At 52.0% G+C, this 70,473-nt stretch overlaps 1 protein-coding gene and 1 long non-coding RNA gene across 2 annotated transcripts; both read left to right on the top strand.

Moving 5' to 3' along the window:
* The first annotated feature begins 25,592 nt into the window (after positions 1-25,592).
* On the top strand, positions 25,593-31,026 carry LOC138443212 (uncharacterized). Its single transcript, XR_011258029.1, has 3 exons — positions 25,593-25,654; positions 29,113-29,347; positions 30,243-31,026. It is a non-coding gene; the product is annotated as an uncharacterized lncRNA (long non-coding RNA).
* Positions 31,027-33,694: 2,668 nt separating this feature from the next.
* IRF2BPL (interferon regulatory factor 2 binding protein like) lies at positions 33,695-37,879 on the top strand. Its single transcript, XM_069595205.1, has one exon. It carries the CDS (start codon positions 34,712-34,714, stop codon positions 37,031-37,033), a length of 2,322 nt encoding a protein of 773 aa, XP_069451306.1. The 5' UTR covers positions 33,695-34,711; the 3' UTR covers positions 37,034-37,879.
* The last annotated feature ends 32,594 nt before the right edge of the window (positions 37,880-70,473 follow it).

The raw sequence follows: 70,473 nt of genomic DNA, 5'->3' as shown, positions 1-70,473 counted from the left end.
GAAGCAGCAGCCGGGCCAGCGCTAGCAGGCTGGGGGTGGAGGAGGCTGGCTGCACCCTCCCATAGCTTGGCAGGGTCCCTCACACGCGGGATGCACGCACTCCTGCCTCCTTGCTCGACCTCGGGGTATCAGCGCCTACAGAAAGCCTGGCGTCTGTGCACAGAGATGCATGGGCGAGGATGCTGGTTGCAGAATTGTTTGCAGGAGAAAGAACTGGAGACCCCTTATCTGCTCGGGGAGCAGGGAGGGGCTGCCGCATTCTGTACGTGCACAGGGTCTCTGGGACTGTGCGGTGGCGCCGTTTACCTGAAACACCAGGCTCCCCAGAGTCAGGCCTGGCAACAGGGACCCTGAGTGAGGGGGTGAGTGGAAAGGCAGTGGTTGAATCAACTGCATCACATCCACAAGGGCAATATCTGCAGAAATTAGAAAAATAAAGCAACAACAGATACGTGTGCTTCATATATACGGTCATGAAAAAAACGTTCAAGATACACTGTTATGGGGGGAAAGCTGTAGGGCGGTATGGTCAGCTTGATCCAACTGATGTAAAAGCAAAAAACCCCAAACATCGTGGCATCATATACACATGTGTGTGTGTATGTATAAATGCCCAGAAAAAGTCTGGAATGACATACAGCCAACTGCTGATACAGGTCACTGCTGGGGAAGCAGGGATATTGGGGAAAAAAGAACTTGTCACTGTTTCTCTCTTTACTTCTGTGTTCACATTTTTTTTTCTTCAATGAATACAAAATTCTTTAATGGGGTAATGAATGATACTTTCTGTTTTTTATCAACCTCACCCTCTAAGGTATTTCTTTTTTTTAATTTATTTTTTTTATTGAAGGATAATTGCTTTACAGAATTTTGCTGTTTTCTGTTAAACCTCAACATGAGTCAGCCATAGGTGTACATATAACCCCCTCCCTTTTGAACCTCCCTCCCACATTTTTTTATGGAGAGAACAAACCTGGTGTCAAGAACAGCACCCTCCTCTCCTTGGCGCTCCTTGCCTGACTCCCTCAAGCTCCCGTTCCCCATTGTTCTCCCTGAGACAGTGAACTCCCCCAGAACCCTGGCTGGGAGAGCTAGACCTGACCTGGGCCCACATCAAAGTCCTGTGTGGCATCAGAGGGGGGACCAGTCACGGCCCAACCTCCATCCTGGCCTTTCGCAGTGGCTGGCTTCTCCAGCTGACACTGCAGAGACAGCCTGCGGGGTGAAGCCCCTGCAAGGTGGGCCTGCAGCGGGGGGATGTCTGCAAAGGAGCCCAAGGGGCTGTAGCTGAGGCTTCTGTTTTTAGGGACCCCCTGCCAGGGGCTGAAGGTGGAAGGAGGGAAAGAAGGGTGTTGTCTCCTGCCTTGGGCCCCGTGGGGAGGCTGCTAGAGCCTTCAGCCAGCGAGGCCGGGCTTCTGGATCAAAGGAGTCAGGGCAGGACCATCCCCAGGGCCAAGCCAGGAACCCCCGGATTCCCACCCAGGCCTGGCACTGCCCGGCTTGCCTGCCAGGCTTGGGGCAGGGACTGCGGGCATCCAGGGCGCTGCTCTGACCGAGGGGCCCTTCAGTCCTAGACACCTGTGTCCGCTGGACCTGCAACAGGCCCAGCCCCCATGGCCCAGCGGGTGAAGGGATTTTGCCTTCCTTCTTCCTTGTTCTAGAAGGAAGAATAGGAGCAGGGCACATGGGTCACACATCTCTGGTGTGCCAGAAGCCTCCCTGGGTTCTTGACACTTAGCTCATTTGTACCCCTCAGCCATGCCATCCTGCAGGTGAGGTTCACAGCTGTGGGGCTGGGGGGACCTAACTATTGGCCAACTCAGACCAGTGATGTGAGCCTGGGTCCCTCTGCGCCAAAGGGCTGCTCTCTCCCTCTATGCCCAGTGCAGCCTCACTCCTCTGCAGGCTTCAGGGAGGGTGCGCTTGTCACTCATCCCAGGGGAGCAGAGGAAATAGCAGTGGAGGGGGCCTGTGGTAAGGACCTAAGCAGGGCAAGGGACCCAAACCAGCCTCCAGGGTCTCTTGAAGGCTCCTGCTGCTCCCTGACCAGTTCTCCAAAGGGGGCTGCCTCCAGGGAGTCCTCCTTGCTTTCTAGCCCTCCCGGGACTCCCTGGCTTGTGGTGGCTTCAGTCACTGGGCTCGACCCTGCTCTGCTGGAGATGGATCAGCCCTGCCTTGCCCCTTTTCGTGGATTCGTTAATCCTTCCTCTGGTGTCCCCACTCCTGACTGGCTGGGTGGGACCCCTTCCTCTAAACCCTCACCTCTTCCAGCCAACAGTTTTTAGCCAAGATGGGGTTTTCTGTCATAGCAAATGGGCCAAGTCCAATGATCAGTGTGGCTCAGATCCCTGCTCTGCCTCCAGTGGCTAGGTGACCTTGAGGATGTCCCTGCACACCTCTGCACCTCAGTTTCTCCATCTGTAAAATGGGGATGATAGCAGTGGGACTCTTAGGGCTGTATGTCAGCAACACACACGTCATCAGAATGACTCCCAGCCAGTGGTGGGCGCTCAGCACGTGTCCATGGCTGCTGCTGTCTCTCTCTTCTTCCACGTGCCCCGAGCAGGATGGGTCATTCCGCAGAACTGCAGCTGGGAGGAAATCAGAGTGGGCTGGACGGAAACCAGCCTGTGGGCCTGACGAAACTGACATATGGTGCTTACCTCAGAGCTCGTGGAAGGGAAGTCCAAGTTCAGATGCCCGTTGGGGAGATGCGGTAGACCAAGACGAGAAATGAGAATGTGTTTCAAATGTTCTATTTTGCGGCTCCCTACCTCCCGCCGAGCCTGTGGCCTCCAATTCTCAGTCTAGTTTGCAGGTCTCCACATCAGTAGGGAAGATGGAGGCGTCTCTTCTGCAGGAATTCCTTGAGCATCTTGTGAAAAAGCCTCATGGAGAGGTGGGCCAGCCCTGGAGGGGCCAGCGGGGAACACTGGCCAGGCTGTCTTAGAGAGACGCAGAGCACCTGGCCCTCTGACAAGCTCAAACCGCACCTCCTCAGTCCCCTCAGATCCTACAGTGACGGCTAGCAGTAACCCCGGGAACAAAGCCAATGCCAGCATCTCCAATAGGCTGTATTTTCTCCTGGTGTCTTTCTCCCTGCAACAGGTACTTGAAGAAATGAAATGTTTTTTAATAAAAAGAATACTCAGAACCCTCACAGTTCAGTTCAGTTCAGTCACTGAGTCATGCCCAACTCTTTGCGACCCCATGGACTGCAGCATGCCAGGCCTCCCTGTCCATTGCCAACTCCCGGAGTTTATTCAAACTCATGTCCATTGAGTCGGTGATGCCGTCCAACCATCTCATCCTCTGTCATCCCCTTCTCCTCCCGCCTTCAATCCTTCCCAGCATCAGGGTCTTTTCCAATGAGTCAACTCTTCACATCAGGTGGCCCAAGTTTCAGCTTCAGCATCAGTCCTTCCAATGACTATTCAGGACTGATTTCCTTTAGGATGGACTGGTTGGATCTTCTTGCAGTCCAAGGGAAGAGAGCTCCAGAACCCTCACAACTGGCCCTAAACAATACCTGGGAGCTCCTTTGCTGGAGCGTTCATATTCTTCTGTCTTCCCCATGAGGCTGTCCCTGAGGATAAGACAGTCTGTCCTGCTCACCACCGTGTCCTGACAAACCAGGTCCAAACAAACAGTCATCCATATGCCTCTGTGGACGGAATGACGGGAGGAGGGATCTGAAAGCCTGGAAGTTCAGACAGCATGTGTGAAAGGGCCTCGGACAGTGTCGAGCACACAGCAGGGACTCCACAAATGCCGCCTGACTCAGTAGTCCAGGGGCTGTTTGGTCGTCACCAACTCTCATCTGTTTCTGCACTGACCCCTCGAAAACATCCAGCTAGGGGACTTCGCCCAGCCTCCATCCCCGACCCCACCGCCCTGAACCTGGCTTCAGCTGCTGGCAATGTCAACACCCAGCCAGCTCTCCACCCAGTCGGTCATAGCCAGCTGCTGCTGCTGCTGCTGCGGGTGGGGTTTCACTGAGATCCAGACGCTTCTGGAGAATAAGAAGTTTCCATTCTAACTTCCTTTTCCAGCGTTGAAGACTGAGGCACTCCCCCAGCAGTGGGGTCCACCGTCTCATCAGTACTTCCTGGAAGTCAAAACACTGGTGAGGTCAGGTGACTGGTCAGAAGCCATATGACGTGGTCACTTCTGTTCTCTCGCCTCAGCCACACTGGACCCCTGAGTGACCTGCCATTATACCTGAGGGTCCCCGGGGCTGACAAGCCCTCTGGCTGGGCTTCTTGGTGATGGGAGCTGGTTGGTGTAGGGCTGCACCCTTTAAGATGCCTACAAGGCCCAGGTGACCAAACCCTGTTCGGCTCATCTCAGACCACTTCCCCCTTGCCAGCTGCAGGCCCCCCTTCCTGCTGCACCAACGTGCCCACTCCTGCCCACTTCCGGGCCTTTGCATTAAGCCAGTAGGTCTCACATTCGAGCGGGCCTCAGAATCTTCCCCCAAAGAGATCCCAGATTTCTCCGCCTCACCCCCAGAGTCCCTGATTCAGTCGGTCTGGGGTGAGGCTCAAGAATCTGCATTTCTAAGAGGTTCCCAGGCGACCTCATGCCGCCAGTCCAGGGGCCACACTTTGAGAAGCGCTGGTGCAAGCCATCCCCCTCATCGGTCACGTCCTTGGGAAACCTTCCTGGACTTTTCCAAGCGACATGAGTGTCCCCAGTTATATGCCTTTGTGGGACCTCGCACTTCTCATGGCACTTAATCACAGTTTGCATTTACTATGAATTTGAGAAAATGTTCAACTGATGCCAGTCTCCCTCTTTAAGTATATATCTGTTTTGTTTCCCATTGTCTCCCTGGTGCCCAGCAAAGTGTTTTGCACATAACAGGTGTTGAACAAATAGTTGCTGTGTGAATGAGTGAGTGAATGAATTAATACACGCAAAAGACTTTCAGAGGCTCAGGCGACTCTGGGCTCTAGGAGCACAGTGAGGCGGAACGGGGGGTGGTTTGGAGCACAGCTTCGGGGGTTCACACACAGTTGGGGTTACCAGCTGTGTGACCTTGTGTTGGTTGCTTAACCTGTCTGTGTGTAGCCTTGCTCATCTGCCCAGCAGAACCAGCAAGGGTTCACAGGGTTGGATGAGGGTAAACTGAGTAATCCACCCAGAGTGCTTACAATGTATGCCTGCCACATACTCACTCAGTTCATTTCAGCCGCTCAGTCGTGCCCAATTCTTTGCAACCCCATGGACTGCAGCACACCAGGACTCCCTGTCCATCGCCAACTCCCGGAGTTTACCCAAACTCATGTCCATTGAGTCGGTGATGCCATCCAACGCTATCTAAAGCTATGTCTTATTGTTCTCAAAGTGCCTGCCAGCAAGGCCCTGCTTGCTTTTATCAGACCCTGTCCAGGGGTCAGCTGCTAGAGAGTTCCCTCTGGTGGACTTAGGTAAGACCTAGACCAAGGAATTAACCCAGGGGTATGCCTTTGGCTGGACTTTTCCAGAATCTGCAACCCCCTCCTACTAGGGCTCAGTGACAGCCGCATGCGGTGTTTGTCAGGGGGAGGGTGTTGGGACGTGGCTGTTGCCCCTCTGCCCATCCCCAAGGGCCTGGAGCGGGCGTTTCTGGTCTTCCCTCACTGCCTGCCTGGCATGGAGCTGACTCACCGCCAGGAGGGGGTGGTGATTAGTATGCAGGGCAGGTACTGGGAGGAAAGCTGTCTCCACGCAACAGCTCTTGATGCGTTTCTCTGATTAATGTGGCAGAAAGAACATTGCAGCTTTTTCCTGAATGGTCGCCACGTGGAGCCGGAGTCATTAGCATCGCGTCTCCCGCTTGCCATGACCTGCTGACCACCCTAAGTAGATAAAAATGAAAATGGCCAAGACAGCTGGCAAGGCCCAGAAACAAACTGCCTGGTGGCTCTGCAGCCATGGGAGAGTCTTTTATGTGGAAGTTTTCCGGAACGGTCCCGCCTTCCCCATCCTCCCACAACACCCCCCACTCCATAAAGCCGACCTTAAAATTTCTGTTTCTGTCACTGCTGGTCCTCAGTAAGGGCAGAACCCCCTTTCTGGGCCTTGGAGCCCGAGTCCGAGCATAAGCATCCCTGCCTCTCCCACGGGTGGGTGTGCCCAAGTGAAAGATGATGGGAGGAGGGGGAAGGGATGCCAGGGGGAGGGATCAGACCGGGTGAAGGACCCTGGCGGCGGCGGGAGGTACCTAGAGCGTGGAGTAAGTCTCTGCTGGGCAGAGAGGACAGGTGGGGTGCAGCAAGAGAGAAGGCTGGGGATCCAGACTTTATCCCGAGGGCCATGGGGAATCACGCCCTGTGGAGGGATGGTATCTCGTGGGGAATAAGACAGGGCGTTCTAAAGATCCCTCCCTCTCCAGCATGATGGATACTGGGGACTCACAGAGAAGTAGGGGGAAACGACGAGGCCACTGCCGCCATCCAGGCGGGTGATGCTGCTTCCTTGAATTAACGCTACATGTTCCTCAGGGCACTTCCTCTGCAGCCGCTGGGAATTGGGGCATCTGTCTGCAAACCCGGGAAGACAAATGCTCTCCATTGCTCAGGGAAACTAAGGCAGGCAGAGGTAAATTGGGAGGTGACAGCCTCCCCAGGATGGGCACGAAGGTGGGAGGAAGTGCCTTCTCTATCTTTGGTTTTTCCTTGACTCTGTGAGGCTGGATTCCTGTGACCGTGCTGTTCTGAATAACTGATTTGGGATTCCCGCCCCCCTCACCACCACCACCACCCCGCACCTGATTTGCTGCTTTCATTCTCTGGGTCTCAGTGTCCTCATCCATGCAGGAGGAGCAGGGCGGTGAGCTCAGAGAATGGTCCCTGGGCTTCCTGGGAAGGATGATGGTAAGGCAGCCCCAGGTTGCAAGCTCAGGCCAGCTCCATTCTCCTCCTCCCAGCGATTCCTCTGCCACCATTATCACCCCGCTGCCCCAACACACACTGCTATCACCGCCTCATTTGGGTGGTGGTCTTCAAAGCCAGCCCCACCACATCCACTTGCTAGAAAACAGGCCTCTGGACTCAGCCCGGGGCCTGAAAGGAATGAGCAATGGCGCTAATCGCAGAGACGGCAGGAGAAGCTGGGAGGAGGCCGCCTGGAGACAGAAATCATCTTGTGATGCGCCAATTACCGATCAGCTGGGACATAATTGCGGGGCTGCCATCCCGGCTGCTGGAGGTACCAGGCCTCCCTCTCGTTAATCAACGATAATCCAGAATTACGACCCTTAATGATTTGCAAAGACACTTAGGCACACACGCACACATGCTCTCGCACGGACACAAGTAATTGATAATCAACCATGTAATTTGAGGCAATAATTCTGTCCGGGCCAGATGACAGGCTCCACCCTGCGAGCGGAGGGGAGCCGGCATCACAGCCGACCCGGTGACGGCTGGCGGCTTCTCTGGGGGATGCAGGCTCTTTCCCTTCTCTAGGGTGGGTGCCGAGGGGGCCCCCAGTTATCTCTGGGCAGAAGGAGGACAGAGATTTTTGTTTGTTTCCTACTTTTACTCATCTGTATTTTCTAATTATTGCATATTAGAACTTTTGTAGCATTTAGAAACATCCTTGCTATTATTGTTTATTATTGTTCTTTATTCAGGGCCCTAAACCAGTGGTCTCTAACTTAGCGAGCATTCAAATCATCCAGGGAGATGGTTAGAGAGGTGGATTTCTAGAGACTTCCCTGGTTTGCCAGTGGTTAAGACTCCTGACTTCTGATGCAGGCAATGTGGGTTCGATCCCTGGTTGGGGAAGTGAGTTCCTACAGGCTGCATGGTGTAGCCCAAAAGTAAAAGTTTTGGAAAATATGTGGATTCCTGCACCCTGAGCCTGGAGATTTAGGCTCAAAAATCCAGTGTGGGACCTAGGAATCTGCATATTTAATCAGCATCTCAAATGATCTGGGTGTAAACTGTCCACAGACTGCACTTTAAGAAAAGTGCCAGTCACTTGGTCATGTCTACCTCTTTGTGAGCCCATGGACTATAGCCCACCAGGTTCCTCTGTCCATGGGATTCTTTAGGAAAGAATACTGGATGGGTTGACCATTCCTTTCTCCAGAAGATCTTCCCAACCCAAGGATCAAACCCAGGTTTCCTGCATTTCAGGCAGATTCTTTACCATCTGAGCCACCAGGGAAGCCATTTAAGAAGAACCCTAAAACAATGGCTCCCAACCCTGACTGCACATTGCAATCACTTGAGGAGATTTTTGAAAATTCTGATGCCCGGGCTCCAGCCCCAGGATCTAAAAGACTTAACTGATCAAAGTGCACACTGGGCATCAGGAATTTTTTTTGAAGGGACCACAGGTGATTCCAACCATCAGCCAAGGCTGAGTCCTATGCCTCATCACTCCAGGTGGGTTCCATTGGCATCTGTCTTCCCAACCTGTTTCTGTTCTCTACCTTGGAAACCTCTACCTCAGTTGTCTCAAACTTTAACACTCATATGCATCACTTGGGATTTTGTTAACGTGTAAGTTCTGTTTTGGGAGGTTGGGGTGGGAAGGCTGCAACCCTAGACACAGTTCCAGGGGACGATGATGCTGCTGGTCCTAGAGAAGGAAGATTCTCTTTTCCTTTGTTCAAGGCCAAAGCACATGGATTTTGGTGCCAGAAAGTCCTGTTTATGGAACTCTTCTTCTGGGGAAAGCTGGGTGCTGCCTCTGCAAAGTAAATCCAACCTACTCTTGCACAGGTGGCTGGCTGCCTACAAGTCACATGTTTGGTTATTTTAGGGTCCTGAGAATAAGACATGTTCAGTCTAACTCAGGTGATGGGGCCCCAAGAAATAGAGGGAAATGGGACCTTTCCCAGAGGAAAGAAGATAAATTATTCTGAAGTTGGGCACAGAGCAAGAAGCAGTCACTGGCCTGGGAGCCAGGTAAGACAAAACATGTCCCATGTGGCAGGAGCCTGGTGGACTTTTGCGAATTCCTGGAAACAAGAGCTTCCTGGAGTTAGGCCTGGGAGGAGGGCTGGCAGTGGGTAGGCTGGGGATGGTTGTTAGTCTCCCACCACGGCCACAAGCATCTCCCATTCGGGATGGGCATGTTGCATGTCCATCTACAGGAAAAATCTATTTACCCTCGTCCTGAACTTGTTATGGCCTCGTGACTTGCTTTGACCAGCAGAATTCGGTGCAAGGGAGCTATGCCATCTCCGTGACAAGCCCCTTAAGGAGCCTGGCAGCTTCTGCTTTCATTCCTTTGGAAGCCAGCTGCCATGTAAGAAACCAACCACCCTGAAGCCACCATACCGGCCACACGGGGGAGGCCACATAGAGAAGTGCTGAAGTGCAAGGCATGTGAATAGGTCTTCTTGGTCCTTCCCTCCCAGTCTGGCTGCCAGCTGAGTGCAGAATGATTCCAGCTAATGCCACATGGAGCAGAAGAACCAACCAGCTGAGCCCTGCCCAGATTCCTGACTCACAAAATCAGGAGAACCTGTGCACTGTTGCTTAAAGCCACATCTTGAGTCCACTGTTATATTGCAATAAAGAATGAAAACCCTTGGGTTCCTCTCTCAGTTCTGACACCTATAGGCAAGACTAGCATGCCTGTCAGACCTCAGTTGCCTCACCTGCAAAATGAGAGTTAAATGAAATCATGCATCTAAAACCTAATGCCAAGGGCCTGGCACACTGCTCTGCTCACCAGATAACCGTAATTCATGACTATTAGTGAGGCCATGTCAAGGTCCCCATACCTGCGCTCCACCCGGATTTGAGTGACAGCCATTCAAATCCTCTTGTTCCAGGCCCTCACATGAGTGGCCATCATTCTCCTCTGATGGAAACGCCTGTCACCGTGACAGCACCCTGGCTAAGAGCAGCACCTTCTGAGCCAGGAAAGCATGGATGTCTTCTGCCAGTTTCTAGCTCTGTGACCTCAGGCAAGTTATTTAATGTCACTGAGCCTTAGTTTCTTCACTGGAAGAAGAGTCAGACTTCAGAGGAAGTCAGTGTAGCTCCCTCTCCAGGAAGCCTACCCTGATTAACTCCCCCCCACCACATGTCTCTAAAGACCGTTTTGTGGTGTCCTATTTACAAGGCAGGTGTTAACTTCTGAACTTTCAGAAGGGAGCTGAAATTACTTATATGGGTTGGAAAAAGGGTACGGGGGACCCTTGCCCATACTTCATTAAAAAAATTAGTGTTTCTTTGTTGAGTCTAAAGAGTTTGTAAGTGCTTGCATGCATTGTCTTCACAACACGCCTGCGAGGAAGGGCAGTTGTCACCAGGCCCCTTGTGGGGTAGAGGTCCTGACCTTAGGAGCCAGGTGGGGCCCTGTAGTAGACACTCGCTTGTTGCTGTGTCAAGCATGTTTGTGTATATGAACGCTACTCCTTTTTCCTACATATCTTAGGGACTAATAACAAAATATGCAGAAGAAAGACTTACCGAAGTCAAAACATGATTTCTTGTCTAACTCAGGCCATCTCCCCCCACTTCAGGGTACATCCAGAAGTGGCTGACGTCTCACTAACCTGGCTACTATCCCCCTGGTCCCAGCCACCGTCCTTTGCCTCCATCCCTGCACAGTCCCCCTGCTCTCCCGCCATTCTCCTCGCCAGAATGGCCCTGTCCCTGTGCGGGATGGATGATGTCAGTCTGCTGGAAGCTCTGCACCAGCTCCATCTCACCCAGAGCAGACGCTAGTGTCCCCAAGGGCCCTCAAAGCCCGACACTGGCCACTCCTGAGCGTGAGTCCCATCCCCTCTCCTGCTCTCTCCAGGGCAGCCTCTCTGTCATCAGGCATGCTCCTGCCTCAGGGCCTTTGCATCTCCATCTCCTCTGCCTGGAGCCCTCTTTTACCAAACGATTGCTGGGTCCACTCTCACCTCTCTTAGATCTTGACTTAAATGTTACCTTTTTAGTAAGATCTTCCCTGAGCGCTCCATTTAACATCGCCCCCCCCAACCCCATCCTGGGGTACCAACCCCTCTTCTGCTTTGGTTTTCTCCACCACACACATTACCCTCAAATGTCACATTTGTTCCACTTGCTTATTTATTTTTCTCTCAGCGCCCCGCCCCCAACACACACACATAGAGACACACAGTAGAATGTAAGCTCTATGTGGGATTTGTCTCAATTTTATTTGCTGCTATTGCTTCAATATCTGGCAATAGCTCAATAAAACCTTGTTACATGAATGAATGCAAACGTACGCATATACACAGCGTGTGAGATGATACCACAGACTTCCTCAAAAGATGAACTTGGGTAGTTTTGATACAGATGTTAAAATATTCCCCTAGCATTGATTAGTTTCAACGCTGACTTTTGCTGTGTGTGTCCATGCACATCCACAGTAAGGGCTACTGGGAGTAGAAATTTGTTAGTTGTGGCAATGATGGTGGATCTTTATAAAAAGTCATTGAGAACATCTCTCCCTATCCTCCACAAGCCCCCAAAGCCATACTAAGAGAGACCAGATTCACCCAGCAGTCTGGAAGAGAACAGGGATCTGGGTAGACAAGGCCCCCAGCAAGTGACATTGAGGCAAAGCAGTCCAGTTAACTCCAGCAGAAATATCCGCTGTGGCCTGGAACATGCAGCGTGGGGACTTGCCATCCCAGCCCCATCCCCACGGCTCTCTAACATCCACTCCAATGCCCTCTCATTAGAGGTTAGAGCTCAAGGGTCCAGAGTCAGGGGTCTACCAGGGTACCTAGTGGGTGAGTAGGAGAATCTGGGGAGACTGGCATGCCCCAGGAGCATGACAGGGTCCCTTCCGAATGCACCAGAGATCCACAGGACGGGTGAGGCTCATCAAAGGCCTCATCAAAGGATGAGGCTTCCTTGAGAAAGCATAGTTGTTGGTGGTGGCTTTTAACTGCCCCCCCAACCCCGCCCCGCCAACGCACCAAATACAGCATCCTTGGGGTAGAGAAGACTTATGAGCTACAGGCGAGGAGACTGAAGCTCACAGGGCTTATGTGTCCTGTCCAAGGTCATCCCACATGCAGCAAGTCCAAGATGCAGGAAACTTAGCTCACTGCTGTATCCGAAACAGCTTCTGACGTGGTCTCGAAGGCTGAGTTGGCTCGAAAACTAATTGGCTCCCGAAAACCTAACTTACCTGTCACTCATTTTGTCTGTCACTCACTGTCAGTCATCCCTCCATAAAACCTGGCAAGTGGCCAGCTGGGTGATGCCTCACAGGTACTCCGTGGGTGTTGGATTCACCTACCAGGCAGCAGCAACCACGAGTCCCCCTTCCCCGCCCCAGGGCCCGAGCCGGCAGGCCTGCACCTTTTGCCCCCAGCCAGCAGGGGGCGCACACACATTGTTTCCAGTGGGCTTCACACCAACCTCCCCAGGTGTCGCCATCGCGGTCCTCCCCGCCTGTGCTTGTGGGTTGCACACACAGGGCACCCCCACCACCACACCTTGAACCAGCCTGTTTAATGTCAGGAGCCTTCCAATCGTCCAGTTGTCCCCAGCAGGCAGCCCCCCAGCAATGCATAGCATCTAATGTTTACTGAGTGGTTTCTAACCCAGGCACCCGGCTAGGCACTTGACAAGCTTCACCAACTTTACAAATAAGAATGCTAAGCTGCTATTTTCACCTCACTTTAAAAACAAGAGTACTGAGGTTTGGGGCTATTAAGTGGGTACCCTTAAGACCTCCCCTTTCTGCTCCAAGGTGAGAAGCATGTTGGGGCGGGGCGGCGGGGGGGGGGGGGGGCGGTGTCGGGGAGAGCACTGGCTGAAGACGGGCCCTCCAGACAGAGCAGGATTGGAGAGAACCCTCCCCAGAAGAGGACAGTTCCTACCCCAGTTCTGCTCCCCAAAGCTCTGGGCGGGCCCCTTGAGCAGGCCTGCCAGCTCCGTGCCGCTCTGGTGGGGCACCCAGGGACACTTCCTCTTCGGTGTCCGTTCCAGCCACCTGGCGCACACTGGGGGGTGTCCTGGGTGGTGACGCTGGCAGTGGCAGTGGGAAGGGGAGGGCCAGCCTCGTGGGAGGAGAGAAGGCATCAGGGCACATCACAGTGGACCAGCTGGCACACTCCCCCTCTGACACTTCACATGTAAGGAAACAAACTCAGACCGGGGAGGCCACTGGCCCAAGGTCACCTAGCTTGTGATGGCAGAGCCAGGGCTGGAACCCCGGTCTTTGAATAACCAGGCTTTAGCTGACCTTGCTATTTGGGGCCTGGAATTGCCTCTTTCCCACCACCCGACTGCCCACCACGGCTCTGCCATGCTCCGTGTCAAACCCTGCTCCTCCTGATACAGGCCCGGCTTCCTGCCCTCCCCTCGTGAGAGCTTCTCTCCGTGTTGGAACCGTGGCCCTTTAACTGGCCTGTTGCACCTGCATTCTATTCTGGGTTAACTTGCCTCCTCTCTCTTCAGTGGATTTTGAGACAAGCGCCCAAGGGGTAGGGCAGTCCAGTGGATATGGCACTGAGCCAGGCACTCAGACACTTGAATTTGAACTTGGCTGAGTTACTGACTTGCAGTGTGCCTCAGGGGGAGGTCACTTCCCTGGGCCTCAGTTTCCCCTGGGGTCTCAGGTCAGGGCATCTCAGACACTGTCCATGGAGTCTGCCTCTGGCCAGAGAGGGTGGGGCCCTGCCCCAGATTCAACAGCAGCAACCTTGCTTTTTTTGTTTTCTTAAGTACTCGGGTTTTCGGGTTTTCGTAAGATAGAATGGAGGAAAGTTCTGAGGCTAAGAGAAGTTTGAACACTAATTTGAGGTCCTTTCTACTCAAATCTTGCTGTCCTTTGTACCTCTCTCTCCCCTAGTCGGCTAGCTGGAATATGACATCTTGCATAGGATAGTCTAGATAAATATTTGGTGACCAAATTGAATGTCAGCCCTGGGAAGCAGGGCTGTGCTGAAGCTGACTGGGCAGAGGGGCCAGGCAAGAAGTAAACAGCCAGAGGGCAGCTGGAGGGAAAGGGGGCCTGGAACCAGCTGCTAGGAGGAAGAAGGCCTTCATAGCGGGGGCCGAGACCACCTTGTATCTGTAGCTTCTGCCCCGCTTCCTCCTCCAGGTTGTCTCCTGGCTTGCCCCCACAGCCCTCCTGCGGGGGCCACAGTGTCCTTGCACACACCCTGCCCTGTGCCCTGTCAGGGCCGCCCACGCAGCTGGGCAGACGTGAGTCTGGCAGACACTGGTGTGGCTGAGTGCTCCTGGAACGAGGTTCAGAAGGGCCATGGGGCTGGCACGGAGGAAAACTCTGGCCCGGTCAGCCGGCCAAAAGTCAGGCGGGACGCCCGGCCCCAGGGCCCCCAAAGGCAGGCCTATCGAGGTGCTGAAGTCTGCAAGGCCTCGCTGGGTACTCTCGGAGGGGGTGGCTGCTGTGTGCTTTTTGTCAGTGGCATGCCACGTTCGGCGTGCTGTGGGTATGTTAGTTCTGCTTCCAAATCTTGGCTCCTCCTGTAGCTACAAATTACACTCTAGCCTCCGTCCCAGAGCAGGGCTTCCATGCCTCAGGGTAATCAGGGACCACCCCGACTGCACAAGTGTGGCCGCCCACAATCAGAAAATCCTGTGTCGTGCAGGGTTTAATTCTGACCAGGGTAAGAGGAAGCCTGAGAAGTACAAAGGAACACCATTTTTACAGTGCCCAGCAGCTCCATCAGGAAGCTTCCTAACATAACGGATGAATTTCACTGTTGCTGCCATGGCAGTGCCCACCCATCTCTGCGCTGCTTTAAACTCACTGCATAACCATCGGCCGTGTCTTTGGGGTCATCCATGCATTCACCTCAGAACATCTCAGAGGAAGCTCTTTAATAATTGCTAAGAATTAAACGTGTGCCAGGTACTTTATCAATTTTATTTTGTTCAGTCATCACCACTACTCTGCGAAGTTGATCTGTTAGAATCCCTTTAGCTACAAGCAACAGCAACCTTAACACTGGACTGAGCCGGGGTCCCTCACTGAACAGTGAAGGGACTGATGATCTCAGGTAAAAGTCCAGAGATGAGTGGCTCCAGGTGCTGAATGATGCCACCAGGACCCCAGTTCTTCCCACAATTCCGTTGTCATCCTTAGCGTGTTAGCTTAGTTCTCTAAGTAGTTGCCTTCATCATAACAAAATGGCTGCTGTGGCCCCAGCCATCAATCCAGACATAATGTCCAACTGCATAAGGACAATTGTTTCTCTCATGTTTTAAGAGGAAGGGAATATTTCCTAAAACAACTCTCCAGACATAGCCCCAAAGATCCCTCCCTACATTTCATTGACTAGAACTGAGCCACAGATCCATCCCCCAAAGAATCACTGGCAAGGGCAACAAGATACCAAGATTTATTTAGACTAATCAGGATGTCCCCCTTCCCTACCCTGGGTACAAGGAAGAGGGGGTGGATTCCTGAAAAAAGTTCAGGGCACTAAGGAAGAAAGCGACTATTGAGTTATTATCAACAGTATCTGCCACACAAGTAATTATTGTTATCTACATTTTATACACACAGGAAAACTAAGGCTAAGAGAAATGAATTAATGACTTAAAGTCACAGTAAGAGGTGGACTTCCTTGGTGGGTCAGTGGTTAAGATTTGCACGCCTCACAGTGTGGCAAAAAATAGTAAAGGTCACAGGAAGAGGCCAAGTTAGGATTTGAACCCAGAATTGTTCAACTCTAAAGCTCTTTCTGCTATAGGATGCACAAAGCACTATTCTATATCTTCTTGTGAGTAAGGAAGATTGTTATATGCACATCTATTTCAAATTCTTGCTGGAACAAGGAACAGTATAAATACTCAGACACACATCTTATTTTACTGTCAATAAAATTATCAGAATTTACATTAAGGTATGCATTTATTAGCATTTATTTAGGGCCTTCTAGGTGGCTTGGGGATCGAAGGGTAAGCCGTAGCCCTAAATTTCATGAATCCCCAGTTGGGGAGTTGCATGAACAGATAACTGCAATACTTTGTGAAGTATGCAGACTGTCACTGAAGAAAGAGCAGGGATACGCTGGAGACCAGTTTCACAGGAAAGGCAAAAATACTGAGTTGGATTCTGAAAGATGCATAGAAGTTTGGTCAAAGAAGACGGAGGGGAAGCATTCTCTCTAGGCAGAGAAAAGAGCCCTGCAAAGGCATAGGGCTTGAAAGTTCATGTGGCGTTCATGGGACAAAGGGGGATTTAATGTGGTCAGAAAGGAATTGAAGGGCAGGAAGAGGCAGAAAGGGGATTGGAGGCAGTTTCCCAGGGGCCTTGCGTTCTAAGCTAAGGAGTTTGCCTTGATTCTGTTAGGCGCCTGGGAGATTTTTTTAAGAAGGAAAATAATGCGATCAGATTTGAGTGATTTTGAAGACTTGGAACCCGTAATGAACCCAAGTGAATGTGAGTGGGCAACGTGAAAGAAAGGAATCAATGGTTCAGACACAGATGCATGCTTCAGACATGTGGATCCCTGCGCAAGTTAAGTCACAGAGAAGGAACAAGAGCTCTCCCCACATCAGCACCGCATCCAGCTGTCCTTGGAGCCCGACATGCCCACACTAGGATGTGTAGGAGCTTCCAAAGTCTCGAGAAAACCACAGAGACTGTGAATAACTGGATTCTGTGTGTGCTCAGCCATGTCCGACTCTTTGCGACCCCACAGACTGTAGCCCACCAGGCTCCTCTGTCCATAAGGTTATCCCCACAAGAATACTGGAATGGGTTGCCATTTCCTTCTCCAGGAATAACTTGACTAATGTATCCATACTGAAAGAACATACTGACTCTGAGATTACTACTAAAAGGTTGCATTGTTTACTATATTTTAGGCACTCTGCTAAATACTCGATATACATTATCTTATTTAATTCTTACAACAATCTTACAAAGGAAACAAAGTGTTAGTCGCTCAGTCATGTTTGACTCTATGCGACCCCATGGACTGTAGCCCAACAGGCCCCTCTGTCCATGGAATTCTCCAGGCAAGAATACTGAAGTGGGTAGTCATTCCCTTCTCCAGGGGATCTTCCCAACCCAGGGATCGAACCCGGGTCTCCCACATTGCAGGCAGATTCTTTACCATCTGAGCCAAGGAAGCTTGGGCTAAATGAAATTGCCAAAATTTGATGTATATAATTTATGAAAATAGGAGGAACCTGGAGGTTGGCATGAGTCACACAATCACATAGTGTGGACTCTGGATTCAGACTCAGCTGTGTATGATAAGGACTCCAGAGTAAGGCAACCCTGAGTGGTAACTGCAGCCACCACTTGTTATTACAGCTGTGTGACCTGGGACAGGTTGCTTGACCTCTCTGAGCTTCCTTTTATCTATACAGTGGGGATAATAACAGAAGCCCCTTCCTTAGGTGTGGATTGGAAAAGATAAGGGATTAAAACTCTAGTACAACGCCAGACATAGAAGAGGTGCCCAATGAACGCCAGCTGTGCCAGTCATCAGTCATTAATATGCCAAAGGCTGGGCTGTTAAGCACCTTCCCAACCCACTGTGGAGCTTCCCAGTTGGAACTATGGTAAAGAAACCACCTGCCAATGCAGGAGATTGAGATGCAGGTCAGATCCCTGAGTCGGGAAGATGCCCTGGAGGAGAGCATGGCAGCCCACTCCAGTATTCTTGCCTGGAGAATCGCCATGGACAGAGGACCCCAGCGGGCTACAGTCCATGGGGTCCCAAGGAGCCAGACATGACTGAAATATCCTAGCAAGCGTGCAAACCCACTGGGGGCTGGTGTGTGTGTGTGCGTTAGGGGTTGGGGGGGCGGTGCCTTCTGAAGTGTGTTCCCTGGGCAGAAAGGAAAGAGACTCTACTGCAGGAACCATGACAGTGTTATTGGTAAATAATCTTCAGATTCACAGGCCGAGGAGAGCTAGGAGCTGTGTCCTTTAGTTTCCCCTGCTTAGGTCTCTGGGCCTTGCCGGCCACAGAGGATTGACTGAGAAGGAAGCCGCCTTCGCACTGAAGGTTGGCTGGAGCGGCTAGCTCTGCCCTCATTCAGGGTGGCCCTCCTATGGAACTGTTTCCACTCCTTTTCTCAAGAACCAGCCTCAATGGAATGCCTTTCCAGGAGAGCCTGGCTCCCTTTACTTTCAAGAGCTGTGTCTACCGGTGAGGGGTCCTGCGAGTCCTCATCACCCTGGGTCTCACGGACGCGCCTTCTGGTTTTGTGTGCAGATGTTTCCAATACATGCGTGCATGCAGCTGTGTTTGTGTTTCTGGTCCCAAGGAAAGTTGTGCTGGCATGGGCTGGGGGTTGGCACCACCTTGGCAGCAAGAGCCCCAGGACACCGTTTTTGTCCATTACATTCCACGCCTGGCTGGGCTCTCTGCCTGCTGGGTGAGTATTGACCCCCTGCACTTTTCCAGCTAAATTTCCAAGTGTTCTTTAGGCAGAAATTACAAGTGCTGTTAACTTGAGAACGAAGTTCGGAGCCTAGCACCCAGCTGTTCTCCGCCCATCTCCTGGAGACTGGGGTGCTTCATGCACAAACTGACACAGAGGCAGCTGTGGTCATGAGACTGAAAGAGAGAACAGGCGGACTGGCTAAACCATACCTTCGTCTCAGCGCTTTTTGGGTGCGCACAGACCTTTCCGGTACCGTCTGCCCTTTTGCTTGGCCGGCCTCTTGCATAAGAGCTGGCTGCCCCCAGCTCAGTCTTTCTGAAAAACATGTTTAGTGCCCCCTCCAGAGAAACTCAAAACACAGACACTCGTTATGCGTTTTCCTGGAAGCATTCTATAGCTCCAGCCTGGGAAAGCTTCCAAAAGTTTTCCGAACCAAAGATAATAATAATAATAATAATAAAGAGGTGGGGAAGGAGAGAAGTTTGGGCAAACGTTCCAGTTGATTAATGTTCAAGGGAACAAACTTGGATTGTAGGGAAAGAAAAAAGGAAGGGTTTTCCAGGTCAATTTAAACATTTGTGCTGTTTGCTTTAAAGGCAATTCCAAAATCGCTGGCCTCCCCAGAGCGATTATTTTGGAATCTACCCAGAGGGCAAAAACTTACGTCCCTTCCCCCATCTGGAAAGCTTTCACACCAGGGGCCCTACTCATTCTTGAGCTCTGGCTTCAGAGAGAAGGACTTTCCCAACTTTCCAAGATTCCTTGCCCTCCCTCACCCGGGTGACCCACAGGAGTTTGCGTTTGCTCCACCCTGCAGCAGCTGGATTCCAGCTGTGGCGTAGTGAGGAAACATTTAAGAATCCTCTGGCCAGAAAGGTAGATGAGAAATGTGTCCTCATGATACCTGAACGTGGGGGGGATCTGCAAACAGAGACACCCCAAGAACAGATTCTGGACTTTGGGTTCCCTAGGTGAAGAGCCAGCTGTCAGCTAACAGGAAAGGTTTTTAGTGGTCTTACAGATAAACGTGATCAGCCTGCCCCCATCCCCTCCCCCCACCCCCGCTGTGAAATGCAAGAAAAGGAAAGTCAAACAGATTTGTGAGGCAGTCAAAAAATATTTTCACTTACTCATGAGCACTCATCGTTTTAATTAAGGCACAGCCTCTTGCTCAAAACAAGCCTTTGGAACAACAGAGTAAACAGAACCTTAATTTAGGGATTTGCCAGCTGATGTTGACTACTGCAGGAAGGTTACAGCAGCAGCTTCGAGACAGACGGTGGGGCGAATGTCTCCTAGGAACTTCCCTTGTCTTCCAAAGATGGGAGGATTCAGGTGCAGAGAGGGAGACCTCAGAGACCAACAAGGGTCCTTTAACTGCATCAAAGTTGGCCAGACAGGGCAAGCCTGAGCAAATGGCTTTTCTGGCAGCTGAAGCTCTCAGCAGCTGTCAGGACAAATGCCACCAAAGCCATCCTGGTTTCTGGGAGTGCTCAGCCTTAACTGGGGTCTCTCCCTTCAGTCTCTTTGCCATCATATTATCTTCCACGACTGCACTGCAGCCCCTCAGGTAGAGGATAGCTCACCTCACTATCTGGTTCGAGAACAGCCGGCAGCAGCTGCTGAGCTCCACGCTGTTTTATCCTGGCCTCTTCATTTCCTGGCTCTTGAGATTCCGTCCCTTTTCCCTAGCATCCATGGTAGCCTAGCCAGAGAGCAACAAATTAACCGCCATGGAAATGCTCTGAGAACTCAGTATCCAAGGTGAGGACCTCCATGAAGTCCTCCATGAATTCCCGGTGCTGAAAACGGATATGGAAATTTAGTAGGAGAGCTGGGGCCCTGTGTCCCAGGGAGGCCCCCTCAGCTATTGTGAAAGCTTCCTTCTACCTACTTCTTCCTGCTTCTGCTGTCCCACTTCAGACACTGCCTTACCATCCACCACTTAACATCCCAAGGTCACCAGTGTCTTGGCCAGCACCCCACCCCCACCCCACAACCCACGAACTTTCCATCTCTGTCCTTTTACATGCAGTCTGCATGGTTGCCATGGAGAGCACTCCCACCCCCGGTACCTTTGGGGGCTCTGAGACCCTAGAAGGAAAGCACCAGGAAACCCCAAATCTGCTCCCTCCTGAAAACAATGACTTCCAGGGTCCGTGCCAGACACATTCACAGCACCCGAAATAGACTCATTGTCCTCTTGTGCAATATCCAGGAATTTGGTGAAACTCATCATATTTCAGGTTACCGATAATGCAAGTCTGGAAACTGAAACAGGAAGGAACACAAGCTGAAAAAGCTTTTATCCAGCCCACAGCATTTCTCTCGCCAGATGCAAGACAGTTTGGTGTTTTTTTTTTTTTTTTCGGTTGTTGTTGTTTTTTGTTTTTTTTCCTGCAGTACTTTGGTGGGGTTAAAATTAGCTGGCAGCATTCTGGTCACATGCTAGACAGCAAAACAAAAGGGAGTTGTTCCCCGGCAGCCCCTGAAGCAGACCTTCCTAATCCATGGACTTCTGGGAAGTCCACGCCTTGGGTCCTGCTACAGAAGGACCACACCACCGACTCCCCTCAGTCATTATCCTACTCTAACGGGCAGAGCTTGGGTAGGGCCTAAGCTGTTCGGGATCTCAGAGTGTGCCTCCATTTAGGAAGACACTGAGGGCCCCAAAATGGCTTTTTCGGCTCTTCCCATTTGAGAGAGGAAGGTTGAAAAAAGGAAGAACTTTTGAAGGCAACAAAGAAGCAGACACCACAAGGACAGAGAGAGATGGGGGGAAGTCGGGTGGGGGGGAGGAGATAGTGTCTGAAATGTGAGCATGGGCACCACCTTCTGGGGGCACAGACTGATCTGGGCACGGGTAAAACGTGAAATCATACATCTGAGCTCCACGTAGCCAGCACTTTGGATAGATTCTTTATCTACGGACCCTGATGATAGGGGCTCATTGTGGTCTGCTTTGTTCTTTCCAGCTTAAAACTGTCACCAGAAGCCCTGGATGAGAAACACAGCCTCTGATTCATACACATAGTCAGGAAACATCCCTCGCGTTCAGTGCAGAAACATGTCGGTCAACCCGGGAAAGAAATCACCACCGCGAAGCATGCTTTTGGCTTGCCAAAGCTTAGCAGCTGTGAGAGCCAAAAATTCAGCTGCCTGGATTTTCTGGGGAAGGTGGGGGTGAGTACTGGGGGGTGGGTGGTATGGGGCGGGGGTGGGAGAGAAAGAGGGACTTTCTGAATCACCTGATTTCTGCCTCCAATTCCTGTTAAATTCCAAGCCAGAACCCACCTCAAAACGTCTCAAAAGCCAAATGCTCCTAAAAATTGCATTCAACACTATCCCTTCCAGCTTCGCGCCTGCTGGCAAGGTGAAGCAGATGGCTCTTATTGATTAATTTATTTGGAAGGGGCTCCTCGAAGTAAGGAAATTCCAGCGAGACAGAAAGCCTAGGCCAGAATTGCCATGACAATCACAAGCAGACAACTAGAGACAGGCAGGTTTAAAGACACTGCTGCGAAGCCCCAGGAACCTGGGGCATTTTCCATCTTTCTCCCATCCAGCCTCCATGTCAGCCGTGCATTTATGAAGAACTACCTCATTTGGTTCAACCTTCTGTGGTATTCAAGGGTTTGTGTGAGCTCTGTAGAGCCTGCTTTGTCAAAGGGGCTTCACAACCAAATAGGCCTCTGACTTGGTTCTTATCCTGAAGCCCTCATTATACAGACAGACCCAACAGAAATTCCCACTGCCTTAATGCCCAGCACAGAAAGTCCTCTTTAATAAACATACACCATTTTTCAGTGGAACAGCTTCAAGGTGTCAAAAGTACATAAAGCTCTGAAAGCTGAAACCCTAGATAAACAGTATGCTGAAATACATTTAGCAGAAAATATTGAAAGCCACAGGAAAAATATGTTCTCTTCCTGGGATGTTAACGAAGGTTTAGGTTCAGGAAACCTTCAGGAAATAGCGAGTTGGGTTGAGAAGGAATACTGCTCAATGTAAATAAATCACTAAACCTCCTTGGCCTCCACAGGCCTTGGCTGGAATGGAGTATTTCATTTTTTCCCCCCATTAAACAGGCCACCCGGAGAGTTGGCATTACAGACCTGAACTTGTACCAAATCTGAGTGTGCTATTTTGTTTCTGTACATTGAATCAGACGGTGTTTCAAATAGAAGCTTGTGCAAAATGGGGGTGGGGGGGAAGCAGCCAAGCAGACCGGCGCACCCTTACTCTCAGCATAAATGAAAGACCTGTTCCACCTCTGATCACCCCATGTCTTGTCTGACAGTGACATACCCTCTGTTTTTGTTGCCTAGGGTGATGTCATGCTCATTCTAAAGCCCAAGGGTTCTAAGGGCCTGGGTTGCCTCTGCTGCAATAGGATGCCTTCAGAAAGACCCAAGATTTCCTGAAGTCTCAGGGTAGGTAGGGAGAACAAGGAAAGGAACGGGCACCCAGCTCTCCCCAAGATGGATGCTCCATGATGTAAGTGGCTGGCTAAAATATCTGGCATCTTTGCCGGTTTAAGTTGCCAGCCAAATATTATTAAAAAGATAAAATACACGCAACTGTGCAGAAGGCAGGACTGGTGTGTTTACATCCGGGTTGTGATGACTCAAAAGACTTGGACTTGCTGAAAAGCTCTATTAAAAACACAGCTTTGTGAGCGTCCCCCCCCCCGCCCCCCCCGCCCCCTGGCGCCCCCCCCCCCCCCCCCCCCGCCACCAGGGAGCAGAAGGAAGCAGGAGAGGGGTGGCGATTGTTTGGGTGGGAGTGGGGGGTTTGGGGGGGTACCGTGACCTGCCCAGGGTATGGTTAAGGAGGCCCGTGGGGCTGCCGGTTGCACTGAAGGCCAGGGAAGTGCTCAGAGGCTCACGAAGCTCGGCACCAGAGCGGGGAGGGTTAACCTTTTTTTCCAGAACATTGATTTCACCATCTCACCGACTCGCGGGAGGCGGGGCGGGAGCGCGGAGCGAGAGCCTGCCGCGCCGCGAGGAGGCTGCGGATCACAAGGCCATTCTGATAGCCTCCCGTCCCCATGGCAACCGCAACGGCATTTATCAGTTCCTTCTGCGCACAGGCACAGCGAAATCTGCATTGCACATGGCAGGCTTCCAGCATCCCGAATGAAAGAGCACTTTGAACGGCTGCCAGGTTTGGGAAGGAGCAGAGCTGTCAGGGCTGCTTAGAGCTGGCAGTTTATACCGGGGAGGCTCTCGCTTCCCAGAATCCTTCGGGCCTGGCGCGCTGCCAAGTGCTTAGCGGAAGCTAAAAAGTAACTCGCTCCCCTCCCCCCTCCCCTCCCCCTCCCCCTCCCCCTCCCCACGCTCCCTCCCCCCCTTCACGCCATTCACCACAGCAGCGCTCTCAAAAATTTTCCACATGTCCTGTGTCACCCAATGCAGCCTGTACAATGAAAACCAGAACGCCGGCTCCCCATGGCCGGGCTTTTATTAATCACTGGGGGAGGGAGGCCAGGCAGGGATCAAGACCCTTTACAGTCTGGAGCACCGGGTCTCCGCTGTACCTGCCAGAACCCACTGGGTGTGAACCTGTGTGCGGTGTGCATGCGTGTATGTGCCTTTTTTCGGCCTGAAAAATACATTAATAAAAAATAAAAGCAGCTTCAGGACTGTAGACACCCTGAGTAGAGCTTGTAGACATCCCGAGTACGGGGACACCCCTCCCCCCACGTAGGGGTTGGGGGGGAGGTGCGGGTTTCGGCTGGGTGTTTCTCAGCTTTCATTTCGGTTGGGGAATTGAGGTCATGCAGGCAGCGTTGTTCAGATCCAGCCTTATCCAAGAGCCTTGGGGAAGAGGGTTGTTATTGAGAGCCGAGGCTTTTCTGGAGCTTTCCTCGAATGAATCTCGAATCTCGGGTGTCCGCAGTGAGAGCTCTGAGACCACCGATGGGGAGGAAGCTGGGAGATGATTTTCAATGGAAAGTTTACCCGATAAGTTCTGTCAGGCACAGCCCAGAGCACAAGGGCTTCTACTAGCAGAAGCCGCAAATTGGCAAAGCATTCACTGTGCTGAATCTTTTTTTTTTTTTAATCATAATCTACACTGAGATCAAGGGCTTGGGCTTTATTTTCCAGCACAAATAGAACGAAAATTGTCTGCTGCTTAGGCGGTTGGATAGAGTTCAGGAAAACTATGTCTGGCATTAATTCCAAAGTGGAGGTTTTGGTTCAAGCGAGGCCCATTAATTTCAGTAAACTGTTTTCACTAGCCCAGACCCTGCTGTGCAAGGACTATTTATTACCTTTTGCTAACCTGATGTCTGCAGAGTTGTAAAGTAAAGGGAAAAAAAAAATCCAGGGAGGAGATATCTATATCTTGAATCAAATGGGTTCTGCACCTTTCCTTTGGGGGCCATGTTTTATGGGGCATTTTCTGTCCCTGATTTTTCTTTATCAGACTTTTTCTTTTAAATCCATCTTGGAATGAATTTGAGGGGAAAAAAAAATCCTGATGGAGAGGATCCTGGCGAGAGCAAATATCTGTCTCCTGCCTCCTTCAGAAGGGTACCTCCCAGCCACAGGGATGTTTTGTGTGTCTGTCCCCGGCTTCCAGGCTGCCGGTCCAGTGCAAAGCCCTGACATGAGTCACCCTGACCATCCGGTCTAAAATACACCAAGACAGTCAATTTTGGCGTTTGTTCTCCCTAGGAATTTTACTAGCTGCCTTAGAAAAGCACATAAATTGCTTCCCCCTCCTCTTTTTTCCATGCCTCCTCTCTTCATTCCCACCCCTCCCCAGTCCATGTTGATGTCATTTCAAAGGCAAGGATGAAAAGGGGGGATTTGTCAGGCGGTCAGGTTTGTGAATGTGTCTTTCCAGCCCCCAACACACACACACACACACACACACACAGAGGTTTATGAATGTCTTTCCAGTCTTCAACACACACACACAGAGGTTTGTGAATGTCTCTCCAGCCTTCAACACACACACACACACCCCTGAGAATGTTAATCAGAATTAAAAGCTAGTCAGTACTATTAAAGCATCAAACATGAAGACTTAGAGAAGGAGGGGGCATATGAGGGGTAGAGGCAGTGGAATGGAACATAAGGAATATAATTCAGTCCTCTGCGCCGACTTGTTAAAATAAAGAAGGGTAAAGGTAGCACCAATTTGGTTAGCTTGTCAATGTCAGAATTACTGGTCTTTTCCTTTTAACTACTCTCCCCATTCGCAACCCCCGCCCCGCCCCGCCCCAACACAGTCAAGTTTTGTGCCTTTCCCAAGTGTGATTAATCTCTGGCAGAGGCCAGAAACAGGAGTAGATTTCTTGGCTGCCCGTTCTGATAAACAGTCTGTTCTTGGGAAGAGTAGGTGAAGGTGGCGTAAGGGAGGGGGGTGGGGGTGGTGATCTGCCTGCCTTGTTGGGGGGGGTTGGGGGCAGGGGGAGGAGGGGGAGGGGAGGGGGCTCTCTAGTCCCGCCCTCCCGGCAAATGCAATTGCCCTTCCTTTGGAGCGCGTGGTTTTGGGGTGGGTCAGGTTTCCTGGCTTTCAGAATGTGCGCAGACAGTGGGCCCATTCTTGCTGCCAGTTCGCGGCGTCCAGGAAACGTCGGAGGGACACCGAGGGCTCGGGGAGGGGTTGGAGAGCGCTCCGGAAAGGGAGGGGACGGGAGCCTGCGTGCCTGAGGATTCAGACTCCGGGTCGGATGCTCCGGCGCAGCCGACCGCGGGCTCCTACGCTGGGAGCCGCCCAGCGGGGAAACCGAGGCAGCCACCGGGAAGGCTCGGGCGGGGTGGGGGGGGGGGGTGGTGCGGCGGCGTTAGGAAGTATTGTAAAGCGAAACTGGGAGAACCAGAAGATGTTCACAGCAAAGAGAGGGGCTATTTCGCGGCGTCGGAGGCCGCTGGTACGGAAACTCCATAGGCAAGAACACTGGCTGTGGGTTTTGCAGCGGGTTCATTGTGTGGGCAACCAGGCAGTGAGCGGCGATATGAAAACGTGGGGAGGGGAAGAGTCGGGCTGAAGGGAAATCAGTGCCGAGAAGGCTGCGCGCGGCTGGGAAATGTCACCAAGGAGAGTGCAATGGCACCGAATAAATGATGAATGATCGGCTACCTTTTGGAAAAGGAATGTAGTGTAAAATTATTAACAAACGCGAGAAACCCGCGTCTTCTCAGCCTGAAAAGCAAACCCTCACCTCCTGCCTAACCTCTCCAACACACACACACACCACACCCCACGTCTACCCTGCATCCAAGCCGCCTCGGCTAGGCTCGTTTTCCTTTGGATTTAATTACATGAAAATGCTGAACAAAAAACCTGTAATTACACCCTTAGTCCCTGCCACTCAGGCCCAGCACACTTCCTGCTTAGTTTTGTTTTTTAAAGAAGAGGTCATTGCCTCTTTTCATTTCAAATTGACCAAAACAAAAAAGTAAAAGCCCCCAATAAATCCCAACTGCTGCGAGCTTCGGCACCACCAGAACTGAGGATGGGAAATCCCTGTTGGTCTAGGAGAGATGAGGATACAGCCTACCCTGGCTTTTGTCTCCCTCCTAGCTTTTAGGTTCTGGAGAAGGAAATGGCAACCCACTCCAGTGTTCTTGCCTGGAGAATCCCAGGGACGGGGGAGCCTGGTGGGCTGCCGTCTATGGGGTCGCACAGAGTCGGACACGACTGAAGCGACTTAGCAGCAGCAGCAGTAGCAGCAGCAGCAGTAGCAGCAGCAGCAGTAGCAGCAGCAGCAGCAGCTTTTAGGTCCAGAGGCAGTCACTGTTTGTCCATCAGCCCAGAAAAACAGAGATGCTGAGCTGGTCAGGGGGACGACTGAAGAGTATGGATCAGGCCTCAATTCTTCTAGCTATTTTACCTAGAAACATTTAGTGCTGGAAAGGAGATTCCTGACAATGGCTTGCCTTTCTACACCCCTAGGTATTAAAATAGAGATACTCACTGTAAGCCCCCAAAGTTTGGAAAATAGGTAATATCAACACTTGGCAGATGAGGAAACTGAGCCTTGAGAAAATAAGCAGATTGCTCTATGTCAGTCATGTGGCCGGTGGGGGTGTGTTATACAAGCACTGTCTCTGATGACTTTGGGGCTTTTTCTTCAGGAAACTAGGACATCTAGGAGTAAATGGAAGCTTCTAGATTCTGGGCTAGAGTCAGCCTGGCTTCATTCATCATTAGATCCCTAGGGCTGAGAAAGTATTCTCTAAATAGTTAAGTAATCTAATGAATGGCATTGGAAGGGCACACGTTTAGGAGCTAGGAGACAGAAACCCACTAGGCCCTCTGGCACCCAAGTTTCAGCTTTGAAACAAAATGTAAATGATGAGAATAGCTTCACACTCATCCAGACACACCAGGCTTGAATCCTCTGAGTCTGGCCAGAGAGGGAAATTGAGGTTATCCAGATGGCAGTCCTCTAGATGGGTCAGGGTTGCTGCTAAGTCACTTCAGTCATGTCCAACTCTGTGTGACACCATAGACGGCAGCCCACCAGGCTCCCCCGTCCCTGGGATTCTCCAGGCAAGAACACTGGAGTGGGTTGCCATTTCCTTCTCCAGTGCATGAAAGTGAAAAGTGAAAGTGAAGTCGCTCAGTCCAGTCCGACTCTTTGTGACCCCATGGACTGCAGCCTACCAGGCTCCTCCGTCCATGGGATTTTTCAGGCAAGAGTACTGGAGTGGGGTGCCATTGCCTTCTCCGGGGTCAGGGTTGAAGGCTATCTTATTCCCTGGATTCCTAGCTCCTGTGGTACCTATGCCAGGCTTGATTGTCAAGGTACAGGCCTCTCCTAGGCTAGAAGTGATTTGAGGAGTAGCCTGCCATAGTCATCAAGTGGCCCCCCAGACCAAGTATAGGACAGTACCTATTGGGTGGCTGCACACAGAGTCCATATTATCTGCATCTAGTGAAAGCAAAGGTTTGTTACTTGACTTATGGGTTTGGAAAGAGGCTACTTCCACCATTAAGTGGATCTTCTCCACTTCCTTCTCTTTCATCATGCAGCCTGGGGGTCCTTCTCAGGTGTGGACATTTAAAATCTATCAATATCTATCCTCAGTAAGGGGAACTCAGTAAGTTCCTAAATATTTCAGCATGTGCTACAGCTTCAGATTTTCCTCCATCACCTTTACCTAGAGGCAGGGTATAGAAAACCCAGGAAGGTCTCAGGGGATGCCTGGGAATCATGGCTATCCAATTTTGCTCAAAGCTGAATGGTGACTGATTTTAACTCCCCCAAAACTAGTGCTAATTTATGCATAATCTCCCATCTACTGGCACAGTAGTGGCATTCTTCACCTGGAAATTTCTGCAGGAGAGACATTTTAACTGTCTTGCAGTTTCTTACAGACAGGTAGGGTACCCCCACCCCATCCTCCAAAAAAGGCTGGCACCCCTGGAACAGAAGGAACACTGGATTTAGGGCCAGAGAACCTGGTTTTCAATAATTCTGGACTAGCTCTGGATGTGCTTTCCTGACCTACACAGGAGAGTGTTGAAAGTAATACCTAAGTCACAAGGCTGGTGTGGTGATTGATGAGATAATGTCTGGGAAGGCATTTCAGAGCTCTCAACAAACTCTGGTCATTCCATTGTTCATAATCGCTTCCATTTTATTAAGTACATTATAATATTTATCTTCCACACAGGCCAATGAGACCAATTATACCCCTTTTACAGACTAAGAAATACAGGGTCAGGTGATCTGGTCAAGGTCACAGAGCTATTTAGGGTCAGCCAAGTCCAAGTGGAACATCAAACTGTTAAGTATATACTAAATGCTAAGCGCCTCCTCTTTTTCTCTCCCGAGTTGCAGGTTGAACCGCCTAGCTAAGCAAGATGAGTCCAAATACTTGGCGATGTTCCTAGCCCATGCACCCCAACCGGGGACAGCACTGATGGCTGCCCTTCTGTACCAGACTTGACCGAGGACAGTGAGGCCGCAGCGAGGGCTTCCCGCTCTGACGCCCCGCCTTCTGGCGGCCCCGGGGCAGGAAAGCGCCGGCGACGACGGGTCTCTGAAGCCGGATGGTGGAAACCCCCGGGCTCTGGTGAGGGCCCGTGGGAACCCGGCATGCCGGCTCCCTGCTCAGGCCCCGGGCGCACACGGGGTGGGGCGGGAGGGTCTGAGCACCTGTGGTCCTGACTGCCCGCCGCCCGCCTCTCCGCCCACTTTCGCCCTCCAAGCCCCCCTTCCCAATTTCCCCCCCTCCTTGGGGTGTGGATGTTTGTTTTAACCCAAATGGATCGGTGAATAGCACCCTTGTCTGGCGCTTCCCTCCTGCCCCCCCTCTAGGGCTGGTCCCTGAGAGGCTCATTCCAGGGTTCCTTGATTTTGGGGACCTGAAAAAACACGCGCTTTTTCTGAGGCCAGCGTTGGGCTCCCCCCGTGCCCTGGCACGCTGGCCAGGAGAGGAAGCGGGGAGGGGGCAGGAACCAGACGCGACTCCCCCGCCCCACGCCTTTCTTCTCTTCCCTGCTCCCCGCCCCTTCAGGAAGAAAGCAGTCGAGATCTGATCGCTCGCTGCGGCCGCCGCGCCAGCACCAAGCACTACGTCCTCCTCTCCCTTCCACCCAGTTTTGCACTGAGCACCCGGCTGCCCGCGCGCCCGAGGCCGGGGCCGGTCAGGTCCCGGCGGGCGGTGCAGCCTCCCCTCCCCCCGGGGCTCTTAGCGAATCATGTTGTTCCTGGGATTTCACGATCCAGTGGGTCTTGCGTAACCCTATGCCCTGGCCTAAATTAACTTTTTTTTTTTAAATACCAGGATTAATCCTTTAGGAAAAGGCAAATACTTCCGTCACGGAACCGGCCTGGGAGTAAATGTGTAAATCACCGTGCTGACTCTATTCCCTCTCACTCCTCCAGCCCCCGGGGTTGAGGGTGGGGGTTCCTGGCCTGGGGATGGGGGGCGCCCAGCCCACACGTTTGTTTTCATTTACTTCGAGGCGGCTCTAGCGGGCCGAAGAAATGGGTCCTCCTGACTGCTGGCTTGAGTGTTACCAAAAAAGGCCTTTCTCTTGCCTGAGAGCTTGGCCCGCACGTTGCAGTGGGGTGACGCGAGGTTCAGCCCGGGCCTCCTCGGCTGAGCCAGCTGGCTGCAGGATGCCAGGCCAGAGTCCCCCGCCCCTTTCCCCCCTACCCTGTCTCCGCCACAAACCAGTGGGGGCGCGAACAGGAGGGAGACTGCAGGGAGCTTCGAGGTGCATGGATCCAGCTGCAACCTTCTCACCTCTAGCGGAGGTGTTGCCTCCGGAAAGGCCAAGTGGAGAGCTGACCTTTTGCTCTAGTTTTAAAGCTGGGTCCTCCGAGGATGCCAGCCCAGATGCCAAGCTGCGGGTGGTGTGGGGGGATCAGCCACCGTTGGAACTTTGGGAAATTGCAGGCATTTCCCCTTGCCAGATTGACCCCTGACTTGGCCAGTCTCCAAGACACTCCCCGCCCCCCAAACATTCTGTCCCAGCTGTGGGTCTCTCCACCTAGTGTCTTAGGTAGAAGCCCCTCTTCCCCCACCTTACTTCCCTTTGTGGAGGCAATACTGTCACATGCAATTCTCCAAAGGAAATTTCTCTCCAAAATATTGATATTCTTGCCTCTCACAATCCCTGACACATCCCCAAACAGGGCCAAGCGGTTAAGATGAAATTTATCACCTTCAGTGATGATGACTCTTTGAAGGGAAAGGTATCAAGAGAGCTATGCCTTTTAAATTAAAGGATTACAAGACTGTAATGGAAGTTTGTTTAAATGCATGTTTATTTCTAACTTGGTGTGTCTGAGGATACCCGGCATGTATGTGTGTGTGTGTATCTTCTTTAGTAACAGCAAAGGCAGACAAGGAGATGGAGACATATGTGTGTGCATACCAAACATAGCACTATGACACAGAATCCAACTTGCTTTCTCTAGCAGCCTGGCTAGAGGGTTGGGGCTAAGTTGCTTTCTTCAGTATTTTTTGGTTTAATAATGGGATGGGCTGAATAAGTATAAAGGCATAGATTAACTAGCCAAGCTAAATCTAAACAGCCTCAAGCCCCAGGCTGGTGGGAATGTCACTCTATTTCCTAGCCCTGTGTTTTGACTCACTCCAGGGTAGCTGTGGTGTGGGGAGGGTTGAAGTCTGGGAGGGTGAAGCAATGCTCCCAGCAGCTCTTTACAGAGGAATCACTGCTGGGAGCCAGCGGCCTGCGAAAGTTTATTATTGTTGGGGAGTGCACAGTGAGCTCACTGTTTTGCAGAAACAGAAATCTGACTGCTTTTGAGATGAAAGAGGGGCTCCCTAGGGCTCTTCCTTCCCCCTTTCTCCCTATTCTTAAAAATTCACCTTCTTTTGCACCCTAGGACCCCAGAATGAGTGGGAAATCAGGGTGCTGGGGAGGGCTGAATGGGGGAAACAGGTTCTGAAGGTCAAGTGTCAAAATCAAAATACTTCTTGTTGCTTCAGCTGAACTTTTTTTTTTACAATTAGTAGTAATAGTAGTGATAAAAGTAGGGATCCTTATGTTCTATGTAATTTACAAAGTATTTCTATATGTTAATCAGCAATAGTACCATCAATATTGATACCAATAATAGCCAACACTTACTCACAGCTTCCTATATACCTGACACTGTTCTACACAATGTGTGGCGTATTTATGCTAGTCTCTGGCAGTGGCAGGTCCACAGCTTCTATGGAAGAAGTCAATGGCACAATCTATTTGGAAGGGGAGGGTGGGGGGCAGTTATGAAGATGTATTTGAGTAGCACTTTACATGAGAATTGTATGTAACAAACTGGGGGTGGGGGGCGGGCTGATGGAAATTTTGAGCACTCCAAAATACCACTGAGAACCTAAACTTGTCAAAGGCAGCATTCAAAACAGATTTACAGTATTCAGATCCCAGTTCTGTCTCTCATGGGTGTGTGACCTTGGACAAGTTATTTAACCTCCTTGTTTTCTGAGCTTGTAAAACACAGTAATAGAATCTACTTTGTAGATAATATTGAAGGTTTAATGATAACATAAGTAAACCACCTAACAGTGTCTGAACCACAGCAAGTCAAAATGAGTTATAACAAGAAATACAATGACAATTCAAACATTCCTAATTAAGTGGGAGCTCGGATCCCATTTTACAGATGGAAAACAGAGGTTATGTTAGGCTAAGTAATAGCTCAAGGTCACAAAGCCAGTAAGAGAAAATTCTAAGTGTGTCAGACTCCAGAATCTGAAATTCCATTACATGGCCACCCTTCTTGCCCAGGACTACCTTAGTCTTCATGGAAAAAACCAATACTTGAAAGAATCAGTGGAAATGCCCCTTTGACCAACATTTCTGTTCTGCAATAAACACTAATGATGAGACGTGATCTTGTAACCGAAAAGAAATCATGACCTTGCTCAGCCTTCTAGGGCCCTATGGAATGAAATCACAGAACAGAGAAAAGAATTTTGAAAAACGGCGGCGGTGTTTTACAAAGCTCTATCGATATTATTAAATGGCTGCCCCACCTTCTTTTTATCAAACCGGGGAAAACCACTCACCTGTCTGGTCTCTCCAGCACCTCCCCCTCCCTGCCCCCAACTGCAGCTGTGCGCAGCCAGTAGACTGTTTTCCTTAAAGGCCTCCGGGGGTGCTCGTAGCTTCTTTAGACTTTCAGCCAAAATTTTTAAGGAGTGCGGCTTGGGGGGAGGGTTGTCTCACCCTGAATTCATTTTAGCTCCGTCGCTGAAGCTCAGGTTCCTAGACCAGGGCACAAAAACAAAAGCGGAAAGGCAGTTTCTGGAAAACTGGAGAACAGCTAGTCTTGCAGGTGCTTCGGCATCAGGGGTAGTAATGAGTGTAACATTCATCCGGGGGGGGGGGGCGTGAATGGGGGGAAAGAGGTTTGATTGCTGATGAAATATGCAAATTTTATATTATATTATGAAATTCACAGCGAAAAAAATCTTGAGACAGGACATATTTAAATTCACTGCCCCCGGGGTGGGGCGGTGATGGGGTGGGGAGCGGGATCGGAAGCGACGCTCGTGCTTTTGAAAAGCGTTTCAAACTTGGGAAAGCCAGGCGGGGAAAGGAAAGGTCATCGTCTGTTTTAATTTCCAAGCCCCCCTCCCCGCTCCAGCGCTGGACTTCCAGCATCAGCTCGCCGGGCCTCAGCTGTTGTACACACACACACACACACGCGCGCGCACACACGCACTCACGCAAGGCCGGGGGGGAGGGGAGGGCGGAGGCGCGGAGGAGGGGCCAACTGGGAGGAATCTGGGCGGCCTGCCGCGCATGCGCTTTTCCGAGCAACAAGTGGGCTCCACGGAGGAAGTGTAAAGGGGAGGGGCGGCGCGGGAGGGGGGGAGAACTGGTGCAGAGCGTGGTGGTGACGTCAGCGCTCCGCCCGGGCGGCATCCCGCGCGGCCAAGCCCGGGACAGCGCGAGCCGCAGCGCGAGCGGGAGCGCCGCGCCGCGCCTCCGGAACGTAGAGTTTTAACAATCACAACCCCACATTCCGGGCGAGCGCTAGCTGGGAAAGGGATGCGACCCGGGCCGAGGCGCCGCGCGAGCGCCCTGCAGCCAACGTGAGCGCCGCCAGCTGCGAGGGGCCCCCCGGCGCCGCCGGCCAGGCCCGGGGCGGGCGGGCGGGTGGGTGGAGGGGCTGGGGTCGGCGGCGGGAGCCTGCTGGCGTGCACGCCTTCTCTCCTCCGCTCTCGTGCGTCCTGGAAGCAGTGACCGCGGCGGCTGCACTCGCGGCCGTGCACGCCCAGCCGCCGCCAGCGGAACGGCCGGCCGACCTCTGCGGAGGGGGAGAAGCGCCTCGCGGCTGCCAGCTCCTCCCCCGGCCCTCCGGGGAAGCCGCTTCTTCAGCAAGATTGGACCCGAGCGCCGGGTGGCACTGCACCCTCTAGCCTTCGTCCCGGGGAGCCTGGAGGGGAGAGGACGCAGGTTGTAGGGGGTTCCCCCCCACACACCCCGCCAACCAGGGGAGAGGAAGAGACAACCCCTTGCGAGCTTCCACGCACCAGCTTATACTCCGGGGAGGGGGCCAAGAGCCAACGGCCGCCAGCACCCGGCCACCCTCGCCCCCTCCCCCGTCCCGGGCCCGGAGCTTCCAGCCTGGTTCCGCGACACCAGGAAGAAGGCGCCGAAGCTCACCTCGCGACGAGACAGCCGCAGTAGGAGGAGGTGGGGGCGAGGAGCTGGGCTGCACTCGTCCGCCGCCCGGGCGGTGGAGTCCCCGGTGGCCAGGCACTTCGCTGGCGGTGGACATTCGCGCTCGCTCCAGCCCCTGGGGCAGAACTTTCTCACCCCCCCCCACCCCCCGCTTCCTCCCCCCGCAGCCGGACTCCTGCCCCAGCCGGCCGGCCCTCCGGGAGGAGCAGGCGCCGCGGAGACAGCTCGGCCGGGGGAGGGGGCCTCCCTTCCCCAGGGTCGGCATCATGTCGGCGGCGCAGGTGTCCTCGTCTCGGAGACAGTCTTGCTACCTGTGCGATCTGCCCCGCATGCCCTGGGCCATGATCTGGGACTTCTCGGAACCCGTATGCCGCGGTTGCGTCAACTACGAGGGAGCTGATCGCATCGAGTTTGTGATTGAGACAGCGCGCCAGCTGAAACGGGCGCACGGCTGCTTCCAGGACGGCCGCTCCCCCGGGCCGCCGCCGCCCGTCGGGGTGAAGACGGTGGCTCTGTCGGCTAAGGAGGCGGCGGCGGCAGCGGCAGCGGCTGCGGCCGCCGCGCAACAACAGCAGCAACAACAGCAGCAGCAGCAGCTCAACCACGTCGATGGTTCCAGCAAGCCTGCGGTGCTGGCGGCCCCGTCCGGCCTGGAGCGCTACGGCCTGAGCGCGGCCGCCGCGGCCGCGGTGGAACAACGCAGCCGCTTCGAGTACCCGCCACCGCCTGTGAGCCTGGGGAGCAGCAGCCACGCCGCGCGGCTGCCCAACGGCCTGGGGGGCCCCAACGGCTTCCCCAAGCCCAACCCGGAGGAGGGACCCCCGGAGCTGAACCGCCAGAGCCCCAACTCTTCTTCGGCGGCGGCATCGGTGGCGTCTCGGCGCGGGACGCACGGCGGGTTAGTGGCAGGGCTGCCCAACCCAGGGGGTGGCGGAGGCCCCCAGCTCACCGTGCCCCCCAACCTGCTGCCGCAGACGCTGCTTAACGGCCCGGCCAGCGCTCCGGTGCTGCCTCCGCCGCCGCCTCACGCCCTGGGCAGCCGTGGGCCCCCGACGCCTGCGCCCCCAGGGGCCCCCGGGGGCCCCGCTTGCCTCGGGGGTGCCCCCGGCGTTTCGACCGCCTCGTCCTCCGCGGCGTCCTCAACCTCGTCGTCGGTGGCCGAGGTGGGCGTGGGTGCTGGCGGCAAGAGGCCCGGATCGGTGTCGAGCACCGACCAGGAGCGCGAGCTTAAGGAGAAGCAGCGGAACGCCGAAGCCCTGGCGGAGCTGAGCGAGAGCCTGCGCAATCGCGCGGAGGAGTGGGCCAACAAGCCCAAGATGGTCCGCGACACGCTGCTCACGCTGGCCGGCTGCACGCCCTATGAGGTGCGCTTCAAGAAGGACCACTCGCTGCTGGGCCGCGTCTTCGCCTTCGACGCCGTCTCCAAGCCCGGCATGGACTACGAGTTGAAGCTGTTCATCGAGTACCCCACGGGCTCGGGCAACGTGTACTCCAGCGCCTCCGGGGTGGCCAAGCAGATGTACCAGGACTGTATGAAGGACTTTGGCCGGGGTCTCTCCTCTGGTTTTAAGTACTTGGAGTATGAGAAGAAGCACGGCTCCGGGGACTGGCGCCTCCTTGGAGACCTACTTCCCGAAGCCGTGCGCTTCTTTAAGGAGGGCGTGCCGGGCGCCGACATGCTGCCCCAGCCCTACCTGGACGCCAGCTGCCCCATGCTGCCCACGGCCCTGGTGAGTCTAAGCCGCGCCCCCAGCGCACCTCCGGGGACCGGGGCCCTGCCGCCCACCACCCCCTCGGGCCGGGGCGCAGCCGCCAGCCTGCGCAAGAGGAAGGCGTCTCCCGAGCCCCCGGACTCCGCCGAGGGCGCGCTGAAGCTGGGCGAGGAGCAGCAGAGGCAGCAGTGGATGGCGAATCAGAGCGAGGCCCTCAAGCTCACCATGTCGGCAGGGGGCTTCGCGGCTCCGGGGCACGCGGCAGGGGGGCCGCCCCCGCCGCCCCCACCGCTGGGACCCCATTCCAACCGGACCACCCCGCCCGAGTCAGCCCCTCAGAACGGTCCGTCGCCCATGGCCGCCCTCATGTCGGTGGCAGACACTCTGGGCACGGCGCACTCGCCCAAGGACGGCAGCTCGGTGCACTCCACCACGGCCTCCGCGCGGCGCAACAGCAGCAGCCCGGTGTCACCGGCCTCCGTACCTGGGCAGCGCCGCCTGACGTCGCGGAACGGGGACCTGAATTTACAGGTGGCGCCCCCGCCGCCTAGCACCCACCCGGGCATGGACCAAGTGCATCCCCAAAACATTCCGGATTCCCCTATGGCCAACAGCGGGCCCCTCTGCTGTACCATTTGCCACGAACGTTTGGAGGACACGCATTTTGTCCAGTGCCCCTCCGTTCCCAGCCACAAATTCTGCTTCCCTTGCTCTAGAGAGAGTATCAAGGCCCAGGGGGCTACCGGCGAGGTGTACTGCCCCAGCGGAGAGAAATGCCCCCTAGTTGGGTCGAATGTACCTTGGGCCTTCATGCAGGGCGAAATCGCGACGATCTTAGCTGGGGATGTTAAAGTGAAAAAGGAGAGAGACCCTTGAACCAGGAGATATCCACCCCTTTTGCCCCAGTCCAGCTCCTCTCCTGTCCAAAGGGCCCCTTCCCCAACCCCTTGACCGCCCCCCCCACCCCTTCGCGCCCAAGATGTAGAATTGTGAATATAACAAACTGCAAAAAGTTAGTCTTATGTATAGACATTATTTTCGTCGTATGTTTCTATATTTTGAAACAAAGGTATGTTAACTTCTTCATTTGAAGGATAAGCTGGTTTGTGTTAAGTATAATAATTGGTTGGGTCATTTGCATCATATTCGTTAGCATTTATTGGTGGCAGAGTGTTTGCCTAGGTACAGAAGTATAGCCCTTAGCAACGACTGCTGCTGGTGTGTATTTTTGTAAATGTTATGCACTCACTGAAAGAAAAAAAAAAACACAAAAGAAAGTGACTTTTTTTTTTTGCCAAGGCCAGTGTTGCTGCCTAAAAAAAATGATGCTATAAAATGGTGAGAGCTTCTTTCTGAACAGCCCCAAGTGTTGAAGTCTTCACTTTATTTTGTTCAGTTTTGTTCTGGTTTTTTTTTGTTGTTGTTTTTTTCTGTTTCCTTTGCAAAATGGTAAGGGGGGTGTTGGGGGTGGGTGGGTGTTTTTTGTTGCAAGTTGGTGAGGGAAAATGTTTTTTGGTTTGTTTCTACTGACCTGAATGTGTTGGATCTTCACGTGTTGTTTTGTTTTTGCTTTATTGATGCACGGATGCTTTTTGAACAGTAGAGCGAAATGCTAGACATGGAGAATCTGCTCTGTTTGTCCTTTATACATTTCTGTAGTTAACAGAACACTGTAATGTGCCTTGGAGCTTAGTAACTTGTAATAAATTCAATTGATATTAATTCTGCCCCGAGTCAGCAAGTGTGTTTTTCCAGGGCTAAGACTGCACAGCTGCACCAGCAGGGACAGCGCCTCACTACTTCCGATAGACAGTACAGACGCGCGCCGGTGCCTTTGAAAGCCCTCAGTGGTGGCCTCTGTAGAAGGCCCAGTGCTGGCTGACCGCTCCTCCCCTTCTGTACCAGGCTATTTACATTCACCTCTGGGGCGGGACAGTTGCTGACTAAGCAATCTCTGTTTACTCTTAAGCATCTCTTGCTTCCCCACCCCTGCCATGCGCACCCCAGCTGCAAATGACTTTGTCAGGAATGCTTTTTTGGTCCCTTGCCCTGTGGCCCTGAGTATATGCTGATACCTAATGCAGCTGTGACTTAGGCAAGTGGGATGAGGGAAAGCTTTGCCTCCTAGATGTGGCAGAAATCACTGTTGTACATTTAAAGCAAAAAGTGCCATGGAGCTGGGAGCCGGCAGGAGGGGTGTGGAAGTGAGAAACATTCATTGTACTCAGTTCTAGCAGCTTCCAGTTCCTGCAGTGGAAGCAGTTTCACTTCATTCGTGACACATTTCCTTCTCACTGCCCCACATCCCCCCCCCCCAACCCTGCTTTTGATGATAATTTTTAAAGCAGAACACCTAGTTGGTTTCAGAGTGGGAGAGAGGGGAAAAAAAACCCAAACCCTGTTCCTGGGGCAGTGATGGCTTATGACAGCAAACGGAACCCATTCCTGCCGGTTGAAATGCAGTTACTCATCTAATCAACTTTCTGGTGGCATCTGTGAGGTATAGAAGGAAGGGGATGGGACTGGAACATCCTTTAGGGACTCAGAGCCCCTTGATTGAGCCTAGATGGGAACTAAGGGAAGGCAAACAAACCTGGTTTGAACCTTGTACTTTCCTGGAGAGGCAAATGGAAGGAAAGTAGAAAATGAGATGGAGGAAGCAAAAAACCCCAGATCCTATTGGAAATCCACTCCAGGCCACACCCCATTCCTGGTCGAGGTAAGCTGGACCGAGACCTTTATCACCAGAGGAATAGCAGAGGCCAGAGGTATAGCAAATAAGAAAAGAGACTTGGCAATCCCCACCCCACTCAAATCAAAGGGTAGGGCGGTGGGTATGGGTACAGATGAGTTTGGGGAAAAACAAACCACTGGTTGCTCCAGAACACCCATGTGAAAGTTGGGTTGGTGTTCTGACTTGCTGTTAATAACAGTCTTAGTTTCTGTTTGTGCTTTACCACCACCATCCTTGAAGTAGTGGAAACCATGACTCTGTGTGTGTGTGTATGTGTGTGTGTTTAAGGGTGTGGATAAATGGCAATTGATGGATCTGCAGCAGTCTCTTAATCCTGGTACCTGGGAGGTGCCTGTCTCACCTCTTTAAGAATCTCCCTACATATAAATAGATGTGCGTGTCAGCTTCCTGCAAATGTGTCCTTGCATTTTCATCTGCTGCCAAGTGGTGTATTGGTGCTTATGAGTCATGAAACCTATTTTCATCCTCAGGGGTAATTAACTTGGGGGGTGATAATGCATAGCAGACCGTAGGAAGAGTTAATTCTAAAACCTATCCTCACCTGGCTACCAATCACACGTTTCACTTAAAGGTCTGGGTTGGCTTTTCTCATAAGCTCATTAATAAAAACCAAGCATGTTTTGCCTGGAAGATCCTCTGAGGTGCTCCCCACCCCCACTCCCACTGCACACAGACATAAAATGGGTAAACCTCAGCAGCCTGAGAATAAAAAGTGTCACTGGTGTGATTTAACCACTAGTGAACGAAGGCACGGTGGGTGCAGCCATTGCCCTTGAGCTGTGCATGGCAACTTGGGCGTGTGGATGACGGGGTCTAGGTGTGAACCTGGTGAGTACTGTCCAGTGGTTCAAGGGGGACATTGGCCCTGTTAACCTGCCTCTGTGTGCACATCTGTTCCTGCTCACCTGCCACTGAATGCTTCATTGCTACAGTATTTTCAGGAACTTGAAGGATTACAGGATCCTTGATTTAGTGCCCGTAGGTAGACAAGGGGCCTGTCATTAAGAGCTGAGAACTGTAGTTTGCTCTTTCTTCTTGTGGCTGGGTGCATTATTAGCAAAAGAGGCAGAGCTGTAATAACGAAGCCTCCAGCACAGGCGGCCAGTTGGGTTTCACTAAGGAAACCTGCCTTGATGAGACCTGGGGGAAGGGAAGGAGGGAGGCGCTGAGAGGGAGAGCCGGGGTTTGGAGTGGAAGTGAATTATAATGGTGTAGTTAATTAAAGTTTACCATTGCCCAGGGCCATTTGTTAAATGGCGGCTGCCTCTCTGCTCTACTTTTTTTTTGAAACTGTGACCTTTCTCATTGCTCTGACCCATTCAGCTGCTAGTCGGGTTGCCTTAACCAGTCTTGCTTTGATCCCTGAGCTAGATTCCACCCTGACGCCATCCATAGTTGTACACCCAGGAAGTAATTTCCTCTCCAGCACAAGAGGATTCTTGTGGGTTTCAGAGGTTCAGAGGTAGGTCTCTGATGAGCTAGGCTTCCTTCATCTCCAGTTCACCCTGGATCTGCCCACCTCCTCCATTTCCTGCTTCTCATTGCCTTCCCGCCACTCCACGCCAAAATGGCTAACACTTAAAAAAAATCCATATTGCTTTTATTTATAGGCATTGTTTGTGCAGCGAATCTGAGCTGGATGTTTCTTTGAGCGGGTACAGGGGCGGTGCAAGGAGGACTTAGTTCAACAGCTTTTACAGAATAGGCTGATGGGGGTCAGATTTTGACCTTGATCTCCACCAGTGAGGACAACTCATCCTGTCAAATAAGTCTGGCATTCACATCTAAACTCTTCAGCTCATGTAGGCGTGCACACCTATGCTGTTAAACATGATTTCAGGGTGCATTTTCACATGCATTCAGCCCAGGCTCTTGATGTAACGAGTTCTGAAAACTTTTGTTTTCTCTTAATACTTTGTCAAATCAAGGAAATCTGAACAGGGAATGACGCTCACGGGCATCTAGTACAACTTTTTAAAACCTTTCTGGAGTCAGAGCACCTTAGAAAAATTTGATGAAAATGATGGGTCCTCCCTTCAAAACTATGTGCCCCCCACACATGGTCTTGCATACATTTTCTTTCCCTTTTAATACAACTTTTATGTATTTATATTTAAATGGGTAATATGTTCCTTTGGCTCAAAATTCAAAAGATGCAAAGGGGAATACAGTACAACTGTCAGGTCTTCATTCTACAAGTGGCCCCTTGGCCACCTAGTTCTCTTCTGGGACGCAACCAATGTTACCTGATTTTTAGAGGGGTTCACGCACATCTAAAATCCATCCACAGACCTTGAGGTTAGAACCTAGGTCTAGTCCGTCCACCTAGTAAAGATGAGGACCCCAAGGCACAGAGAGATGACGGAACCTGCCTAAAGTCACACAGTGGCAGAGCCTGGGCTAGATTCCTAGTAGGGAACAACTCCAATGGACTTTTAAAAATTAAGGACATTGGGCTTAAGAAGAGCTTTATATGAGAACAGGTGGTGATCAAATTGGCAAACGGTAATGAGAGAGTACCTAGTGGGGTGGGGCTCAGTGTTTTTAGTAGCTCTTAGAAGACAGGGAACAAGCATTTGTCCCCTGGTCTCTTTTGCAGCTATAGCTTTTGGAGAAGGGTATGTTGAGAGGAGCGTCTAGGCTTTGGACTGTAAATATCAGGTGGGCCTTGATTAGTGGAGTCCTCTCTGAACCTCTGCGGAGAAAGCAATGACAACCCACTCTAGTACTCTTGCCTGGAAAATCCCATGGACAGAGGAGCCTGGTAGGCTGCAGTCCATAGGGTCGCTAAGAGTCGGACTTGGCTGAGCGACTTCACTTTCAGTTTTCACTTTCCTGCATTGGAGAAGGAAATGGCAACCCACTCCAGTGTTCTTGCCTGGAGAATCCCAGGGACGGGGGAGCCTGGTGGGCTGCCATCTATGGGGTTGTACAGATTGGACACGACTGAAGCGACTTAGCAGCAGCAGCTGCAGCTCTGAACCTCTGAGCCATGGGCCCACACACCACATTCCCTTTTGCTGATTGGAAACTTTTGAAGGTTTAAAGATGGTCAGATAAGGAACCATTTGAGTATGGAGATAAGAGGTAGGGAGACCTGAACTCCTGCCAGCTTTCCTTCAACTTGGAGCTTCTCTGTCCCTTCCCTGTCACGCCCCTCTGCCTGGCCACCTAGGAAACAAGTGGCCTGCCAGGTGCTGGGTAAGTGCACACTTCAGAACAGTCTGCGAGGAAGGTGTGAGGACCCTCATTTTATAGACATGCCAACTGAGCTCAGAGATGATAAATAACGCAGGCCATCCTTGGTATTCCATTCAAGCCCAGGGCAGCCTAGAGCCAGAACTCCTCTGTTGCTCCACGCAGGAGGCCTCTGACTTCTGACACCACAGGACCCAGGAAACCCAGCTTCAGAGCTTCAGCCGGTCCCCCACCCCTCTCCCCATCTCCCAGTCTCCACAGTCTCCAAGGCTAGTGAGTGAGGCTGTCCCCAGAAGGGGCTGTTGGGAAGCCCCCAGGAGAGGGCACTTTCTAGGCTCGCTGTGCTAGGGACACACTGCAGTGCTGTCCAAGCCATATTTCCATCCAGGGATTCTGGAGCAGGGTTGTTCTTCAGGAGTCTCCGCCCAGCTGCCTGCTACCCCTAAACTTCAGTAAAGAATGAACTGCGACAGCTTACCTCCCCGCGGGCACCATATTGTGAATCCACAGTTGGTGGGTCCTCACTGCAGACTCTAGAGAAGTGTCACAACCTCCCAACTGGCCTCCCATGGGTTCCAGTCTCCGCCCACTCCAGGCCAAGGACTCTGCAGCAGGCATTTCTTTTACATGCCTTTTATATGTCATCTCCTTGCGTAGAAACCTCCCTTGGCTCTCTTTTGCCTGCAGAATAAAGTCCAGTTTCTTTAGCATAGCAAGCGAAGCCCTCCACCATTCTTCCATCCCAAGGGTAGAGTATCTTAATTTTTAAAAAGGTATTCCAAATACATGGCAAGAAGGAAAAAAATCCAACAGCATGAACAAGTACTCAGAGAAAAGTCCATCAGCCTCCTTCCCTTCCAGGCCTTCAGTTCCCCTCCGCTGAGGGAAACACTGTTGACAGTTATTTTGAGTGTATTTTCAACAGTATTAGATGCACAAAGAAGCTCAGATTTATAATATATATCTCTTGAGAGTAGATCTTAGGATAAGCCAAAGACAGAACGGAAGGTCCAGGGCAAGGCAGTGGACTTGGGTCCGTGCCCCGGTCTGAGTCTACGGGCGGCAGGGGGGTGGGGTGTGTCCTCTCCTCCACAGTCAGGGATTAGCTATTAGTGGTTTTTTTTTGGCTCCTGGGCAAGTATCTGTGTGTGTGTGCGTGTGTGTGTGCGCGTGTGCATGTGTATGTCTGTGTGTCTGTGTCTGTATGTGCGTGCGTGCCCTTGGTCCAACCCATGTACTTAAATCTATGTCACTATGGTGCCAGTCTTGGGGTCCCTATGCCAGCCTCCCTGTGGCTTGGGGGGGGGGTCTCTGGAAGGAATGCGGGTGTGGAGGAGGGGGCAGTGGCCATGAAGACCAAGTGTCCCCTGCAGTGCCTAGCACTCTCCTCTACAGTCACTTTCTTCTCCCTCTGCCATGCCCCAGGGCAGCTTGGTGTAGCTCGCAGAGCGGCTTCCCTAGTGACAGACTCACAGACTGTGGCTAAATAAAACAGCGAGGGAGAAACAGTATTGAGTGTAACCTCTGGACTCCACAGAGGGCTGGGCTTTGTTGTCTGCTATTTCCTCTAGTATGGAGGCTCTGAGATGGCTTGTTGTAATTATTCTTCTTCGACAGGAAAATACCCACGGTAGGTACTATTATTACTCCCATTTTACAGACCCGGCAACTAGGTCACACAGTAGGGAGTAACCTCCGCTGGCCTGCCCTCACTGCCCCTCTCACTTCTGAAGGTCGTTCACACGCTCCCCGGGCCCTGGCCCCCACACCTCCCTCTCTACCAGGACACACCCTTCCAGGGAGGCCTGGGTTTTCCCTGCAAGGAGGAGCCAGCTTGTGAAATCTGGAACCATGGGCAGTGGTTCAGAAACCGCAGCTCCAGGCAGGAGGTCCAGGCTGCTTTGAGAACAGGTCTGGGGTGCTGAGGGTGCTGGGGGCCCATGCTGGTGGCTAGCACCCAGGGAGAGGCAGCTCTGGAATGCCAGGCCATGTGAACACAGAGGAATTAGCTCTGTGCCCCTGGGTCTCAGCCCAGACAGTCACGTGACCTCCTCCTACAAATCTGCAACCCACACCCCCCTGCCACCACCCAGCCCCAGCCACCACCACCGTTTGCCGAGAGTGTAGGCAACTGATTCTTGACTTGGGAAGTTGCCAACATGCCCCTTCCAGTGGGGCAAGGGGACCCAGGGACTGGCGGGGGTCGGGGGGAGCCTGCTGAAATTAAGATCATTTTAGGGGAGGCGGAGGAGGAGAGAATGCCTGGCTGGGATCTTCCCAGGGAGCAGGGGCCCCAGAGCTGGAGCTGCCTTAGGTGCCCCCCTTAGCCGGGGGGCTAAAATACCTGGCCAAGCCATCTGCCGGCAGGTGGCTTCTCAGGCTGCAGGCTACTTCCAGCCCCAAAAGGCCTCCATGTTTCCTCGGTGACAGTAACACAGCCGGAGCTGGGGAAAGGTAGGGTGCCTTAATCCAATCCTACCTGTGCTTGGGGAGCCCCCTCCCCCACAGGAGCAGAAGGGGTCAGCAGGTGGCAGGGGCGGGGAGGGCCTTTGAGAGCCTGTGTCTCTTTTTCCTAATCCTGCAATGGTCCAGGTCAAGCCCTTCTCCCTGGGAACCAGCTGAGTCAGAGCCTGCGGACACTCCTTATCCCTTCATCTCCCGTCCCACCTGCCAGTGGCTTCTTCCCAGGGTCCTCTCTCCTCCCCACGCAGGCAAAGTGCTTGGAGCAGGGTTCCTGTTCCCTCCCCCCCTCTTCACCCCACTCCCCTGCCCCGGGCAGGTGGCAGAAGCCGACTGAGGATGCACAGCCAGGCCATTGCTTCCATTCGCATCACCCTCCTTGCACCTCCTGCTTCTCCTTCAACATTTATCAAAAGTCCCTGCTTCCCTGAAAACTTATGTTCACCCAAAAGGCCCTGATCCGTCGACATTTGGGTTACAAACCTGGCTCTGCTGTTAACTTTGGGTACATCCTTTGATCTCTGAGTCTCAGTGTCCTCCTTGCGCATGGGAACACCCCTCACCCGGTTGCTGGAAGAATTAACACAGTGTGTGTCAGTCTGTTGGCACACCGTGCTGGTCAGCGGTTGTCATTACCCTTCGTTGTGCTCCGCTCGGGCCCCGCCCATCAATGACAACACTTACCACCCCCCCAATACACACTCTCAGTGCAGGGAGGGGATGGCTAAGTGTTATGACCACAAGGCCCCATGAGCACAGATCTGGATCACTGGGAAAGATGATCCCCCCTTCCATAAAGTGGGGCCTGTGAAGGAAGGAGGGAAGGGGGAGGAAGAAGTTGGGGGCAGGAGAGTAAGTTTCATCCCGAGAAGGATGAAGAGTTAGCTTGGTTTGGCTGGAATGTGGGAAGAAGTGAGGCAGGACCAGCAGGCAAGACCTCCTGAGCAAAGCTGAGGGGCTTGGGATTAAGCCTGCTGCTGCTGCTGCTGCTGCTGCTGCTGCTAAGTCGCTTCAGTTGTGTCCAACTCTGCAACCCCATAGACAGCAGCCCACTAGGCCCCTCTGTCCCTGGGATTCTCCAGGCAAGAACACTGGAGTGGGTTGCCATTTCCTTCTCCAATGCAGGAAAGTGAAAACTGAAAGGGAAGTCGCTCAGTCCAGTCCGACTCTTTGCAGCCCCATGGACTGCAGCCTACCAGGCTCCTCTGTCCATGGGATTTTCCAGGCAAGAGTACTGGAGTGGGGTGCCATCGCCTTCTCCAGGGGTTAAGCCTGCAGGGCACTAAAGGATGTGTGAGCAGAGGGACACTGTCTGATGTGCCATTTGGAAAGATCTTTCTGGCAGCAGCATGAGGACTATACTATTTGGAAGGAGAAGCAAGCATGAGAAGCCAGCTAGGAGGCGTGGCAGTGATCCAGGCAAGAGGTGATGAAGCCAGTTCAGGAGGGGCTGTGTGGGGGAGGGATTTGGGGAGGGGTTGGGGGTGTTTTGAGAGCTGTTGGGAGGCGAGCTGGCAGGTGCGTGAGGGCGAGGTGGAGGAAGGAAGGAGGCAGGCTCGTCCTCAGCTCAGGTGCCCAGGAAATGCCGCCGGTGTAGGGGAAGCGGTCTGGTCAATTTGGGACACTGGCCTGAGGTGCCATGGGCCATCTCGGGGTGACGGCAGGTGAACCTGTGGCCCTCCACTCTGCAGACAGGTCTGAGCAGGAACTGAAAGGTGCTGTCTGCCTTGTGGGTGGTTGTCAGAGGTGTGAATTTAGGTGAGGTCCCTGAGTAGAACAATGAGAAGACAGCGGAATGCCGGGAGCAGGGAGCACTCACCTCGCAGGGTTGGAGGAGGGGGGCCCGGGAGGAGAAGGGCAGCAAGAGGAAAGGGAGGACAATTACAGGAGGTCGAGTCCCACCTGCCAAAGCAGATGCCATGGGATGGGGCCTCAGGCGCTGGGCCGAGATGACGGAAAGTGAAGAAGAAAGTGAAGTCGCTCAGTCACGTCTGACTCTTTACAACCCCATAGACTGTAGCCTAGCAGGCTCCTCTGTCCATGGAATTTCCCAGGCAAGAATACTGGAGTGGGTTGCCATTTCCTTCTCCAGGGGATCTTCCCCATCCAGGGATCGAACCCAGGTCTCCCACGCTGCAGGCCGACATTTTACCATCTGAGCCACCAGGGAAGTCCCAAGATGGAGGAAGGTAGGGCCCAAATGGTGTCTGTTGAACTTGGCAGCACGGAGGTCCCTGGAGACCCTGGCCAGAGAGGTCTGTGACAAGCTAGGACGCAGTGTACCAGGGGGAAGGCAGAAGGCCCAGCTGGTCCCAGGGTCCTCGCTCTGGAGGGAAGGAGGGAGCCTGGCAGCCAGGGCGCAGGGGGCAGGAGTCTCTCTGATGCAAGTTGAGAGAGACGTAAGCATGTTTACAGGGAAAGGGTCAGAAGGAGAGGTTGAATATACAAGAAGGGGGATGGGTATGAATGAGTGACAGGCTGGAAGAGAGGAGAAGACAGCAGGAGAGGCTGTAGAGGCTACTGGAAAGTTGGATTAATAGTAACTGCCATTTAAGTGCTTACTGTGTGCCAGGCACCATAATGGGCCCTTTCCCAGGTCAGACAGGGCACTGTATAGGCAGGTATAACAGTAGCATGTACTAGAGTCGGAGCCCCCCTTGGAACCGGACCCCAGTCTCCTTGCTCTACTGGGTCACCATGAGACCTCCTGCACGTTCCTCCTGAGATAAGCTGGGACCTGGGACCCTTTGCTGCAGAGCTGCAATACCTGCCCCTGGACACACCTCTCCTTGAGCAACAAAATACAAAGAAGCTAATATGAGATTTAAAATAATTGCATGCATGCGCAGTTGGGGGCGATTCTGGACTCAAAAGATGCAGAGACACCCCGTAAAGCCCAACTGCCACTTTTGAAGAGCTTGGAGCAAAAGCAGGGAGTCAGGAGCAAAAGGAGGGTACTAGGCATGCCCCCTCCATACAGGAACCTAGGAGGTGGCCAACCCACCTAAGCCACCCCTCTGGATGACCCCCTGGATGACCCCTACCCTCATCCCATATAAGAAACCAACTTGTGCCCCTCGGGGACTGAGCCAGCAAGGGAACCTGTTGTTTGTTCTCGCTCCCCCTGCTATAGCAGGGGCAACCAATAAAGCTTTGCCTGAACTTGTCTGGCCTCTAGTCAATTTCTGTTGATTGGGGAAAGCCACAAAACCCTGGCTGGTAACACTCTCAGAGCCTTCATCTCTTCCCAGGCCACAGGGGCATGTGATGCCCACCTGCCAAGCTATGGGGAGGATGAGGTCCCGTGTGTGAGTGGACATGCCCAGAGCAATGCCAGGCACCCAGGTGATGCTTGTTATACAGAAGCTACCTCCACCACTTCTACAAATGTTGGAGCAGAGGTCAGGCACTGTTCTAAAATGAAACTGTTAAGCCTGGAGCCTCAGGGAAGGGCCTAGATGGTTATTAACTATTCGGCAGATGAGGAAAGAGGGTGTCTCCAGCAAGGATTAGGAACTAAATGAAAGAGGAGGTGCTAGGATGCATGAGTCAGAAGAAGAAAGTAGAGCCTTTGCTCTGTAACCTGGGCTCTCAGATAGCCGCACCCCAGCTAAGACGGCACGCCATGGCCCAAGTTCTCCAGAGCCCTAGTTATACGTGGATGTGACTTGGAAGATGAGGGTGTAGGGTCCTGAACACCTGAGGACCGCCCGTTGGGGCAACCAGGCCGGTGGGCAGTTTACTTCCCAAGATCTGTCCTCTTGGGGCCCTTGAAATCCCACTTGGGATTTCCCGGTAAAGGCAGAGTTTGTTCTGGGGAGAGTGTGGGTTCTGGGCAGGACAGGTCTCATAAGCATGGACCTGGGCAGTCACACTGGGCACCATGTTTGAAAGGGATAGTTTAATGCTTTTGCCATCTTGAAATTCTTCGCAATTTTGAACAAGGAACCCTGCATTTTCTTTTTGGCTTGAGCACTGCAAGTTACATAGCCTGTCACATTTCTAAAGTCAAGGGTGATTGAATGTCCCCTAGCCCATAAGGGATGTGGCAGGGCCCATGCTGGCCCCTGGCCCTGGACGTGATGGGCTCAGAGAAGGATGAGGGAGGCAGTGTGGAACTCTGCCTTTCCAGAGGCCCGGAGCAGGAGTGAGTCCTGTGGTATTGAGTGGAGCAGGCTGGACAAGGGCCAGGCAACAGGGCTTCTGTCCTCACTAGGCAGCTGTGTGCTCTTTGGCAGGCTCTGACTTCTCTGAGCCTGTTTCCCCATCCACAGACTGAGTTCAGAGTGACTGCACGACAGGCGCTCTGAGGGTTAAATGAGGAAACGGGCAGAGAGTGCCTGGTACGTACTAGGTGCACAGCGGGTATTTGCTGGTGGGTGCCTCTTGGGCCCAGAAGGCTGTTGCTTTGTGAATACTATGCTCCTACTCTAGGAGACACTGGGAGAGAAGGCACAATGTCCCTGCCCTACCCTGGAGGGGACACAGGGGGCTGAGTGCCATCCTGGGAACTGTCTTCCAGGAAATGGGCTGCCAGCTCCCCCTCTAGAGGGGCCACCGTCCTTGGCTACTTGACTGCCAAAGCGAGCAGTTGTTCTGTCACTGAGTTGAGCCTGACTCTTTGCGACCCATGGACTGTAGTCCGCCAGGCTCCTCTGTCCATGGAATTCTCCAGGCAAGAATAATAGTAGAATGGGTTGCTGTTTCCTTCTCAAGGGGATCTTCCCAGACCAGGGATTGAACCCGCATCTCCTGCACTGGCAGGCAGATTCTTTACCACTGAGCCATCAGGGAATCCAGGAGAACAAATGCAAGGCCCGGCCCAGGGGTGGCAATTCCAGACTTGTCCTGGGGCCCTGAGCATTCCTACCCCTCACTCCCACAACCGTCTCACATCTTAGTTTCTCCAGATCCTCTCCTGCTAGAGCAGTTCTCCCTGTGACAGTGCAGGGCTCTTCTCTCTGGAAGGCCTCCCCCTCCAGGGGATAGACCTGTGGGCCGAGATCTGCTCCTCCTCCTCGACACCCGCTTGCTCCCTCTTCCACCCTCTTTCTGATCCTTGACTTACCCTGAGCTGGATTAAGACTTCCAGCCTCCCTCAGAGCTGAGAGGTTAAGTGCACCTCCCTGCACCCACTCACAAACAAATTCAAAATAAAAACCACCCTAACCCTGAAAATCAGTGTGACAAAGTCTAACCAAGCTCTGATTTTTTTTTCCAGGACAACTACTGCCTTGCTATTTTTGAAATACTAAGAATTAGCTTTGGAAAAAAAAAAGCCAAACCAAACACTTTGTTGATGCCCTTTTGCTGCCAGTCCCCTAAGCACATGCTTAATCTGCCTGTTAGGTAACCTGGCCTCGCCTGCCCCCGCCCCTGTGCACAGAGGCCTGGCCTGCAATACGGGGCATTGGGCCACTCTGCCCGGAGCCTTCCCCCAGGAAGAGGAAAGCCCTGGGCCAATCAGCCCCTCCTGGAGAGATGATGTCAGGAAAGCCCAGAAGGTTCCACTCCACCCCTGCCACGGGCGCACCCTATCCTCCCGACCGGAGCAGCCAGGGCCAGCCCCGGGCCCCCTTCCAGCCCTCCAGCTGGCCAGGGAAGGCTGGGCAGCATTAGTGGCCAGGCCTGCTGCCCTGCACTCCACACCTGTGGGCAGGTCTCCCTGCCCCAGCGCCTCCCCTTCCTGCTGTGGGAGAGGGAACTTCTGCAGACAGGCTTTTCCAGATCCTGCTTGTAAACCCCGGATAAAAATAAACTCTGCGTGTCTGAGCAGGAGAGGGTAGGGAGGTGAGGTGGTGGGAGACGGAGAAGGCAGGCAGAAGGCTCTAGACCTGCAGGAAGACCAAGCCTCCTTAGCTGATATCCAGCCTCCTAGATAATTCCATGTGGGAGGATCTTTCAGAGCATTTCATTTTGCAGAGATAATACAGGACCAGAAAGGGGGCAGGTCATTTCCCTAATTGTCAGGGGAACAGAGCCCTCTGGGCCTGGCCCTAGCTCCTCCCTTTTCTCTGAGTGAGGCGTGAGGCACTTCCCGATGGCTCAGCAAGTCAAGAATATGCCTGCAGTGCAGGAGAAGCCGGCTCTATCCCTGGGTTGGGAAGATCTCCTTGAGGAGGAAATGGCAGCCCACTCCAGTATTCTTGCCTGGAAAATCCCATGGACAGAGGAGTCCCTGGGGTCACAAAGAATCGGACCCACTGAGCACACACACACACGAGGCATGAGGACTGCCCCCCGCCTCCAGGGCACGCCTCCCCTGAACACCCCCTGATAGAGCCAGAAAGCGCCCCCGCCCACATCCCCGGCATGCCCACTGCTGCCCACTCTCCTGCTCAGCTCTTTTCTTCCCCCGCCTCCAGCACCTATCCAGCTTGTCCCCATTTTACCTCCTCAAGGGAAGGGACATTTATTACTGTGTCTGGCGTGGTGCATATAAAGCCATGTATCCCTCTTGATGATAAACCAAAGCTGGAGGTCAGATGTTTTCTGGAGGACATTTTACATTCCAGGGAAGAGAAGGAAAGGGGTGGTGAATTCTGAGCAGTTTACGCGTGCAAGGCATTTCCCTTACGTGTGACTTCCAAGCAAGGCTTAGGGCAGCGCTGCAAAGGATAATCCATCTGAGAGGTGAGCCCTGGAGCCAGAGAGCTTTAAGGCACTGGCTTAAGTTCACAGAGGAGCTGTGCTCAGTTGAAACCTGTCTCCCACCCACTGCCTTGCCTCCACAGCACTGCAGCCGCCTAGCCCAGCTCTAAGGATGTGGTCTGCCTGCAGCAAGTACTCTCTGGGCATGATGTGACTACACTCTCACAGCACCCACCAGAGAGCTACTGTTGCCACCTCTTTCTACAGTGGAGGAAACACAGACATCGTGAAGTTAAGGGACTGCGATCCCCCAGTAGACAAAGGAGCTAGAATTTGAGGCTAGGGACACTTGGCTTCTTGAAGGCCCCTGCTCTTAATCAGACACAATCTGAGCCCTTCCCAGTACTTCCAACCCCTCATCACCTTCGCCTGGGGGGTGTGGGTTTCAGGCTGGCCTCCTGGAATCTCCTCCTGGCTGTGGGTTCTCATTCTGTAGCCATTCTGGTTAAAGGCTCAGGGAAGGAAGGAACTGAGAGTGGAGTATGAGATTTGTGTCTCGCCCTTTTTTTTCAGAGTTTTAGTTTTGTCCCTGCTGCTCTGGGGGGTGAAGTTTGTTTGTCTCGTTCTTCAGAAGGGGCTTCCCTCCAGAAACGCCCATGAAATACACAAATGTGGATTCTTGGAAAGAGTTCCTTCAGGCTCTGGGATTAGACCTAGGGGCAAGTGTTTCTTCTGTACCAGTGTTCTCACTCTAAGCCTTGAACTTCTTTTCTGTTAAGCAGAGAGAATAGTGCCTGCTTCGAAGAATGATAAAGGGGGTCAAATGAGACGATAGATTATTGTAAACAGTGAAGTCATCTGTGGTCAGTTTTGACGCACTGATGCTCTTACCTTCCTAAAAGAAGAAGTCAGTTTGAGGGCTAGTGAAAGTTGCTGGGGGAGTGACAAGCTGGGCAGACAGGCTGTTGATAAAGTGAATTTTGTCCCAGAGCTCTGAGACCTCTGAGCTACAGGGGAGAGGCTGCAGATGGTTCAAGATTTGCTTTGCCTGTGCCCTATCCCCCGGGGCCCTGGTGGATCAAGAAGCTGGGCTGCCTTAGGAAGCTGCATTTTCTTACACGGCCCAGCCTGGAATGCACTCTTCGCCGTTCCAGAGCACAGGGCCTCCATGCTCACTGTCAGACAACAGCAGTGACATTCTCCCAGTCGATTCCACCCCAGGGTCCCCCAAAGGAGAGGGGCTTCTGGCCTGTCTGGAAGGTTGATGGGTTGCAATTGACAGGAGTTCTTCTTCCCAATCTGCCCAGGTGGCTGTGGGGAGTTTGGAGGCTGGGGGAAGACATGAGGAACCCTCACCTAAATGGAGCCAGGCGTCCACGGCACCAGGAAGAGAGAGTTGCTGCAGGTGAATGTGGTCTCACTGGCTTATGTAACCATTCCCCTTGGCCCCCACGGAACATACATAAACAATAACTTGGAATAGATATCGATCTGGTTGAGGCAGGTCATCAAAACCTGGAACTGTCCCTGCCAAACAGGAACATCCTGCCCTCTCAGCTGAGCAGACGCCTGGCTTATGGGGGGAGGAATGAGTGATGTAATCAGGCTCTTGAAGCCAGGAAGCATGGATTGTCCTTGCTGTGTTGGGTCATCTGCTCAATTATCACTTATTCAGCATTTAAAATGTGGTCATAGTCTATGGCCATATCACCCTGAATGTGTCTGACCTCGTCTGATCTCAGAAGCTAGGCAGGGTCAAGCCTGGTTAGTACTTGGATGGGGGAATAAATAAGCAAAAGTCCATGTTGATAGGCTTACAATGTCTCGGGGAAGAGTTCCAGAAACATACAGTTTGGTAATAGAGGGGCAACCGCTTTAGCTTGGGCAATTTGGCTTGGGTTTTGATGAGCAGATAGGAGTTCACAAAGCAGGGAAGGGAAAAATCCCAGGTCTTACTTGTCCACTGGTTTAAGATGAAAAAGCAGCCCTGTGCAGAATACATGTGTGCTGGGAGATACACCAACGTGGCAGGAAAGTGTGACTAGGGAATGAGGCTGTTCTGGGTCTGATGGTAGATCTTCCTGATACTGCAATTTTGGCTTCTGCCCCACTGGTCAGGCCTCCAGCCTTTCTCTGGGCTCTGCTGAAGAAAACATGGCCCAAAGCAAAGTTCTCTCTCTGAGTGAGCCAACCAGTGCCTTGATAATTAGCAGCACAGAGGTCAAGGGAGGACTTTTATTGGTGCCCTGGGGAATAAAAATACACAGATGGGAGGCCTTCCCCATCTCCCTGCCCCCTGCCCTCTTCCCCACCTGCCTTGGCCGCAGCCACCAGGCACCTTCATCTCTCTTAACCTGTTCTTGCTTGGTCTTGAAATAGCTTGGCTGAATCCTTGACGTGCCTTTTCTAGGCCTCTCACTTGACTGAGTGATTCAAGACGCAGACTACTACATGGCCATTTCCAGTTATTCCTTAGGTCCTGACATTGCATATGCAGCCTGATTACCTGCAGCCCCATAAGGACTCACCAGTAAGTTCTCTTGAATAGCAAAAGCCCACAATCCCAAACCAGCTACAAAAACTGCCCACAAGCAGTCACTCCTCCGGCATCCATGCTCACCATTTTCAGGACCAGGTGGATCAACTACAGGGCAGAGCTTGTGGAGTAGGCACACCTGAGCTGTTTGTGAACATGGGCCCCTCATCACTTAAACATCAAGGAATGCAAACCATGCATGGCCTTGGTCTCAGCTAAATTAATTTGCATCTGCCTTTAGAGGAGTCACAAGCGTGTCTGATTATCGTGTAGTGTCTCTTTTCAAGTTAGAGTTTCCCCATGTGGCAAGTGAGAACGGTGCTTCGTCACCTATTTTATCGAAGCAAAAATCAAGACATTAAAGACGGATTTGCTCACAGTTCCTTTATTTAGCAGACACCTATGGAGCACCTACTGTCAGCCATTGTCTCTGCAAACACTGAGCATTCAGGAGGAAGCAATACAAAGGGCCTGTCTTCAGGAAGCTTGCATTCTGGTGGGGCAGACCAACAACAAATAAATACTTCAAAATGTGTCAGTACATGTCATATACTATTTAGGTGGATAAGATAGGGAGGGGGAGAGTGGTTAACAGGATGGGGAGAGTGTTGTTTTATACAGATGGTTCTGGAAGGTGACGTCAGAGAAGAGATCTGATAAATACACGAGGCTAGGGTGTTCCATGCTGTGTGTCAACGTCATAACCACACTTCCACTGCCCTCATTCTTTTATCTCTCTGCTGCTGGCTCCCTTCAGCAAGGCAGGGACTCTTTGATAAAAAGGGATGACAACTACTCATCTTTGGGTCTTCAGTTCTGAATGTGGCCCAAGGGCAGTTTGTATGTTTCCACCTCCCCTCCCAGAAGGGCTCGTGAAATACTCCAGGCTCAGTCCAGGAACAGTGCCTGGAATAGAGAATGTTTCTGAACAACTGCACTGCAGATAGAATGCATGATTAGAAGCCCGCAGTGGGTGGGGCGAGGTATGGGCCTGGGGGACAGAAGCACAAGCTAGGAGGGAGGCAGGAGTGATCTCTAATTTCACTTCCTGGCAGTTGATCCAGTGGTTTCATGTTGGTCTTCTATAGAAAACCAATTGCAAACATCTGGGGACGACAGAGGATGAGATAGCTGGATGGCCTCACCGACTCAATGGACATGAGTTTGAGTAAACTCTGAGTGTTGGTGATGGACAGGGAGACCTGGTGTGCTGCAGTCCCTGGGGTCGCAAAAAGTTGGACATGACTGTGCTACTGAACTGAATAGTGCTAGTAACTATTTACTAATAGTGTAGTATTTACTAGTAGTACTACTAGTACTAGTACTACTATTTACTAGTAGTGTGTTAGTTACTGTTCTAAGCACTTTATATACATTAATGCATTTAATCCTCATAAAAGCCCTGTGGGACGGATGCTGTTTTATAGGTCAAGGTGCTAAAGCACAGAGAGGTTAAGTGATTTGGCTAAGGTCACACAGCTAATAACTGGCAGAGCCAGAATGTAAATCCAGTGTTCTTATCCTTACCTCATTGTTTCACACCCCATACCCTTACCTCAGAGACTGGTTTCCTAGAGCTTTAACTGAGACGTTTGTGCTCTCAGTCTCTGGGATGAGCTAGAAGGTTTTTGAGACTCAGCCTCCATGAAGGTAATAGTGAAGCAAAGATTTCAGGAAAAAAAAAATTAAGTATTTAATTACAAGTAATTTAAGACATTTTTATACTGTAATGATGACAGATATAAAACCCAAAGCCAAGTGAATTTTTAAGATAAAAAAGGAGAGAGCTTTCCAGGAAATGCCTGGATGGGGAGTTGATGGGGAGTTGCAGGGTTTCTGTCCCTAGACTCTTCTCCCGGCTCCTAGCCGGGGTGAACTACTCTTGTCTGTGCCTCCCTCCCCCCCATCCTGGCACAAGACGGACACAACTGTGCACACACACACACATACACAGGGTATCCTCAACCACTGTGACTGTCCAGACAGAAGGGATCGCGGGCCGTGGCAGGTGGAGTTGCCGTGTCCCTTTCTGATTCTCCTTCTGTGGGCCCAGGCAGCTGAGCCAAGAGGACCCGGAAGGGAGGTGCAGGGGCCTTGGTTCTCTGTGGGAGCTTGCACAAGGCTCAGACGTTCCGACCGGTGCCCGAGGGGCGGCGTGAGGCCGATCTTCCCGTAACACCACCGAGAGCGCCACCCAGGAGGGAGCAGGTGGGAATCTCCCTGTCCTCTGCACCTGGGCTGGAGTCCACAGGGCCCAGGCCTTGATGTTCCCTCCTTCAGGCTGAGAGGCGTGTTCCCTGGCCCACGTGCTTGGCGTGTCTGTGTGTGTGAAAGTCATGGGCCTCAGAAAGGGTCCCTCTGGGGAGAGACAGGGCCCATGGGAGTTTTAAAAGGCCGAGCAACATGGATGAAAGCGGCCACTTCCACCCACGATTGATGACAAGGAGCTGAGGCGCCTCACAGAGGAGGACAGGCCCAGGAATTAATGTGCCGGCGTCTTCATTGACAAAGCAAAAAAAAAAGCCAACACACCCGCCAAGGGGGTGAGTCATGCAGGGAGACAGCAGTGGTGGAAGGAAAAGGCCAGGGATGTGTGAGTGTCTGGGGGTGGGAGCGGGGGGAGGAAGGACTTGGGCAGGGAGAGCTGAGAGGGAGAGAGAGACCGAACAGGATCGTCTGTGAGGAAATGCATGAGTGAGAGAGAAAGAAACGGGAGCGGGTGTGTGTGAGAGGGGTGAGGAGAGATGCGCTGTGACTGACAGGAGGTAGGCAGGCAGGGGTGGGGGCAATGGGCCCCCCTCACGCCGCCTTCGGCCACAGCGGCTTCTGGAAAGCCCTGCCGTTTGGAGTGAGTGAGGGACGTGTGGGGAGAGGTGAGATTTCATTACCTTTCCCTTTGTGTGATATTTTCGTGTTAGAAATCTAAGACTGGAGCTATAAATAATCCAGTCACAGCTGCAGCGTCCTGGAGACTTATGGTGCATGCCAATGCCAGCCAGCTTTGGGCTGGGGGTGGGGCTGGGGGTGGGGGTTGGCTTTACTGAAGCCAAGATGAAAGGCTGGTCCTCCAGTGCTCAGTGGCCCTCCTGCCCCCCGGTCCTGCCCCTCCACCTAGCCAAGCTCTCCCTCCTTACCCACCGGAGGCCCCCCCCACCCCCCCAGGGCAGAGAGGAGCTCATGAAGGCTTAGCTCCTCTGGTCCATCCTGGGCAGCCTGGAGCCAGGCAGGAGCCCTGAATGGGCAGCTTGGGAAGGTTAAGGAGACAGGGGAGGGCAGGGGGACAGGGTGGGCAGAGGTGCATGCCCTACCCTGGGCTTCCACTGTGTCGGCTGCCTCAGACAAGGGACAGGCTGGTGGTCCCCGGTGGGGTCGACAGGTGGCCCAGACACAGACGGGCTTGGACCTGGTGGGGTCCGACAGTCCCCGATCCTTGTTCTCCTCTACGAACCAGGGCCTTGTTCTCTGCGTCTCAGCAAAGACTGCCCAGCTGTGCTCCGTGCAAGACTCTGTGGGGACTGGGGAGTCTCTATGTCCTGGGGGGGGGTCTTCCTATTGACCTGAACTTGGGGGCTGCTGGGTGGGATGGTGACACCAGTGGGCAGAGGCAGCCAGTGTGTCTCGGGCCGCGAGAAGGCAGGGCAGGTCTCCCCGGACCAGCTCCGGGGCCCTGCCTCCAGCCCAGCCGTGAGGGCGGATGGAGGAGGTGAGGGGAGATGTTTGGGAGGCCAGCCATGGGCTCGTCCTCCGGGCCCATGGGGCTGGAGGAAGAGGAGGAAGGTAGGGGTCTCGGGGAGGGAGAAGCTGATTCAAGGCACCCCCGTGACAGGCCAGTGCCTCCCTGCAGCTTCCCACCAGAGCACTTAACCCTCTGTATCTGCCACAAGCCCGAGGGGAGGCTTTCTGAGGGCAGGGAGCACGCATGCCTGCTCCGACGGCAGCCCGGGACAGCATGGGCCCTGGGGCGGGGCATCAATCCTGCTGACCGGTCAGACTCAGTGATGGCGTATGCATAGGCCCCGTGGACCAGAGCCCCGGAAGGGGGTGTGCACAGAGGGAGAGGCCAGAGCCCCCTGGCTCTCCAGACCCCACTTGGTCCCTCTGGCCAGTCCTCAGGCTGCCGTGTCCAGCCTTCTTGCTGGCTCTGTGGCCCAGTTACCTCAGGCACCAACCTGTCACTTTGGCAGTTTCGGCTTTGCTTTTCTTCTAATTTCCTGAGCAAATATTGAATATCCAGAGAGACACCCAAATCCTGGGTGGGGCTGGGGGGTGGTCACACAGCTGGCTACTTCTTAAGGACAGTTCAGTCAAGATAAACTCACCTCAGCTGCAGGCTTCTGGAAGAGGGAGGCTCTTGAGGGGTGAGTGGGTAGGAAATCGGCTTTCCCTTCAAGGATGAGGCTTCCTCCTGGGAGGAGGTGTTTGCTGCAGGACCACTGACTTCAGGGCTGCCACACGGGGTTGTGACAGGGTCTTGGCTTGGGGCCAGGGCAGTCTGTCCTTCTTTAGCCTCCAAAAGCAAACCACGTCTGGGAATGGGATACACACAGGAAGATTCACTTTCCTGGGGTGTCCCGGAGGCAACTCAGCTGAAAACACAGATGACCTCAGAGCAAGCTTGCCTAACATTACAAACGGCAGAGCCATGACATTCAGAAGGGGAACTGGGAGCCCCTGAGGGGCTCCCTGACATTTGGCTTAGATGCCGCTTCCTCTGGTCATTCCTGGTACTCCTGTCAAAGGACCACTCACCCCTACATGCATCATCACTCTATCCTCTCAAGGTTCTTGCTGCGAGCCCCTGAAATGGACTCTGACACTTCTAAGCACAGGAAAGATTTGTTGGAAGGATCTAGGGATGCTGGAAACATCAGCAGGAAGGTTGGAGGTCCAGCTCGAAAATAGGGGGGAGGAGCAGGATCTAAGTGATGCTAGGTAGTGAGCAGAGATATTGCTTTACCAACAAAGGTCCATCTAGTCAAAGCTATGGTTTTTCCAGTAGTCATGTATGGATGTGAGAGTTGGACCATAAAGAAAGCTGAGCGCCGAAGAATTGATGCTTTTGAACTGTGGTGTTGGGGAAGACTCTTGAGAGTCCCTTGGACTGCAAGGAAATCCAACCAGTCCATCCTAAAGGAAATCAGTCCTGAATATTCATTGGGAGGACTGATGCTGAAGCTGAAGCTCCAATACTTTGGCCAACTGATGCGAAGAGCTGACTCACTGGAAAAGATCCTGATGCTGGGGAAGATTGAAGGCAGGAGGAGAAGGGGATGACAGAGGATGAAATGGTTGGGTGGCATCACTGATGCAAAGGACATGAGTTTGAGTAGGCTCCGGGAGTTGGTGATGGACAAGGAGGCCTGGCGTGCTGCAGTCCATGGAGTCACAAAGAATCGGACATGACTGAGCGACTGATCTGAACTGAGGTAGTGAACATTGTTGCCAACGTCACACCGCAGGGCAGTTTGCTTAGCATACCTTCGCTGGCACCACCCTTCTGCCATTCATGGTGTGATGATGGCTAATTTTATGTGCCAACCTCCCTGGGTTACAGGATGCCCTGATATTTGGTCAGACATCATTCTGGGTGTTTCTGGATAAGATTAGCCCTTGAATCTCTAGACTGAATAAAGCAGGGTGGGGTGGGGTGGGGGGTTCTCCAGGGCCTCTCTGAGGAGTCCAGATTATCCCAGAGTAGCCCTCAGTCCTGCTATGTCCCCCCCTCCCAGCCTGTCCTCTGCCCTCCACCTGGCTTAGCAAGCGAGGCCCCAAAGGAAACCTCCCATTCTCCTCCTCCTGGGAACTGTAGGCCTTATGAGGTATTTGGGGGCTGCCCTTAGGAGTGTCTTGAGGACTGATGGATGGTGGGGTAGATGGGCAGGAGGGTGGCTGAGAGAGGAGGAGCTACACAGCTGGAGACCAAGGTAACCTGATAAATGAAGGCTTTAGTGCAGTCTCCCTAGTAACTGGCTGACCCAACCATCAGGAGCAATTTAGGGGAAAGAAAACATGTGTTTGGGCATTTTCCTTCTCCAATGACTAAGTGGGTTCACAGGTCCCTCCTCCTCTCATTAAAACCCTAACACCTTTCCCCAGGCACCTCCCCTGCCCAGACCTGCTTCTCTTTGGAAAATGGGGCTGGTGTGTCTGTGTAGCTGTGTAGAAATGTGTGTAGCTCTGTGTGGGTTTGTGCATGAAGGTATCTCATATGTGCATGAGGAAGTGTAAATGGGAGTGTGTGAGCTTGCAAGTGCATGCAAATATCTCTGCTGGTGCCATGTATGGTGGAGCACGTGTGCATGAGACTTGTCAGCCTCTGTGCACGTAGGGGGACATGAATGCACACATATGAACATGTGTCCAGAAGAGTCTGCGGGGTCTTTATGAGTGTGGGGGTCCTTGAGGCGTGTGAGTGCTCACAGTGAGTGTGCATGGGATTCTATGCAACTGGCCAGCATGATTGTCTTTGAAGGGCAGAAGTTGCTGAGCTGGGATACATCCATTAACCAAAGCAATAAAATGCCCAACTGGTCTCCTTGTTTCCCTTCTTGTAATCTGTTCTCCACCCTGCAGCCAGTGTGATCTTTTGAAATTGCAAATCAGATCACGTCACTGCTAGGCTGAAAGCCCTCTGAGGGCTACTGGAATAAATCCAAACTTCTGATTATGGCCTGGCGGATATGTCCCTCATCCCAATCTGATCTTTGTGGCCTCATCTCCTGCCACTCCTCAGGCAGGCACCCGCTGCCTCAGTCACGCAGGTAAGAGCCTTTGTTCTTGTCCTTCCCTCCTCTGGCTCCCTTGGCTGCTGGGCATTCTCCTGGCTCCAGATTTCAGCCTGACTTATTATCCATGGGGCCGTCTCTGACCACCTCCCTCCAGGCCCCCTCTGTGCCATCACTCCAACTTCTTTTCTCCCCAGCGCTAAGTCAGTTGGGTCTGAAACAGGTGCTGAGACAGAGCTAGGTGTGCACAGGGTTTTGTGGAGAGCAGCCCCTAGAAAGGAATAGAGAGGACCCCAGAATGGGCAGGGCAGGGAAGGGCCAGCTGACCACAATATAGATCTGATAAGGTCTCTGCCAGCCTCCTAAGTGCCTGGAGCAAAGACTGTCCACGAGAGGAGTCCTGAATTGGCTGGAAATGGCTAAACCTGACACCATACCTGGCCTCAGTCAAGGGCTGGAACCATCAACACAGAAGCCAAGGTTGGAGAGAATGAGAAGACAAACCACAGATGAGAAAAATATTAATACTTGCAAAAGACAGATCTCAGGAAGAACTGGTATCCAAAATACACAAAAAACTCTTAAAACTCAGTAAGTTGATTAAAAAAAAAAAATGAGCCAAAGACCTAAACAGACACCTGACTAAAGAAAATAGATACAGTTGGCAAATAAGCATATGAAGAGATACTTCAATCACATGTCATCAGGGTATTGCAAATTAAAACAACAATGAGATTTTACTATATACCTATTAGAATGGCCAAAATCCGGAACAATGACAACACCAAATGCTGGTGAGGATGTAGAGCAACAGGAACTCTCATTCATTGCTGGTGGGAATCAAAATAGTACAGCCACTTTGGAAGATGACTTAGTGGGTGTTTTTTTTTTTTAACAAAACTAAACATACAAAAAAAACAAAAACAAAATCTGAGCATACTCTTCCCTCATGATTCAGCCACTACCCTCTTTAGCATTTACCTAAAGGAACTGAAACTTGTGTCTACAGAAAAATCTGCACACAGATGCTTGTAGCAGCTTTACTCACACCTGCCAAAACTTGGGAGCAACCAAGATGTCTTTCAATAGGTGAATGGATAAATACACTGTGGCACACCCAGGCAATGGGCTATCATTCAGCAATAAAAAGAAATGAGCTTTCAAGCCATGAAAAGACATGGAGCAATCTTAAATGCATATTACTAAGTGAAAGAAGCCAGTCTTCAAAGGTTACATAGTGTGTGATTTTAACTACATGACATTCTGGAAAAGGCAAAACTATGGAGATGGTAAAAAAGATCAGTGATTTCCAGGAGTTAGTGGGGAGGGAGAGAGGATTTTCAAGGCAGTGAAACTCCTCTGTGTGACACGGTACTGGTGCATATTGTCCAAATCCATAGAACGTACGACGCTAAGAGTGAACCCAAGTGTGAACTATGTACTTTGGGTGATAATAATGTGTCAGTGTAGGTTCATCGATTACAGCAAATGTCCCATTCTGGTGGGGATGTTGATGATGGAAAGGAGGCTGTGTGTGAGGGGGCACAGGAGTATGTTAGAACTCTGTGCAATTTTGCTGTTAACTTAAAAATGCTCTTTTAAAAAGTCTGTTAAAAAAGAAAGGGGACTTCCCTGGTGGTCCAGTGTGTGAGGCTCCATGCTCCCAATGCAGCGGGATTCTCCCAGCGTTCGATTCTTGGTCAGGGAACTAGATCCCATATGCTGCAACTAAGACCCAGTGCAGTCAAATAAATAAATAAAAATAAATTTAAAAAAGAGAGAGAAAGTCCTCAGACTTTCCCCCTGAACGCCCTTCTCCTCTCTTCCCACCATTACCCTTTCCTTCTGCTATGCAAGCATTTTCTGACTTCTTCACAGGAGGACACATTTGTCAGGTATATCTGTCTGTCTGTCCTTCTCTTTTACGTTTCCCCTAAGTCTTTGTTAAAGATTTTCCAGGGGCTTACCCTGTGGCTCAGTGATAAAGAATCCACCTCCCAATGCAGGAGACACGTGTTCGATCCCAGGTCTGGGAAGATCCCACATGCCACGGAGCAACCAAGCCCATGCTTCACGACTGTTGCCCCTGCATGCTAGGGCCCAGAAGCTGCAACTACTGAGGCCCATGTGCCCTCTGGCCCGTGCTCTGCAAGGAGAGAAGCCACTGCAGTGAGAAGCCCGCGCACCTCAATTAGAGAGCAGCCCCTGCTCGCCACAGCTAGAGAGAAGCCCCCATAGCCGTGAAGACCCAGCACGGCCAATAAACTAATACATAAATAAATAAAATAGAGATTTTCCAGCTCAGGGGCCAGCCTGGCCTGGAGCTTTTTCATCTTTGCCCTTCCTTTGCCAATCTTGCAAGCCCTCATTTCAGCTTCCTCCCAGTCCATGAAACTTCTAGAAAGAATCTCACCAACAAAGGAGAGCTATGATCTGCTCTGGAAGCCCTGTCCTGATATAAATATGTCCCCCAACACCCAGCTAAGGAAAAGGAAATTCAAGAGCGGAGAGAGAAGAAAATCTTGGATGCCTCATTAGCAGCACCTCCTGAGAAGCTTTATCTTGCCTCCTTTGATGTCAGAGTGAAGCAAGAGGAAACGCCTTCCCTCCCTGTCTCCAGGGACAGAACTAGAGGGCCGTCCACAGACTGGGCTCCATTTCCATTTCCCAGGCCACATTAAAACTTCTGGAGACATCAAGCTGCAAGAAGGTTAGGCCTTCCCTGTCTCCCTGAGCAGCACACACTAAATCAATACTGAGCACAAACGAGTGTGAGGAAGTCCTTCAATGTTTTGAATTTTCCCATCATGACTATGGTGAAGTTCTGTGTGTTTTGAAATATGCAAAATTCTTAAATGCTTTTCTTCTTTGCCGGGTCCCTAAGGGTGGGTTTGGTCTTGCCCATATCTGTAATCAGCCCAGCTGAACTTCTTGTCCCCCACCAGGCCTGCCCTGTGCTGAAGCTGCACAGGGTGGCTCCAGGCTGACCTTGAGGATGTCAGGGGTCAGTACAGGAGAACAGGCCTGGTGTGGGGTGGGGGTTGGGGGTGGTCACATAGTCAAGCTCAGCAGGGCTGATGGGGAACAAAATAATTAGGGATCAGGAAGGGCAGGGTCTTGGATGAGCCTTGGGATGGGTCTTTCTCCTCGGTTAGGGTAGCTCAGCTTAGAAAATCAAACTTGAATCAAATTAACAGATAAATGCTGAGGTCCATTGCAGGCAAAAATCTAGGCTAGAGTGTGAGGCTGGAAGTGGAATCTAATTATGCCTGGAGGTAGCAGCCTCAGGCTCCTCTGACCTGGGGGCGGATTAGATGGTGGGATGGAATGGTCAGGTGCCTACTGTGAGGCTGTCCATCAGCTCAGGTCCATTCCCTCCGGTAAGTGTTGGAGGATCCTTCCTTCCTTATAGATGGGCAAACGGAAGCCAAGGTCACACATGTCCAGTGAGGGAAGAGCCTAGCCTTCTAGCTGAGTCAGTGTGGAGATCTGGCCTCACAGTGATCCTCGGGGTCCAGAGTTGGGGCCCCTCATGGGTGACTCTTACCATCACCTGGCTCCTTCTGAGGCTGGAGGGAAAGGGGAACAGTCTACAGGCCTTTCTGTCATAACTTCATATTTAGTCCTACTATGGGCTAGTGAAGTGAAGTGAAAGTTGCTCAGTTGTGTCCAACTCTTTGCAACCCCATGGAGTATCCAGTCCTTGGAATTCTCCAGGCCAGAATACTGGAATGGGTAGCCTTTCCCTTCTCCAGGGGACTATGGGCTAGGCACCCAGGTAAATGCTTCAAATATATGGTCTCATCCACACAGCCCCATTTTGCAAAATGGGCCTCATTTTGCAGACACACTCAGAAGGGGAAAGGGACTTGCCCAGGGTGACGCAGAAAGCAAGTGGTGGGGCCTTCTGGCCCATGAGTGCATGTGCAAAGCCCATCTGGCTTCCAGCTAAAACCCACGTCACAGCATCTAGCGCAGTGACTGGTGTGTTGTAGGCAAGAAATAAGTATCTGGTAAAAGAATGAATACATGAATGATCATGCAACTCCTTCTGGTCCCGTCTGTGTTCTTTCCTGGGTTTCCACCTAGTCTGGGGATCTGGAAGCTGATGGCAAAAGCCCTGGGTCTTCCTGGTGGGAGAGGCACTCAGGGTGGGCTGGTGAGAGTACCCTGGGGGAGGGGTGGCAGCAGCCCTGGTGTCACCCTACCCCTGCACAGCCGCTCCTGCTGACCACGTGCAGTCCCTGAGGACCCCAGAAGGAAGGGGTTCACCGCAAAATAAACATACAGGCTGTACATCCAGTGATTCAGAAGATCCTGCTGTGCCCACATCCCTCTCCCCCCAAAACCTTCCTGTTGCCATGACAACCGACCTCACCAAAGTGAAGCTCGCTGAGGCATCCCAATTAACCCTTTTCTGACACAGCAGGGCCCTCCGTCACATCGGGTCGCCTGTCTACGTGGCCTGAATGCCACTAAAAGATGCGGGGTGGTGCTGTGTGCAGAAGTGGAGGTTTTGGGGGCCTGGGGGCCTGGGTTGATTTTTTGGGGCCAACTGTCTGAACCTGAACAGTCCGGGACCCTCACGGGGGTTGCTGTAAGTGTTCGATGAGGAATGCATGGTAATACCTAGTGGGATCCTTGGCTTAGTTAAGGCGACTCACAGGAGGAGCTGCTCTGTGCACAGATCCAGCCTGCTCCTGTTACTGCAGGGCCCCAGGGCACGTCAGTGGGAGGGCACACGCCATCAGAGACACACAGAGCAGTGATTCATCTGGAAAAAAAGGAAGCCTACAGCCACTCAAACTGTATGAAGCCTGGAGGTTGCCCTGGGAGATCCCCATCAAATAGCCCATTCATTCCACCTTGAACTCAAACCTCTCAAGGTCCCCCTGGGCTCTGGGACTCCCAGAAAGGGACGGGTCTATGCGCTCAGAGAGCAGGGCTGAGTGGGGCGAGCCTGGAATTCTGGAAGTCCACTTGGCAGAAGTGAGTATGGGGCCACCTGCTGTCAACTGCAATAGAACCAACGGGACCCTAAGGGAAGTGACAGCAGAGAGCCCAACGAACAAGGCCATATTAATGGCCACTGTTTACTAAGGGTCAGCCAGGGGCTAGAGTGATCAATGCAAATGAGGCCACATTCCCCCTGCGCTCCACTGCTTAAAGCTCTTTGATGGGTCCTCCCTGCTGTTGTCACCGGAACCCAAACCCTGTGTGCAGCCCACCAGACCCTCGTGTCCTGGCCCCTGCCCACTTCTCAGCTCATGTTGCCCTCAGCCACTCTGCCCCCAGCACTCAGGCTTTCTTTGGCTTTTGTTTTGTTGGCCTCACCATGCAGCTTGTAGGATCTTGGTCCCCCTGCTAGGGACTGAACCCAGACCCTCAACAATCCTAGCCACTGGACCATCAGGGAAATTCCTGGTTTTTTTTTTTTTTTTCCAGACAAACTGTGCTTCTCCAGCCTCAGAGCTTTTGCACATGTAGATGCCTTTACCTGGATGCGCATTTACTAGCTTTTCCCAGTTTTATCAGTTGTAAGAGACATGCTTAAAAAGACCAACTTGTACTCTGAGATAATTGTGGACTACATAAAAATTGCAAAAGTGGTACAAATAATTTCCTTATTGCCTTCATTGAGTTTCCCCCATTGTTGGTTTTTAGCATGCTTACATTTGTCCTGGTGTGTTGGATGCTAGAGCCATTTTTGTGTATTTCTGCCCTACTCCCTGGGTAGTGACTTCGTGTTGGTGGCTTGAAACTAACTGGTGTGGAGGCAGAGAATTTACAGAACAGAAACTAGTAATCAGGGACTTTCCCCCTAGGAAATGCTGTTAAACATTTACCACCCTGCTACCCTTGTATCAATCTCTTTTATTTCTCTCTTTGTGTGTGTGTGGGGGCCTTCCTAAGGCCCACTTGTCTTTGCACTCCAGAATGTCTGGCTCTAGGTGAGTGATCACACCATCATAGTTATCTGGGTCATTAAGATCTTTTTTTGTACAGTTCTTCTGTGTATCTTTCCACATCTTCTTAATATCTTCTGCTTCTGTTAGGTCCATACCATTTCTGTCCTTTATTGTTCCCATCTTTGCACGAAATGTTCCCTTGGTATCTCTCATTTTCTTGAAGAGATCTCTAGTCTTTCCCATTCTATTTTTTCCCCCTATTTCTTTGCATTGATCACTGAGGAAGGCTTTCTCATCTCTCCTTGCTATTCTTTGGAACTCTGCATTCAGATGATATATCTTTCCTTTTCTCCTTTGCCTTTAGCTTCTCTTCTTTTCTCAGCCTCCTCAGACAACCATTTTGCCCTTTGCATTTCTTTTTCTTGGGGATGGTCTTGATCACCACCTCCTGTACAATGTCATTAACCTCCGTCCATAGTTCTTCAGGCACTCTTATCAAATCTAATGCCTTGAATCTATTTGTCACTTTCACTGTATAATCGTAAGGGATTTGATTTAGGTCATACTTGAATGGTTTCGTGGTTTCCCTACTTTCAAACATCTTCAAATGTCCTAACAATGTCCTTTATAGCAAAAAAAGAAAAAATTTCTGCTGTGTGTATTATGTAAATATCTTGTTTTGTATCCCCTGCTGGTTATAGCATCCATTGATAATTCTTTCCTAAAGAACATTCTTTCCTTCCCCATTCATTTGTTTATTCATTAATTTATTTATATCAGGATGAACTCATGGATTCTTCTTTTGTTTTGGGGGTTATAACCTAGAAGTCTCATGATTTATTTCAGTGCTCAAATTATGCCAGATTTGTCCAGTAGAAACCATTTCAGGCTGAAAGTGAAAGTGAAGTTGCTCAGTTGTGTCCGACTCTTAGCAAGCTCATGGTCTATAGCCTACCAGGCTCCTCTGTCCATGGGATTTTCCAGGCAAGAGTACTGGAGTGGGTTGCCATTGCTTTCTCTGATTTCAGGCTGGCTCCACTCTTATTGACATGTTCTTGTTATTATTTTTTCCTTTAAGCACATCATCACTTTCTGGTACAACAAAATGTTCCAGGGTCATCTTATACTTTGCCCGAGTGAGCTCTAGAATTGGCTGTTTTCCCAAAGTGCCACGGTTCCTTTTAGCGGAGAATGGCATTTAGAAACCAATGTCTGGGAACTGGGGTGCTCTGTGTTTCTGAGGAAGAGACACCTGTTAAATTTCTGACAACAGGATGCATTTTACAGACTACGGTGTGTACCGATCCACTGGTCTGGCATCTGACTCTTTTTCCTTCTGGCTGCTTTTCTATTCAACCTGAAGCTGAGCTCAGCAGTGAGTCCTTTGCCAGGACTCCATTCCCACCCTTCCTGCCCTTTTCTCTGCCCAGTTCACATACTCTCCTGTCCTGTCTCCCTTTTCCACTGAACCACAGCCAGAGAGCCCGATTTTACACCAAACAAGCTTGCTGCAGGGCAAGGTGGATTTCTCTTGGATTTTGCTGTATTCTGATCTCTGCCTTTACAGATCTTTTTTGTTTGAAATTGGGTGGAAGATAGGAAACTCCTCTGGGGCTGAAGGAAACTCTAAAAGAGTCTTTTCAGGAAGCACAAAATAACATTTCTAAAGGTGAGAATGCTCTGTGTCATGGTTAATTAGTAAAATTTTTCTTTCTTGGTGATATCTAAAATAATAGTTTTAGGGGACTTCCCAGGTGGTCCAGTGGTTAAGAATCCGCCTGCCGGTGCAGGCGATATGGGTTCGATCCCTGGTCCAGGAAGATTCCACTTGCCACAGGTCAGCTAAGCCCTTGTGCCACAATTACTGAAGCCTGTGTGCCCTAGAGCTCATGCCCCGCAACAAGAGAAGCCACCACAATGAGAAGCCCGCGCATCACAGCTAGAGTCGCCCCCATCCCCTGCAACTAGAGAAACGAAGACCCAGCACAGCCAAAACTAAATACGTTAAAAAATTTAAAGCTATTTAAAAAATAAATAAATAAAATAATAGTGCTTTAGATTCAGTGAAAAAGATCACACCTATTATCCTTCAGAACAGATCTCCCGATTCTTCCTCATGAGTGCTTTTCTTCCATAGCATTCAACACAATCGGTACCAGATTTTGGGGTCACTATTGGTTCATATGGGCTTCCCTGGTAGCTCAGACAGTAAAGAATCTGCCTGCAATGTGAGAGACCTGGGTTCAGTCCCTGGGTCAGGAAGATTCCCCTGGAGAAGGAAATGGCAATCCACTTCAGTACTCTTGCCTGGAGAATCCCATGGACAGAGGAGCCTGGCGGGCTATAGTCAGCGGGGTCGCAAAGAGCTGGACATGACTGAGTGGCTAACGCTTGCACTTTCACTGGTTCATATTTGTCAGAGCTGTATCATCAATGCCTGGCACATTGATGCTTAGTAAAACTTTGTTGAATGAATGCCTGAATTAATTTTAACTTTTCAATAATCTGCGAAACAGAGATGACTTTCTCTTCTTTACTGATGGGGAAACTGAGGCTCCAACAGCCAAGGTTTGTTCAACACTGTTGTCCCAGTAACTGGTGGAATGGGACTTCAAATCTGGATTTGTTAGAATCTAAAGTGTGTGCAAAGTGTTTCGGTGGAGGAGATGCTTTTAGTGGAGAATTGAATTGAGTTTTTATTCCCATGATGAGTTTTGCCACTGAAGGAGTTTCTAAATTCTTAGAAATTAGGGCAGCACAAAAATGATCCAAAGGAGGACACGGAACAGGGACTGGTGCTGCAAAAGTGGCCACGAGGGGCCCTCTGGGGGACCATAACCACTCATCTCATTGTTTGCCATATTCCCACTGGAGTATGGCAGGGCCAGGCAGAGGCAGGCACCAGGAACTTGACCTCAACCATGAACTCCATCCCTCAGTTCCAGCTGACTAGCTCTGGGGCCTGCCAGGGTGCCTTCTATGGCAGAAGACACTTCTCCCAAGGGCTCCACCATGCCACCTTCCCTGCCTCCTACACATGCCCAGCAGTTGGGCGGAATGGGAGTTCCACCTCTGCTTTGAAGATGGGGAAACTGAGTCTCCAAGGATAAAAGCACTCACCACAGAAGAAGTTTCGCCATCTGTACAATGGGAGGATTGGACTTGGTGATGTCTAAGGCGGTTTCTCCAGTTCTCCAGATAGTGGTTTAATGGCCAGTGGCCTCCTCCCCCACCTCCCCTCCTCCCAACCTCGGGGCTTTCCTGCCCTGCTCCCAGGGGAAACAGTGCTTCCATCCAATTGCTTCCCTTTGAACTGACAAGAGTCAAAACACAATCCTCATTTACATTTCAAAGCCCGCAGTGCCTGATCTGGATCAGACACGCCATCCACCTGGTCTCTGAAAGTCCCTGTCCTGGCCTGGCAGCTGGGTTGGCCTCTCAAGAGATGAGTAAAGCACCTTTGGAGACATTTGAGAAGCGCTGAAAGACATTTCCACTTCTAAACAGATGTCTCCTAGAAATACCACAAAATACAATAGCTACTCACACTTCCATGTATATACATGTTAGATGCCAGGTACTCATTAAATCCTTTACCACAGCCCTGCGAGGTGGGTGTTATTATTTCCCCATTTTACAGATGAGGCCACAGAGGCGCCAGAAGGTTAAACAACTTGTCCAAAGTCAAGATGGAGAATTTGAGCTTCCTGCGTGTTCACTTTCACTTTTCGCTTTCACCCGTTGGAGAAGGAAATGGCAACCCACTCCAGTGTTCTTGCCTGGAGAATCCCAGGGACGGGGGAGCCTGGTGGGCTGCAGTCCATGGGGTCGCACAGAGTCGGACACGACTGAAGCGACTTAGCAGCAGCAGCAGTAGCAGCAGCAAGAGACCTCCCTACTGTTTTCCATAGCGGCTGCGCCAATTTACATTTCCACCAACAGTGCAGGAGGGTTCCTTTCTCTCCACATCTTCTCCAGCATTTATTATTTATGGGCTTTTTGAAGATAGCCGTTTGGATTGGTGTGAGGTGATACCTCATTGTGGTTTAGCTTTGCATTTCTCTAATAATTAGCGATGTTGAGCATCTTTCCAAGTGCCTGTTGGCCATCTCTGTGTGTTCTGTAGAAAGATGCCTGTTTAG

Source organism: Ovis canadensis, chromosome 7 (assembly GCF_042477335.2).
Source record: "Ovis canadensis isolate MfBH-ARS-UI-01 breed Bighorn chromosome 7, ARS-UI_OviCan_v2, whole genome shotgun sequence".
Lineage (NCBI taxonomy): Eukaryota > Metazoa > Chordata > Mammalia > Artiodactyla > Bovidae > Ovis > Ovis canadensis.
This window is presented reverse-complemented; position numbering and strand designations above follow the sequence as displayed.

Excerpts from the sequence above, each read along its gene's own strand:
- IRF2BPL (XM_069595205.1), top strand. The coding sequence starts at position 34,712 with ATGTCGGCGGCGCAGGTGTCCTCGTCTCGGAGACAGTCTTGCTACCTG.